Source organism: Melospiza melodia, chromosome 16 (genome assembly GCF_035770615.1).
Source record: "Melospiza melodia melodia isolate bMelMel2 chromosome 16, bMelMel2.pri, whole genome shotgun sequence".
NCBI lineage: Eukaryota > Metazoa > Chordata > Aves > Passeriformes > Passerellidae > Melospiza > Melospiza melodia.
Genome location: NC_086209.1, coordinates 14,464,411 through 14,516,620, shown reverse-complemented (window position 1 = coordinate 14,516,620; position 52,210 = coordinate 14,464,411). Strand labels below are relative to the sequence as shown.

The 52,210-nt window shown below is 52.5% G+C and overlaps 2 protein-coding genes across 6 annotated transcripts; one reads left to right on the top strand and one right to left on the bottom strand.

Moving 5' to 3' along the window:
* The first annotated feature begins 11,569 nt into the window (after positions 1-11,569).
* Positions 11,570-24,566, top strand: EDA2R (ectodysplasin A2 receptor). Its single transcript, XM_063170750.1, has 9 exons — positions 11,570-11,642; positions 16,230-16,332; positions 16,987-17,165; positions 17,920-18,005; positions 18,165-18,329; positions 18,795-18,941; positions 19,064-19,533; positions 19,753-19,801; positions 20,178-24,566. Exons 2-9 carry the CDS (start codon positions 16,246-16,248, stop codon positions 20,471-20,473), a joined length of 1,479 nt encoding a protein of 492 aa, XP_063026820.1. The 5' UTR covers positions 11,570-11,642; positions 16,230-16,245; the 3' UTR covers positions 20,474-24,566.
* Positions 24,567-28,943: 4,377 nt separating this feature from the next.
* Positions 28,944-52,009, bottom strand: LOC134425781 (G-protein coupled receptor 83-like). Of its 5 annotated transcripts, XM_063170747.1 has the most exons (7): positions 51,945-52,009; positions 46,828-46,910; positions 39,457-40,084; positions 38,544-38,669; positions 37,737-37,870; positions 33,635-34,676; positions 28,944-32,991 (listed from the first exon to the last, which is right to left on the bottom strand). In XM_063170747.1, the coding sequence occupies exons 3-6, from the start codon at positions 39,862-39,864 to the stop codon at positions 34,082-34,084; spliced, it is 1,263 nt and encodes a 420-aa protein (XP_063026817.1). In that variant the 5' UTR covers positions 39,865-40,084; positions 46,828-46,910; positions 51,945-52,009; the 3' UTR covers positions 28,944-32,991; positions 33,635-34,081. The 5 variants fall into 5 exon arrangements, with proteins under 5 accessions (XP_063026817.1, XP_063026816.1, XP_063026815.1 ...); XM_063170746.1 differs by lacking the exons at positions 46,828-46,910; positions 51,945-52,009 and adding an exon at positions 40,226-40,423 and having other exon boundaries at positions 39,457-40,136; XM_063170745.1 differs by lacking the exons at positions 46,828-46,910; positions 51,945-52,009 and adding an exon at positions 40,226-40,423.
* Between the last annotated feature and the right edge of the window lie 201 nt (positions 52,010-52,210).

Below are 52,210 nucleotides of genomic sequence, written 5' to 3'. Positions count from 1 at the left end.
TCATTCGCAGAAATAAATTATCTCAGCAGTGTGAACGTTGCTAATTTTTTTCCTGGGTATTTAAACGATATTTAAATTTTATCTCATTATCCAATCCTGTGGTGTTCTCATATAGGGCTTAAATCTGACTTGCCCCAGCTGTTGGGGTCATGGTCCCAGTTCCCCAAAGTACAGATGGGGAGGGAATGGGACAGAGCTGGGAACTGCAGCAGTGCCAAAGCTGCAAGAGGAATGTCTCATTTTCCCTCACAGCCTCACAGCATGCCCAGACAGGCTCTTTTGAATTAAATGCACATAGATAGGTGTGGGAAATCTCTCCACAGATATTTTTAATGGTTTTTTCTTCATCATGCACTGCCTAGGTTAACCCTTATGGTACACAGCAGCTGTCCTTAAGAAGAACAATTTTCTTGGGAAGGCTTTCTAGACAAGCCCCTTCTCTGCCCCAGTGCTGTGTTGTGGAGCAGCTCTGTGTTGTGAGGCTGAGGCAGCCCTGCTGAAGGCGGAGGAGAGGCAGAGGCAGGGACACCCAGCCCTGCAGCTGTGCCAGTGCCATGGGTGGTGCCACTTTCCCTCTCCTTGGGAACACGGCCTCTCCCTCCCACTGTCTGCTCAGCACAGCTCTCAGCCCGAGTCAGCTGTGCCTTTGTGACCCTGCAGTGCTCAGAGCCCCGGGGTGGGCAGGGCTGGGATCCCAGCTCCAGGGCAGTCACGGGGGCAGGGGCACAACCTCAGAGCCTTTGATCAGTGTGGCTGGCAGGAGCCCTGGCACAGGCTGTGCATGGCATCCTGTGCTCAGTCTGCTGTCAGCTCTGAGTGTGACATTCCCCGAACACCTACGAGTTACCCTCCAGCTTTGATCATCTCAGTTTGTTGGGAAACAGAGATTGTGTGATACCACTGGGCTGAGCTTCTTGGAATCCAGCAGTTAAATCTGCAGGCAAAGGTAATGCACAAGGTTTGGCCCACAGAAAGTATTTTCTGTGGGATAATAATCACCTTTCATTCTTTTCCTGCTCTCAGGAAAACACACACTCGGTTTGGTGTGCATCCTGAACAAAACAAGGAGAACCTTCTCACAGTGCCCCTTTGCCCTCCTCTGCTCTGGGAGACACTCACTGCTGTGCCTGCAGCTGTGGGGAAGCTGGCAGTGTCAGTGCTGCCATTTAGGGATGTTCCCCATTCCACTGGGACAGAGGAGCACCACAAAAAACACAGAAATTATTTTGTAATGGGCCTGAATTACTGCACCTGTGTTTCCCTGGGTCAGCTGCCAGGGTGCAGCTCTGGTGCACAAGTTTTGGCAATGTTTGGTGACAAGGAATGGCAGTGCCATGCCCAGCCTGCTCCAGGAATGCCCGTGCTCCTGGAAGCGCAGTCACAGTAATTAACACATTTGCACCTGCTGCTGGCTGTGACAGGCTCAGCAGTGTGGGAACCTTCTGTTCACCACAGGCAGCTCTGCAGCACCTCCTCATCCTCAGTGAATCATCCCTTCAGTGAGGCAGTTATTTGCATGTTGTCTGACTCTTTGCACAGGGAAAAATGCCACAGAAGCATGGAAGGGTTTGGTTTGGAAGGAGCCTGAAGGATCATTTCATTCCACCCCTCTGGCACAGGCAGGGGCAGCTTCCACCAGCCCTGGCTGCTCCAAGCCCCATCCAGGCTGGCCCAGGACACTTGGAGCCCAATCCTGTCACTGCACTGGCACAGTTCCGTGCCAAACACCCCTCCTGGCTCTTGGCTGGTGAGAACACATGTCCTACAGGGTGTGGGCTGGGAGGGTCTGTGATTTGCTTTACTCTGTCTGTGCACACACACACACACACACACAGATGCAGTTTCAGGGGGAGCCAGTTCTGGGGTTTTACTGGCACCAGGTGTCTCCTCTGTTGCGGTGTTTGCTTTGCAGATTTGTGCCATCCCCACATCCCTGCCTTGGTCAGTGACTGCCACAGGAACTGTCAGTGCAGGTGTTCATTCATCCTGTGATGGGATGAGTGAAAATCCCTGCTACCTGTCCCTCCCTGGGCATGTCCCTTCACAGCCCTGCTGGGCCGTTTGGATGCATCCCCTTCAAAAGGAGCCTCCAGGAGCCCCTTCCAGAGGAGGGGAGGGGGCTGTGTGAGCACTCTGCTCCCAGCTGGGTCACAGATACATACATTCCTTGCAATGTTTGGAACTTGTATTTCTCATTGGGCCGGACATACCGAGGAGACAAAAAAAAATGTATTTAACTATCACAGTTTGTTGAAGTTCCAGTTAAGCTTGAAGTTAGGCAAAAAGGAAAACAGAGCTAGGGAATACAATCATTTTTCATCAGTGACTCGAGATAAAAGATTCAGTGAGAAGCACCCTCTGAAATGCTAAACTGATGATGAGTTCTGGAGACATAGATCTCTGTTCTGACAGGACCTAATATCACATTAAAGATATTTTTCAAGAAGCAGTGCTTTAAACATTTACTGCTCAGAGACAAGACTCTCAATGAGTATATTTATGCAAAATATAAACCACAATATTAACCTTTACTGAGGAGCAGATAAACATGCTGTGCATTGCTTGGAAGGCACTAGAAATGTTTCAAGCATCCTGATTTTCTTCTGCCTCCTCTTTTTCATCATAGAGTGGGAATAGTGTGCAGGATCACTGCAGGTTATGCAGGACTGCAGCTTGCACGTGCTGCCTGTGGTACAGAGGCACGCAGCTCCCATGGCTTGGCAAGGAGAGCCCCAGCTCTGAACAAGCTCAGGACACTCAGAATTCTGCTGCTCTCACCATCCACACAGAAATGTGGGCATCAGGGTGCTGGAGCCTGGGCAGTGGGCTCACACTTCTCCTTGTGCCAGGCTCAGGAGCAGCTCCACTCCATCCTGCAGCATTCTCCTGCAGCACCTGCCTGCACCAGCCTGCCCTCCTGCTTCAAGCCAGGCTGGCATCTGTACCAGGGGAGAATTGGCAGCTGAGTGCTGTTGTGAGGAAGCTGATGGCATTTTCTGGATGCCGAGGGGTTTATCAGTTTCTTTAGTTACTGAGTAAGACACACCCAATCCAGTGAGAGCCCAAGTTCCACATCCTCTCTTAGAAAAGGCCAGCAGCATGCCTCAGTGCCCTGGCCCACAGGAATCAGCCTTTGCTTTACCCACACAATGAGAGCCTTTGTTCCATGGGAAGAAGGCACCTGACTGAGGCAGGTGACACCCATTTGATTCTGGGACCTGGGGAGGTTAAAGCTCCCTGACACTTTGTGATGCAGAGCCTGCAGAGGAATGGTCCCCTCCAAGACACCCTGCTCCGGCTGGCTGGGCTGGTTGCTGATGCTGTTATCACTCTGCTATCAGTGGTGCCATCAGCCCCTCTCCATGCTTGGTGAGTTTCCCTTTGTTGTCATCCAGGCCATAAGGTGATCCCTCAGCTGTGGTCCCCACGATGAGCTCCACTGAAGCCAGACTTTGTTTGCTTCCCTGGGATTTCACAGGTGCAGCCAGTCATGGACTCCAGGCACGTGTTCCTCTGAAGGGACAAAAACAAAATTCCTCATCAACCTAGAAATGTTCATGTGAAGCATTTTCTGTGAAAAATCAGCCAAGCCAGTGAGGGAACAGGGAGGAAGAGCACAGCTCTGCTGGGGAGAGGCTGAGGGGGCTGGGGGTGCTCAGCCTGGAGAAAAGGAGGCTCAGGAGCTCCCTGGCAGGAGGCTGTGCCCAGGTGGGGTCAGGCTCTTTTCCCAAGTAACAGGGAAAGGGAAAACAGCCTCAAATTGCACCAGGGAAAGTTTAGGTTGGATATTGGGAACATTTCTTCCCAGCAAGGACTGTCCAGCCCTGGCACAGCTGCCCAGGGCTGTGCTGGAGTCCCCATCCCTGGAGGGATTTAACAGGCTCATGGATGTGGCACCTGGGGACATGGGACAGTGGTGGCCTTGTCAGCTGGACTCTGTGATCTCAGGATGCTGCTCCAGCCTCAGTGCTGTTGTGATTCTGTGTCTAAGGAGGAAGTGGAGAAGAGGAAAAAGGGACAGAAACTCGTGTGCAAGTTTGCTGGCTCAGTCCACCAGGAGTGCACTCTGTGCCAGTCATTCACATGAACGTGCTGAGATAGGATTAGCTTTGACTTCTCTGATACTTATCTGCATAATTTGTTCTATGTTTTCACTTATCTCCTCTTCAATAAGGAAACATGCCAATAACAGAATGCGTGGGTCAAGTTCTATTTATCAATTTAATTTGTTTTGGCTACAAGGTGCAGATTAGAACATGCAAGTGAGAGGGAAATAGGCTGAATATGAAGGCAGGTGATCTGAATGCACAGCCAGAAACCTGGGCCTGGACCATCCACTGCAAACCCCCTGCTTGGGTCAGTAACACTTTCCTGTAAAAGGGAACTGGTGTAGTCAGGTTCAAACTTGCCTCTGGTGAGCCAAAAGGATCTGCTCATTAAATATAAACATGTATCTCAGACTCCCCATTCTGGATTATCCTAAACAAGATTGATTTGCTTTTTAATTGGCTAGTAAATGCAGCTGAAAATAATTTTTCTTTTTGTAACTGCTGGTGTTGTACAGCTGTGGCATGGCCAGTGTTTTGGGAAGAGGATTTAAGGGAAGGTGCTTTCTGCTCAGCTGAAGAACAGAAATTCAAAGGGGAAGCATTCACTGGCATTCACCACATCTTGCCCCTGAGGGGAAAGGGCAGTGTGTGTTGGACACCTCCATGGGTGTCAGAGTAAGGGACTTGTACAGAGAGAGCAGTTCATCCTGCAGGCAATGCAGGTACACCCTCCCTCTGAGCAAAGAGATTTTTCCTACAAGAAAATCAGTAGTGGAAAGGGAATGTAAGAAAGAGTGATATTTAATGTGATGTGAGAGAGATCATAATTCATGGCAGATGATGGTGACAGCTGGGGAATCACAGTGTCAAACTCCACAGAGTGATGGAGAGGAGTTACAGGTTGTACACACAGGGAATTGCTCCTTTCCCATGAATAAAACATCCTTTGCTTTCACACATTCTTGCTGCTGTGGCAGGCAGGACAGGGCAAAGGATAGAGGATATTTTCACTAAAGGCCTTCTAGGAAGGAAATCTTGTTTTGTTGGGTTTCTCATTTTGCAGAAGTACCTTATTTTTAAATCCAACCCTCCCTGCTTTCAGCAGAAGGCAGCTGGAACTGAACCCTCACACAACCTAGGGTAACACTGTGTGTGTGAGCACTGGGGTCATGGTTAGACTTGATGACCTTAAAGGTCTTTTCCAGCCTAAATAGTTCTGTGATTCAGTGGAAATCCAAACTAGCTAGGGTAGCAGCTGGCACAGACCAGAAAGGACTGTTTGCTTTTCCTTGACTCAAAATGCAGACTGTGGTACCTGGGAATGCTCTCCTTGGACAGGAGCCTGATCAGGGCTGGCTCCTCTTGCCGTGGGGTTTTACAGAGAGGGCTCAGGAGTGTCCATTGCCAGAGCAGGATCACACAGGGATTTGCTGCTGGAACCCACTCAGTGCCCAGGCTCAAACCAAGCTGGGAAATCTGGAGTTGAAGCTGAGCCAGACCCAAGGGACACTCACCCTGCTGGCTCCTGGCATCCCAGCCCACCTCACCCCTGCTGCCAGCAGTGACAGCACCAGGGATCTCTCCCCAGAGCAGAGGGGGTCACCCATCAGCAGAGCAGTTCTGTGTTTATTACCTGCTTCTACCTTCTCCCCGGAGCCAGGAATGTTGCAAGTGAGCGAGCAGCTACAAAAGAACCATCTGATTTTTATGACCTCAAGTCATAAATCTGTGATAGTTTGTTTTCACTGTGGCTTTATTTGCTACTTGCCTCAAAAAAAGATCGAGAGAGTCAAGGGCAGAGCAGGCTGTAAGGAATGAGGTGATGGCTTTGTCCCCTGTCTCCTCCTGCACCAGCAGGGCCCAGTGTGGCACAAGGAGAAGTGGACAGTCCTACTCTCCAGCCTGAGGAACAAACCAGGCACGAGGGGTCTGTGGGCTCATCAGACACACCTCACACTGCTCACACTGCCCACAGGGCTCTGCTGAGCTGGGCCTCACAATTCTCCCTGTTCTGGGGAGTCTTTGGACTTGTGCTCACCCATGGACATACCTCACCCTCTGGAGAAAACAGATTTGGTAAAGCTGAGGAGAGCAAAGCAAGAAAACTTCTGTCCAAAGTGTTCAGATCAAAGTCAGACAATGAAGATGCTGGAGGCAGAAAGGAAGAAAAAAATCTGATTTGCTTTTGTCTTCCATAAGAAAATGAGCCTAGGAAGAAACACACCAAAGAGTGGCATTGCCTGGATTTCTGAGCAACTTTCCTGGGCATTCCAAGAGCTGGGCAGAGAAATATTTGAAGCTGTGAGTGCACTGGGTCCTTCAGAGCAGACTGACACAATGACAGCTTTCTCCACAGTGTGCAGCATGAGGAATGATGGCCTGGGCCCCTCTTTAAGCAGTTTCTGCCTCTGCAGCCCCACATCCCAGGCTGGCAGTGCTGGAGCTGCCTGCCCTGTGCCCGTGATCACCGTGCTGTGAAAATGACCTGGAACAGCTCATGGACATGGCTGCTCCTTTATAACATGGCAGAAAAAGTCATTGTCACTGCCAAGGAAAGACAAAAGGCCACCAAACAATAACCCAGCCATAAATGAAGGGTATAAATATGGAGATAGGTGGGAGGTAACTACAGGATTCCTCTCACACCAGGGTGGAAAGTGTCCTTCAGGTCAAGATGCTGTGTGTGCCATGAGCAGCTTTTTGTGATCAGAAATTTTTCAGTGGGGAAAAAAAATAAAATTTGCTTTTCTTACTTTCCATATGTCAACATTAGGTTGCAAGGTCAGAGCTCAGCTTTAGGTGGAAAACTGGGATAAGTGATTCCTGTGGCCCCTGGACACCCAGTGTCTCATACAGAAGGAGCTCCTGCAAGGATTTGAAAGTAAGTTTGAAAAATCAATTCAAAAATATGATTGATTGCACAGAAAGAAGCTGTGGGGACAAGTGAGAGCAAAAGATTGCACAAAGATCATGGTGCATTGAAAAATCACCCTGATTGCAGCTGCCTTCATGCTGTGGCTGCCCTCCTGAAACAGATCTCTGCAAGATTCATTGGGCAAAGGCTGAAATGTTATTTAGTTGTGCAATAATGCCATAGCTGTGCCACAGCCATAGCTGCTGCCAGGTGGGTGAGAACAGTTGATTTGCATTAAATCCTGAGGACATACTTCACGCAGCAGTTTGCTCCTGCATTGCTGGGTTTCAGCCCAATTCTTGATCCCAGGTGCAGGTCTGGCAGAGGATGTACACACACATTTAGGGCTGGATTCATTTTGGATGGATTGTGTGTGTGCTGACCACATCTCAGGAGCTGCATCTGTCCTCAGAGTCAGGTGGACTCAGTGGCAGTGAGTGAAATGGAAAGGAAAGGAAAGGAAAGGAAAGGAAAGGAAAGGAAAGGAAAGGAAAGGAAAGGAAAGGAAAGGAAAGGAAAGGAAAGGAAAGGAAAGGAAAGGAAAGGAAAGGAAAGGAAAGGAAAGGAAAGGAAAGGAAAGGAAAGGAAAGGAAAGGAAAGGAAAGGAAAGGAAAGGAAAGGAAAGGAAAGGAAAGGAAAGGAAAGGAAAGGAAAAGGAAAGGAAAAGGAAAAGGAAAAGGAAAAGGAAAGGGAGAGGACGAGTGAAACTGGGTGCAACAGCAGAAGGAGAGGAAAGGACAAGGCACCACCGGATCTGTGACCTTCGTGCACGAAGCTCGGGGAGCTGCTGATGCTCCTGGGCTCGGGCAGGCTCCCGGCGATCTCCCAGTGCCCTCTGCTGACACCAGACCGGAGCAGCCTCTGCAGAGCCCGAGCGGTATCAGCCGAGTTGCTCAACAGAGATCCCGAGCTCTTCATTCCTCTGGCAGCACAAAACCACAACAATTCCCCTCTGGGAAAACGCTGGAGCGGCGCTGGCCCGTCCCTTCCCGCACTCCTGCGGGGATGCCCCGTGTCCTGCCCGTGCCTGCCCGCCCACGGAAACACCCGGGATTCAGCCTGCAGCATGCTGTGGAAAAGCACTCGGGGGAGACTGATTTCTGCACCACACCGTGTGTTAGGGGATGGTCCTCCTGTGCCATGGAGGGTGTTTGTGTGTCCGTGTGTCTACGTGTCCGTGTGCCCGTATGTCCGTGCTCACAATCTGCTTCGCCTCCCCGTCTGATTCCTGCCTGGTCTCGGTGCCCTCTAGTGTTGTGAATGCTCCAGTGTGTAAAAAAAAAAAAAAAAACCAACTGTAAAACTGGCCTCTGCTTCAGAATTCCTGGTTTTTCTAACTCTCAATGCACTAATTCCGTTAATTATGCAGCACAGTTACAACTGAACGGAGACAACGTGACCCTGAGCGTATCGGATGATCACAGCACCAGACACCTGAGAACACGGTTCTGTAAGCTGAGGCTCACATCTCCAGGGCCTCAGCCTGCAAAGCACACCCGAACCTGCAGGCTGTGCAGCACTCACCTGACACAGCCACCCCTGCACCTGGGAATATCAGCTCTCCCAGATGTTCTCCCGGCTTGGCTGCCAGGGGCTGATGGAGCTGGGAAATAATCCACACCAGAACATCCAGCCCAGCAGACAGGAACTGGGATTGGGCAGGACTCCCTGGTTTGGTCTCAGACACAGAGCTGATGGGATTAGGCTGGTTGGAGCAGTGTGGCTGCACAGGACCTCAGTGAGGACCACCACTAACCAACCACTCACTAACCACCACAAACTACCACTAACGAACCACAAAACACCTAACTACCACTGACCAACCACTAACCACAAACCACCACAAACTATCACCAACTACCACTAACCAACCACTAAGCACCACAAACTACCACTAACCAAACACAAACCACCACAAACTATCACTAACCACCACTAAACAACTAGAAACCACCACTAACCAACCACAAACTATCACTAACTACCGCTACCAATGACAAACCACCACAAACTATCACTAACTACCACTAACCAACCACAAACCACTAACTACCACTAACTAACCACAAACTATCACTAACCAACCACTAACCACCACAAACCACAACTCACCAATCACTAACCACCACTAACTAACCACAGACCACCACAAACTACCACCAACCAACCACTAACCACCACTAACTAACCACAAACCACCACAAACTATCACTATCACTAACCAACCACAAACCACCACAAAACACCACTAACCACCACAAACTATCACTAACCCCCACTAACCAAGCAATAACCACCACAAACTACCACTAAGCCCCCACAAACCACTGCAAACTATCACTAACTATCACAAACTACCACTAGCCACCACAAACCACCAGAAACTACCACTAACCAACCACTAACCACCACTAACCGACCACAAACCACCACAAAACACCACTAACCACCACAAACTATCACTAACCAACCACTAACCACCACTAACCAACCACAAAACACCACTAACCACCACTAACCACCACAAACTATCACTAACCACCACTAACCAACCAATAACCACCACAAACTACCACTAAGCCCCCCACAAACCACTGCAAACTATCACTAACTATCACAAACTACCACTAGCCACCACAAACCACCAGAAACTATCACTAACCAACCACAAACCACCACTAACCGACCACAAACCACCACTAACTAACCACAAATCACCACAAACCACCACTAACTAGCCTCAAAGCACCGCAGCCCCGCAGCCAGGCACCAGCAGCCCGCTCCGGGCGCTCTGCCCGTGCCCCCCCCGAGCCGGCCGGTCCTTCCCTGCTGCCGTGGGTTCCCCCAGAGCCCATCCCGCGGTGACCCCTCCCGACGGCGCCGCGCTCCGTGACAGCCCCCGCGGGTGTTCCCGTGCCCCACGGACCCCCCCGTGCCGCGGGTGATGCAATGGGGCGATTGCATCAGGCGCGGCCCCGCGGAGCCGCCCGCCCTCCCGTGCGAGCGCTGAAATCATCCAAAAATCATCCAAAAATCATCCAAAAATCATCCCCGCCGCCCCGAGCGGCTCCTCCGAGCTCCCCTCGCTGCGACCGGCTGGAACACCGGGTGAGAAATGCCACCAGATAAGGAGGGACAGGGAGAGGGAGCGCAGGTCCCACTGCGGGGGCTCAGCCTGGAGAAAAGGAGGCTCGGGGGGGACCTTGCGGCTCTGCACAGCTCCTGACAGGAGGGGACAGCCGAGGGTTTGGGCTCTGCTCCCAGGGAACAGCAACGGGGTGAGAGGAAACAGCCCCAAGTTGCACCAGGCGAGGTTCAGGTTGGATATGAAGGAAAACTTCACCAAAAAAGTGGCCAGGCACAGGTTGTTCAAGGCACTGATGCGATGAATCACCTTCCCTGGAGGTGTTCAAAAGGTGAGGGGTGGCACCTGGGGGCATTGTTTAGTGCTGAACACGCTGCATGCTGGGGTAACTTTTGGATTTGGTGTTCTTAAAGGCCTTTTCCAACCATGATAATTTTGTGAAGTTGACTGCTCAACAGAGTTTCATTAAATCCTTTCAGTTATTTCATTAAATCCTTTCAGTTATTCCTACTTGACAGTCTGAAGCTGCTCCACAGTGACAGTGGGCAGATGAGGAGAGCTCTCAAAAGGCATTGCCTGGAATGACATTGCCTGAGGTTTGAAAAAAGGAAAGAGAGAGAAATGGGGACCGTTCCCCAAAAGAACAGGTTTGAACTCAAATTCATGCTGCCACAGCAACCAGTACGGCCCAGGGCACAGAAATGAGCAGCACTGAGCGCCCATCCTGCCCCTCCCGGAGGCTGGGAAGGCAGCGGGAAGGCAGCAGGGTCCTGTCAGCAGGGTCAGGACTGAGGGGCAGCAGTTCGGGGACAGCGCCCTGAATGGGGAGCACCAAGGGCTGTCACTGAGTGATTTGCCTGCCCCTGCACAAGGAGGTTCAGTTCCACACACCAGTTTGGTTCACACTGTGGTGGAGTCGGTCATTGCACGGCACTCCTGGGATAACTCTGCGGCTCCCCAGAGCCACCCAGAGACCGCGGGTGAGTCAAGGCAAGTGCTGGGGGACGCGAATGCTGATCCTGGGAGAGCCCTCTGCCCTGGGGCTGGCCGTGCCCGGTGTGTGCTGCCCACACAAACCATACACACACTCTGCCCACCCTACACAGGGTACGCACACTGCGTGGCACTCGGAACCCGGGAGTTTATTCATTCCTGGTGTTCCCCCGCGGCCGGCTCGGGGCTCATTCCGCCTCCAGCCCGCACCTGAGGCGCGGGACAACCCCGGGTATTCGGGAACAATGTCCCGCAAGCCCGGCGGTCTCTAGTGTCTCACCCCGGCCGGTGACAGCAGGACACGCCGGCGCTGCTGTGCCCAGACTCCCCCCGTGCCGGTGCCGCTCCCCGGCCGCCCCCGCCGGCGCCGCTCCCGGCATGGCCCCGCCCCGGCGGCGCCGCCGCCAATGGAGCTGCGGGGCGGGGCGGGGGCACTCCCGGTGCCCGGGACGGGACGGGCTCCGACCCGCTCCGCTCCACGCGGGGCCGGCGAGTTGCTGCCGGTGCGGTGCCGCTCCGGCTCCGGGTCCGCGCCCGCGCCGTCTCTCCTGGTCCCGCCGGTCCCGGTCCGTGCCGTGCCGCGCTGCTAGCACCGAGACAGGTAACCCGCGGGGGATCGCGCACCTGCCCGCCCGCTCGGCGGTCCGGACCGTCCCCGGTGCCGGTGTCAGCGCCGGGCGGGGGCGGTTGCGGGTCGGTGGGACCGGCGGGACCTGCGGCGGGTTCCGCTCCCGGCGGGGCAGCGGCAGCGGTACACGTGGGCTGCAGCCGGTTCCGTGCTCACCGCTGAACGCCGGCGGTACCGGGCCGGGCGGCACCGGCCCGAGGGGTGCGCGCAGCGGGAGATGCGGAGCCCGGCGCCGGGTCCCGGGGGATGCGGGGCGGGCGATGCGGGGCGGCCGTGCCGCGGCGGAGCCCCTGGCCGGGACGTGCCCGGGCAAATCCCGGCGCGCTGCCGCCAAACCCGAGCGGGCGGCGGGGGGCGCCGGCGGGGTCTGGCCGGGCTGCGGGGGCGGTGGGCGAGCCGGGCTGAGCCGAGCCGAGCCGGGCCGGGCCGGGCCGCGCCCACCGCCGGCACCAGCGTGGGCGCAGCGCGCTGCCCCCGCCGCCGTCCCGTCCCGTCTCGCCTCGGTTGGTTTTCCAGACAGGAGCAGCTGCCAGACACGGGGGTCGGGAGGTTTAGGTCGTGTATTAGGCGCAAGTTTTTCCCCAAAGAAATTTCATGTCCCGCCACAGGGAGGGGTGAAGTCATCGTTTGGGGAGATCGCATGGACGCGGGGATGTGGCACTTGGGGACGTGGGTTAGTGCTGGCGGCACAGTTGGACTCGGTGGTCTCCGAGAGCTCTTATGGCTACAGTGGTTTTCTGATTATTGCCGAAAGATAGTGAAAGTTACTAAGAATTACATGAGGAGCAAAAACCAGATGGAAATCCAAAGTTTTATACAAATTGATAGGAGCTTGGAGGTGTTACTTGAGATACCTGGTAAGGCAGCGTGTAGGTTCCCAAGGTGGGCAGCCCTAACTTGGCAGAAGTCACTGGGAAGTGGGCATTGTGCCCTGGGGACTCCTGCTGTGCGCTAAAGAGGGGTGAGAGCAGCCCGGAGCACTTCCTCCCCACCCCAGGCACGGTGCTTTCACTTAAAGCAAACACAGGTCCCCAGCCACTCCAGACAAAACTATTAGTGGGCAGTTGAGTGTGTGTAGAATCTCCAGTTTGGGAAACCTGCTGATTTCCCGGCCACGTGGAAAGCCTCAAATTCCACTTTTTTTTCTTCTGTGAGACACCCTTTTCCCAGAGGAGTCCCACTGCTGTAAAGGCTCTCCCAGCACTGTTTTTATCACAAGGAGATGAGGAGACCCTGCCTGGACCAGAGTGAGGGAATGGCTGAGCAGGAGACTGGAGCTGACTGTGGCCAGCCGTGAGGCATGCACTCATATTTTCCAGAGAGCATTTTCCCCCCTGCTTTTCACTTGCTGCTCTTATTTAGGATTTCAGCTCTTTGTTCTTAGGTTCCAGTGTGTACAAGTGTCTCATCCCGAGGCATGGTGCTGCCTGACTGTGCCAGTCAGTCCTGCAGCAGAGCAGAAATCTCCTGTAATGTGTGTTCTGGCTCACGTGGTGATGTGGAAGAGCCACTGCTGGGTGGGTGTCTGAGCCCCTGAGGTGGGGCTGGGCACCTCCTGTCCCAGACAAGCAGAGCCCCATGGCTGGAGGGGACAGGATCCGTGGCTGAGATGGGAAGCAGCCCCACCCCATCTCCTCCTGTCCTGCCTGCATCCCTGCAGCCCCCCTACCCCAGCCCCTGCTGGGCACATGGGGAGAATCAGCAGCACTGAAGGTTTCACTGATTGCTTTCATTTTGTACCTTCTCATTTATTATTTTCCTCACCCTTGTTTTCCTCCCATAATCCTTTAGCTGCACACATAAGAAATAGATTGGCTTCCAATACAGTCTAATTTTTTTTTTAAATTACACTTTCACAGAGAAAAGACAATGGCTGAGCTGTGGTGCTGTCACAGGGTGGATGAACTGCAGCTCACGCTGTGGCTCTGCTGGAACCATTTCATCTCATGCAGTGAAACTCATTCAGCAGCTCATGGCTTTGGTATCTTAAGGGCTGATGCAGTGGGGAGCCCATTCTGCTCTCCTGCTCAGGCAGGATGTCTCTTTAAGGCAATAAAAGAGTTCTTTAACAAATTAGAGATGTTTTCAAGCTGGATCTCCTACATTTGGAACTGATGGCAGGAGGTTCTTCTTCCCCTCAACCTCTGAGTACATCTATACTGTGCTCCATGAATACTCATTGTTACTGTGTCACCTTTATATTCTCCTGTGACAGATAAAATGTGCAGCCCTGGAAGTGTCAGGGAGACTCCATGTGGCTCCCAAAGAGGTGGGAATTGTTAGTTTTGGCTTTTCCTTGGCTTTTCCAGTTGTTTCAGTCAAACATTAGGTGATCTATGGTTGCTGCCATACCAGAGCAGCACCAGGTGGTTTAGATGTGTCCTCCATGTACAAATCAAATGCCTTGGGTCTGGTGGTATTGAAATAAGAATTACAAAGATCCCCCAGCTTTGAATTTCATGCCTGATACTCAACCAAGTGTTGGTGCCCTGTATTGTCACACTTGAGCAGCAGCAGAGCTGCCCTGTGCCCAGCATCCTGCTGGCACGCTGGGTATGGCTGTCTGCCCCATCTTGAGTGATTCCATCATCCTGGCAGAGCTCCTTGTGCTTGGAGCAGCCCTGACACAGGATTCCTTTGGCCTGTGTAACTTTCTGTATTTGGCAAACTGCTTTAAACCGGGTTCTTGTGGGGAGGGGGCTTTGAGGGCATTGTCTCAGCTGCAGGCCCTTTGAAAGGCTGGAAAATTCTGTAAATATATGAGGAAAAGTGGCAAAGTTGTGTTCACAGGACAGTTTCACCAAAAACCCTGATGGTTTGGGTTTGGGGTTTTTTTTTGTTTTTTTTTTTGTTTGTTTTTTTTTTTGTTGTTGTTGTTTTGGTGGTTTTTTGTTTGTTTGTTTTGTTGATTTTTCTTTTTTTTTCTACTAGTGCTCTTTTCCTTGCATTACAGCACTTTAGAGGGCGGGTAAAAATCAGCCCCTTGCTCTCCCTACTCTGGTGTCTGGGTTCCTTTCCTGTTGCCTGCAATCCTGTTTCATTCATCTTGTGCTGTTATTAGGAGCAAAAGCCTGACCCAAACTCCAGTCCTGTGGCATGCTGGGCTCCTGGATCAGCTGGGTGGCACCTGCCCAGTGTGCCAGCCCCCAGAGGAGCTGTGTGTCATTCATCTGGGACCTGGTTCCCTGCTTTTTATTTTCCCCCCTGCACTCAACCTGTAGCTGAACCCTGACACCCAGTCCTGTGCTTGAGACAACAGAGACACTGGGATCACCACCTTCTGAGATGGTGACAAATCTTCTTTCATTCAGTGGTGTCAGGACCTTTATGCCAGTTACAAGCTGTGCCCGTGCCCCTCCCGAGTCCCTTGAGCCCCTGCTGGCCTGTCCCCATGGGCTTGGCTGCTGATCCTGCATCAGCCCATGTGCTGTGAGCAGGAGGGAGTGTGACTCATGCTCTGTGCTCGTCTGGGCAGACCTCATCTCCCATGAATCTCGGCCCTCCAGAGCCGGGGGAGCCCAGCCAAGTGTCCTCTTCCAAAAGGCACCGGCAAGGGAGTGGTGGGATTAGGCAGAAAAAGCCTGCAGAGGAATGCTGCTGTGGGAGGGGAAGGAGCTGTGGCAGGAGGTGTGGGGGCTCTGTAGATGATCCCCCCTCTGCTGCAAGAGCCAGACATCTGGCCAAGCTTCCCTCCCAGAGGACAGCTCTGGTTCTCCAGGCAGTCCAGGCTGGTGTCCTCCAAAATGTGTTCACTATTCCTGATGGGTGTTGAGAACTTGCTCCCAAGGCAGGTTGAACAGTTTCTCTCCTGATTTTCTGCACGAGGTAATAGGAAAAGCAAAGTGGAGATTGGTATAGTGAAAATGGATTTTTATTCCCTGTATGTCGTCATGAGAAGCACCCATCTAGAATCTGCAGAAATAATCAGGCAGCCCCAAAACTCCACATAAATTGCTCAGATTTGCAGCGTCAGTCTGAACTGCTTGCTCTGATTGAGATGCTGGTCCTGGGCTGGTTCTGGTGTTACCTTCTGCTGAGCTATTCATGCACCTGGGGAAGGCTCTGGAGGTGTTTCAGAGGGAGGTGGGAGCTTGTTCTGTTTGCTGTGAGCGACACCATGCAGAGATGAAATGTGCATGGAGCAAGAGCCTGAGAGACTGCACAGCTCCAGGCTTTTTTTTTTTGCTGAGCTTTGCTGGGGCCAGGCTCTCTCCTGATTGTCTCTGGTACCCAGAGCCACAGCTGGGGCTGGCAGAATGCACTGATGACCTGAGAAGTTCGTGGTCACACTTCAGTGCTATGACTGAAATTTCATTTGCTGCATTGTGAGGCTGTGAGATGGCAGCAGAATGGGGCAGCCCATGACCAGCCTGGGGCTGATGGAGCCATGTGGAAGGAGCAGGAGTTCCCTCCTGCCCAAGTCCCACCCACAGTGCTCAGCAGTGCTGGCTGCTGTCCTGGCCAGGTGGAGATGTCTACCCAGAGATGGGCACACTGCTCATCCCAAATGTGTTAGGGCTGGTTTTGATCCCTCTGCCTTCTCTTCCTCTCATCCCCAAGCTCCCCTCTCAGCACAATGGCCTGCCAAGAGAGCGAGTACCTGGATGACCAGAAGAAATGTGTCCCCTGCAGGAAGTGCATGCCCGGGCAGGAGCTTTCCAAGGTAAATTGACTTCTCTGTAAGGAGCAGAGATGATCATGGGTGGCACAGCTGGGTTAATCCTCTGCCAGCCTCCCTTCAGAAAGGTGATCTTAGGTCCCAGCATGTTGGGAAGAGCTGAGACTTGGCAGGATGGGATGGTGGCTTGTTTCACTTACCCTGGTGGAAAGGTGAGACAGTGGAAGCAGGAGGTGATGAGGGATTTAAGGCAGCACAAGGAACAACCTGATTTCCTTTTTTGCTGGTGGAAGTCTAAATTTCGTTTGGGCTATAGCCCTGAGCAAAGTCACACTGCGTGGCTGGGCTGCATCTGGGTGGGTGCCAGCAGGACACTGCTCCAGGGGGTCTCAGTGGTGGGAGGTTTGGGTTGGTGGGAGGTTTGGGTTGGTGGGAGGTTTGATTGGTGGGAAGCAGCAGGGTTCACCTGGTGGTGCTGCTGGTGCTTCCCAACACCCAGAGCACACCGATGGGCCCCAGCTGGGAGCAGACAGGGTCCCTTAGTGTCTCCTGGGAGCTGCGCTGGTGGTGGCTGCTCTCAGCTGGGTTCAGAGGACCCCACGTGAACGGTGGCCCTCAGCCCCCAAAGAAGGGACACTCAGCACCATTTGGAGCCCATGGTGGCCCCTCACCTCATGTCCCCACCCTGTCCCCTTGCAGGACTGCGGCGATGGCAGCGGCGGGGACGCGCAGTGCGTGGCCTGCCCTCCCAGGAAGTTCAAGGACCGCTGGGGACACCACGGCTGCAAGCCCTGCCTGTCCTGTGCTCTCATCAACCGCGTGCAGAAATCCAACTGCACAGCCACGGCCGACGCTGTCTGCGGGGAGTGCCTGCCGGGGTGAGCAGGGCTGGGCCAGCACAGCCACACCTGGGGCAGGCAGGGAGGGACTGGGCACAGGGGGCCACCCAGGGTCCCACATGGCACCCAAGAGGGGCCTGGTGACCCAGTGGTGTCTCTGTGAGGACGCTGCTAATGGTGTGGAAGTCAGACCCCTCTGGAGGGTCCTGTTGTAGCTCCAGAGAAGGAAACCTGAAGGTTCACATAAATGAGCTGTGAAAGAAAACTTCCAGACTCTCATTGTTCTGTAGACACCGGGGTGGCTGAGCTCTGGAAGATGAAGTGTTGTAGACCACTATGGTTAGTAGTCCCCAAAGAGGGGGTTTAAGGGGTTACTGAAATGAAATGGCTGCATACAGACAGCCTGTGCTGCAGACACTGCTGGCCAGCTCCAGTGTAGAGTCTCTTCTCAGACAGAGCCATAGCTGGGGTGTTCCCAGCCCTGTAGGGAGCTATTAACCATTAAAATCCAGTTCAGCAGACATGCTGGGGAGGGAGGGCTCTTGGAAAGATGTTGCTTCTTGACAAATGTCTAGACATGAGCTAGTAGGTGTGGTGTGGCTCCAGCCAGCGATGAGAGCCCTGTTGCTCCTGTTGCCAGCCAGGCAGGGGTGCAGGATAGCTGTCCCCTGTGCTGTGGGGTGCAGGATAGCTGTCCCCTGTGCTGTGGGGTGGGTGGCACAGCTGGCTGCACAGCAGGGTGGTGTATCACACGGGTTACCAGGCTGAGCTGAGCCCGTGTGCTGTGTTCCAGGTTCTACAGGAAGGCGCGGATCAGCGGGCAGCTGGAGTGGGAGTGCATCCCCTGCACCAAGCAGACGCCGTCCTCCGAGCCACAGTGTAGGTGTCCCACCCTGCTGGGCTCAGGGCAGGTGACGTGGGCACAGGGGAGCCACAGCCCCGCTGGGGGAGGCACAGCCAGGCATGGGGTGAGGGATGGGCAGGGAAGGGTGGTCCAAGCCTCGGAGTTTGGCTCCAATGCTGTGTGGATGTTTGCAGGTCGCTCCAGAACAAACCTGGTGAAGGTCGCTGTCCCTACTGTACCACCACAGGACACAGCCCTTCTTGCACTGACCAGCAGTGCCCTGGTCATCATCGTCCTGGTGCTTCTGGCACTTTCCATCATCTACTGCAAGCGATTCTGGAAAAGCCAGTGCCAGAGAGGTGAGTTGGTGCTCTCCTCCCTGCTGTGCCACTCACCTGTGCCCGTGCTGTGCAGAGCACTGCTGAATTCACAGCACAGTGACCCAGCTGTTCCTCAGCTCACACAGAATAGACACCTCATCCTTCTTCTCATGCCTGCAGGGCCTCTCTGTGTGTGCTTTACCTGCTCAGTGACAGAGGAGCCTTCCTCCTTCTTAGGGCCATCAGGAGGAGGAGGAGGAGGCCATTTCACTGTCAGAACTGGCAGCCCTCCCCTCTGAGGTTTTTCTGCTTGGGTGGCTCTTTGCTGCAGAATGAGGAGGGCTGTAGGTGTGGTGGCCAGGGTTGGGGCAGGATGGCATCCAGCAGCGTGCCAGGGAGCTGCTGGGCTCCAGCTCCTCGCTGGCAGACATACCACAGGGCTGAGCACATGCTAGGGAAGCGAGCCAAGCCTTTGCTCAGGCTGTTTCTCCTCTTTCCTCCAAGTCTTCCTGAGGACTCAGAACTTCTCAGGCCAGCGAGCAACGTTCCCAACTGCAGCAGCTCCTGGCAGGTTCCTGTGTGAGGAGCAGATGTCTGGACCCTGCTGCCTGGGTGTGAAGAATTTGAGCCCTTGCTACAGGCAGGCAGAAGGTACCTGCTCTTGTTCTTGCCCTGGGGGAGGGTGGTGCTGGGCTCCAGGATGAGAAGCCCTGAGGCAGGAAGGATGGAGCTGGATGCTGAGCTTCACTGATGAATGCTGGTTTCTGTTCCAGGCCCCGTGGAAGCAGTGCAGTTCATTTCTGATGGGGAAGCCGTGGGTCTCCAGCTCCCCTCTCTCCAGCCAGAGATGGACTTGCCACCAGCCATCGCAGCCAGCACTGCCTCCAAGGCCCAGCTGGGCAGGAGCCTGCTGGAAAGCCAGCCCCTGATCCGGGCCTCGGGCCATGGGGACTGCCTGGAGGGGGTCCTGCCGCCCCCCGCCCCCAGGCAGGGCACGGTGGAGGCCCTGGCCCCCCTCTCCTCCTGCGCCTCCGAGATGCAGCACAAGTGGCCCCACGCGCCCGTGGAGTGCACTGAGCTGGACCTGCAGAAGTTCTCCAGCCAGGCGGAGTTTGTGGGTGCTGAGCGGCTGGAGGACACTGCCGGCCGGGCTGGGAGGAGGATTCCAGCAGAGAGCAGTGCTGGGGTGCAGGAGAGGGCTCATCACCTGCCCACAGCTGAAACCCCACCTGGGGAGCAGCCGGTGAGTTCCTCCTGCCTTATCACTCCTCAGAACTGCTGCCAGTTGCCCAAGGGCTCAGGCACAGAGGGCTTGACATAGGGGTAGGAATGTGGACTGAGTTGTGTTAATATGGGGTGGAGAGGCTGGAGAAGGAGCACCATTCCCTGAGCCCTGGGAGCAGAGCCAGGCTTTGCTGTTCTCAGGGGACTGCCACCAACCTTGGGGTCTTTGTCTTGCCAGGTGGATGATGCCCAGAGCCTGGTGACTCAGATCAGCAGCACGGCCAGTGGTAAGTGACCTTCAGTCTCACCTTTGGCTCCAAGTACGGGCATATCAGAGGCAGGTTCTTGGAAGGGAGTTCCTCCAGAAGCCCACCAGGTACTCACCTGACTTCTGGCCTTTGGTCCACACGGTATATTTTCTGTGATGCTGCCTCGAGTGGCCTGTGGGCAGGTGGCCCAGCTGTCACCAGTTACCAGCTTCCCCAGGACTGAGCCAGCTCCATGTTGCTGCGCTCTAAAAGTGATGTTGGAGGAGATCCCTGCCCTGGCAGGGTGGCCTTTCACCTGCTCAGCAGGGCCTGAGGCTGGAGGCTGTTCTCTTTGCCCTTTTCCTATTTGCCTAGGATGTGTCCTCACCCACCTTTGCTGTGTTGCTGTCCCCAGGTCTCCCCATAGCAGAGCTGCCCCATTCCTTGGTGCAGTCTCTGGCCTTCCTGTTGGACCCTTCCTTGAACGGGGTGAAGAACTTCAGCCACGTGGCTCTGGAGCTGGGGCTGATGCCGCAGCTGCTGGGGCGGATCTCGGGCTTTGAGCAGCTGGTGGCACACTTCACCTCTGCAGGAGCCCTGGTCACCGTCCCTCTGCTGGCGCGGGCGCTGCAGCGGCTCCAGCGCGTCGACGCCCTGCTGCTGCTCTGCGACCACTTCACGCGGAGCCCCGCGCCCGACCGCCAGCGCTAGGGGACACCCGGGGACACAGGGACTCCAGGCACTGCTGAAACTGTGGCCTGCAGGCACAGAACCTCCCTGGGCAGGAGGACACAGAGATGGTTTTTGCGTCGTGGAATGGACGTGATGGGCGTCTCTGCACAGGGGTTCGGGAAGCACAGCTGTGCCTTTTCCTTGCTCAGGCCCCTCCAGAGGCTGTTTTTGCTCTAGTTGTGGCACCCTTCCCTGTTGGTTACTGTGGTGCTCTGGCTCTGCAGTGAGCCCTGTCCTGCCCCACTGTTGCCATGGGGTTCCTCAGCCATGGGGCTCACTGTCCATGGGTAGTGCCCTCCTATGAGCCCAGCCATCTCCTCCCTTCCATTCCAGCTTTCCCATCCTTCCTCTGGCCCATGCTCTGCTTTCCTGGGTGCCAGTTGCTGTTTTCTCAGTTTACTTTTCAGTTTCTTCTCTTCCTCTGTGCTGCGACTTCCTTGGCAGAGGACCTGACCATGGCTGATGTGCCAGGCTTCATCCTTTGTCCCTCTGTGCCACCCTGGCACCTTCCTCTCGTGCCCCTTTGTGGTGCAGTGTAGCATCCTGGCACGAGTTTCAGGCTGACTCTCATGATGAGCTGATGTAAGCCCCTGTTGGGCTGTGGCTGTTGGCCATGGGCAGGTGCTGGCTCACCCCAGCCCCGTGGCTGTTCACTGCCCATTGCCTCCAAGGCTTCACAAACCACCTGTGGTGGCACAGGGTGTCAGGGGCAGGGACAGTGCCCCATGGGTGGCAGCTGAGGCTGAAGCTGTGGCTGTGGTCACAGGCAGCGGTGACATTCCTGTGCCAGCCACAGCAGGAGCTCCTCCAGAAGCTCCTCCTCTTTTAAAATAACATTTTTCTTTTTTTTTTTTTTTTTTCCTGCCTAAAAATGGCCTGATTTCTCATTCCTGGGAGCTGCTACTGGGAAGGGGGAGCACCCTTCTGCTCGGTATTTCACCCTGGGGGATTTGTCATGACTTGCCATGGCCTTGCTGTCACCCTGATTTCAGTGTTGTGCCTGAGCCTGGGGGCTGCAGGCAGCTGGGCTGTTCTCGGTGTGCCCTGGCCATGGGGCTGTGCTGGTGGCCCTGGAAGGGAGCAGGGGCTGCAGGACACGTTCCTGAGCGGGGCAGAGCAGTGTGGGGGCGGCTGGGCACGCCGGGGGTCACAGGCAGGGCAGCTGCCAGCAGGGCTGTGGCTGTGGCTCAGCTCCCAGCAGAGCCTGCTGCTGGTCACACCAGGGCTGAGGGCTCAATGCCTCTGTGAGCCATTTACTTCAGAGTTAAACTCTGTGATCTTTGTGGTCCCTTCCAACTCAGGGTGTTCTGTGATGTGGTGTCACCGGAGGCACCCCGAGGCTCGCAGACAGCATCGCTGGGGCTGAGCTGAGCTGGTGGCACTTGCTTTGTCCCTCACTGTGTGGCTGGGGCTGCTCTCTGCTGTCCTGCCTGTCACCGGGGTCTCAGCACGAGCCGGTGCTGTGGTGGTCACCAGCAAGTGGCACTGTTACCCCACTGCTTGCTGCCCCTCCCAGACCCCACAGAATTCGCCTTTATCTGTACCTCAGAGAAGTGAATGCCCTTCTAGGAAGGCAGATCTCCCCCACACCCCAGGGAGCAATAGCTGCTGGTGTTTTCTTTCCCTGTTTAAAGATGTTGGGGCTTGAACACACCCAGGATGTGCTCAGATAAACAAAGGCATGGGCAGTTGGAGCTGGCACTTTCCCTCTCTGCTTGTTTCTTCCACAGTCAAGGTCGTTTTATTGCTCTTTGCTCCCCAAGACCTACAGCATTGAACTTTGAGCCATGTGGGGCCAGGATTAGTCAGACTCTTGGACTGTTTGGGAGTGTTGCTATAGCACACACAGCCCGGGGCCAGGGATTTCCTGTTTGAGGCTTTTCTGTGGAAGGGAGAGTGCTGGGTTTAATCACCTCGCAAAATCCAATAAATATTTAATCCCTCTGTGGACATAGTCACTTCCAGTGGGAAGGAAAATAACTTCACCCACTGCCTCTGAGTAAGAGCCTCCCTGCAGCTCAGTTTGCTGGCCCTGGCTTTGAAGTTGGAACTGGACTGGGCAGCTTGTCCCGTGTGCTCTGTGTCACCAGTGTGTGGTCACTCGGAGTGCACAGAGCAGTGGCGGCCAGGCAGGATGGCAGTGCCAGCCTGCCCCTGTCAGGAGCAGGAGATGGGCAGGAAGGGCGGGTGAATTAGAGCTGTGGATGATGGTGACATGCTACAGGTGTGTGCTGCAAATCTCCTCACATGCTGGGCAGCTCCATTGGTGTGCCAGAGTGGGGCTCTGGGCCAAGCAAGTGAAGTGAGGATTTAGTTCTTTTGTTTAGGGGTTTTTCTCACTTTTATAATGAAATCAACCTCATTTTCTTCATAGCTTTTAAGGTAAACTTATTTTTCAATTGTTTGATGTCTGAGCAATATTACTTGTACTCAAAACTCACCCCCTGCCTCGAGGGTGCAGCACAGAGGGTGTGTGCTGTGCTGGGTGTGGGTATGGGCTGTGCCATACAGGGTGTGTGCCATGGCCCAGCCCCTGCCCCATGGTGCTGCCCCTCAGGCCCTGGCTGTGCCATACAGGGTGTGTAGGGTGTTGTGTGCCATGCCCCAGCCCCTGCCCATGGTGCTGCCCCTCAGGCCCTGGCTGTGCCATACAGGGTGTGTAGGGTGGTGTGTGCCATGGCCCAGCCCCTGCCCCATGGTGCTGCCCCTCAGGCCCTGGCTGTGCCACAGGGCGTGGCAGGGGCTGGTTTTCTGTGTGTTTGAGCTGTTCTGGGTTCCCCCTGAGAGCCTCACCTGTGGTGTCAGTGTGAGCCTCACTGGCTGGTGCTCCAGCAGGGCTGGGCACTGCACAGGAGCCCTGCAGGACGTGGCTTTGCAGCAGCGAGGCTCCCCCAGCTCCCAGGCAAAGGCTGCTCCCCACTCTCACTGTGCTCGTGGCAGAAACCTTCCTTCAGCTGTGGTGACAAACCCAGCTGTGTTTACAAGGGCCAAAAGTTCAACAGGGAGCCTTTAGCCCACCCTAAAACCACCTGGCCAGGCTGCCTCGAGCCCAGCCAGAGCCCTCAGGGAACCATGAGAGCCTTGAAAACAGGGAAATGCTGTGACTCAGACATCAGAACAACAGTGATCCCTGAGCAGGGAGCTGCTTCACTGGGGAACCAATGGAATTGATACTTGACTTGCTTTTTAATAGTATTTTCAACATAGCACATAGAATGTAAGGTAGGGAAATTCCTGTAGTGCTGGATCTCATGTCACAGCCTCAGGAAGCCATTTGTGCCAAGCTGGCATGGCTCACAGAGAGGTGAAACAAATCAAATAACTCTGAAATCTGTGCAAACTTGACCTAGGACTGAACAGTGGGAACACTCCAGTGCAGTGGGGTTATTTGTTAACAAGTGATTGGTTTCCACACCAGTCTTGCCTGGAAGTCTGATTTGCAGAGGAATTTGTATGATAAGTTTAAATCTAGCCCTGTTCTGGGAAGCTCTTAAGCATAGACTTAAAATAGGCACATACTTCACTGTTGTTAAAGTGTTTATTCTGGTGAACAATTGGTGAACATCCCTCGGGTGCTGTTCCTGAACAGGGGGCTCATGAGAGCTCTCCCTCCAATGTGCTTTTACAGAAATAGCAATACTGAAGAAGACTTGATGTTACTGATCTGGGCACACTTCTTGGAAGAGTCTGCAAGTGTTGGGGGGAGATACCCCCTCTGTGTTGGATTGTTTAATACTTCAGACTCTGGTGCTTTTCAACAACACAAATCACTACATTTCTGTAGCCATGGTTTACCCAAGGGAATATGTGTGGTTTTTTATGGTAGATGTTATTTTTCTTTAAGGTTACGAATAGGTTATTTATATTTTTGTAAATTCTGTGCCATTACCGTTGTAATTCTGCTGTAGCATTATTTCTGTTGGGTTGGGGGTGTTGTCTGTGTTCAAATCAAGCAGAAGCTGACGCTCCTGCCCCCTGTTAGTGGCAGGGGCTTGGTCCCTCACATTCCTCCAGACCTGGTGCTCTTGAGTGATGTGTGTTTGTAGTTCAATAAATTTGGTGCCAGACACGGTGACGCTTGGTGAGTTTTGATTCCTCTCGGCATTGCTGTGGGCCCCCTGCCCACCTGCTGCTGGGGGCTGATGCTGAGGGGCCAGGGGGGCTGGGAGGGGGCTGGCCCTGTCTGGCAGGGCTGCTCAGAGATGCTGCAGCAGCCTCAGCTCTGGTGTGGGAAGGGGCAGGAGGGGCTACAGTGGTGGTGCTGGGTGGGGTGGCTGTGGTGCTGTGCCTGCTCCCACCAGGGCATCAGCTTTAGTTTTCACATGGGTTTCACGTTCCCCAGAGTGGCCAAGGCTCAGGTGTGGTTCACTGCATGGCCTGGGGTCAGGGGGAGCAGACACCCCTCAATGATGCCCAAGGAGCTCCCATTCCCAAAGCTTTGCTGAGGAGCAGCTGCTGTTTAACCTTGGTAATTACAGAGCTCATGCCCTTCTACTGGTGTGTTTAAAATAATTATTAGCATCAAGGGTGTTTTCTGTTCTAATTAAAGCTGTGATATTTGTCCAAACTCTGGCAGGCTCTGTGAGTGCCTGCAGTGCTGCAGCCCTGTGAGGATCCCCATGCAGTGCTGTGTGTGCCTCTGTCACAGCACAGCTATGGCCAGCACAGCTCTGCAGTCAGGGCCCACAAGAACCACCCATCCACCACCAAACACAAAGCCATGGCAGAGGTGGGGGTATTCAGCATCCACAGTTTCCAAAGAAGCCTTTTCTGAGCAGGGTGTGGTGCCTGGAGCTGCTGGCACAGGGGCTGTTCATGGTGCAGCCCAGGTGTTCCCAGTGCCCAATCTCACCAGAGCCTGCCAGGGGTGATGATCCCAGAGGCCCTGCCTGCACCAGCCCATGCGTGGGGTGCTGTGGGCACGGTGCTGTGGCCTTCCAAAGCTCTGCCTGTGCCTGTCACTTGGCTGAGGCCTCTGTCACTGCAGGAGGAGAGGGCCAGAAGCGTCCATTGGGAGAGCAGCTTTGGGATGGGAATTCAATGTATGCCAGGCCTTACCTTTGAGTGACTCCTGGCCCTGGGGTTGTGCCCATCCACACTCTGCATTCCCAGGTGATTCCATACTGCAGGAGGCAAAATGGGGATGGGTTTGGCCACAGCTCAGCTCTGTTCTTCAGGAAGAGCAGGGCTGCCCCTCCCATGCAGAGCAGATGCTCCCACCCAAGGCAGGAACTCCCAGTGATCAAGAGCTTCACACCCCCTCTGCTCCTCACCTCAGACTCTTGTGCTGTCTGGTCTTGCCTTGTTTTTGGCAGGAGCCCAAGGAGCGATGATAAATCAATCCTGTTCCCCTCTCAGTACTTGGGATTCTCCATGCTGGGATAAGAGGCAGCTCCTGGCAGAGAAACACACGTGCTCCATGTGAGGAGACAAATGTGGGCTGAGGAGCTTCACCTTGGTGGGCAGAGCAAGGCTGGCTCCCATCCCTGCTCCTGGTGCCACCTCAGCCTCTCTTCACAAGGCTGGCAGCAGGTCAGAGTGCTGAGGCACCCAGTCCTTACCTCAGCTCCTCCAGCAAGAACATCTCCAGCTGGGCTGCAGAGCTGAGGACAGGCACTGACAGCTTGGAGAGCCTCCAGCTGCACAGGCAATGCCAGGGAATGCTGCTTGGCCCCACCAGGCACACACAGGGCCCTCTCCTGAGCTGTCTGTGGACAGACAGATGCCTGTCCTGCTGCTCCCAGCAGTCACACACCACGGCCAGCAGTCCTGCTGAGATTTTCCTGACCCATGGGGTTTTGCTCTGAATAACCCAAGTGAAATGTGTGGGGTGTGGACACCTCACCTGTGTGCCCTGAAATTACCTGCAGAGGTGGGGACCGTGGCCATCTCCTTGTGTGGACAGGGACCCCTGAGCAGAGCTCATCTCAGAGCTGCTGGGCTGAGATTGCAGTCACAGGAGGTCTTTGCATCCTTCTCACAGGAGACCCCTCTCTGAGGGCACGTCCTTCTCCCCATGAGCACAGGGGTTAGGGTTAGGAGGTGTTCCCACTAATGAAGCATTCCAGGTGGGATCCTGCTTGGAACCAGATTAATTAATGAGCCCTGTGTTAACAAGGACTGCATGGTCTATGGCAGTGAAGTCAGAGGAGCTTTCTAGGATCTCCCTCGTGTGCAGGTTCTGGAGGCACAGAGCAGGAGATTTCACAGTTGCACTTTTTATTAAAGCCCTGTGTTTGCTTTGGGCTGAGATGACCTGGAATAAGAGCAATATTTTGTTAAAACACTGATTGAAATTCTGTAGTTACAGGGAGAGGATGGCTGGCCTTTTCTGTGCAGGAGAGGCTAAGCACACAGTCCTCAGGGGAGTCTGAGCTGTAGCATTTAGTGAGAAAAGGGCAGGAATGAGACTGACAGCTCTGGAGTGCTCTGCTAAACAGCTTCCCTGCTTTCACCCTTCATTTCCTTGCCTAACCATAACCAGGAGGCTCACCAGTGAAGAAACCTTAAACACCTGCCCTCCATGTGCCCCTGGGCCCAGCATGGGGGCTGGGGGACAGGCAGATAAATTTCCATTGCTAAAACTGAAGACTGAAATCCATTAGAGAGACATGAATTTCCATACCCAAGTTCCTTTCCTTCTCCACTTTCCTTCCCCACAGGTGGTGTTTTCACTGTTCCTTCTCTGATTTTCTCATTCTGTGTTTCCCTCAGGCTTCCCCTGCACATTCAGTTCTTACCTCATTGTGTCTCTGCAGGACACGAGGGCAATCACAAGCGAAGGAAAACACACATTTCACAGCGCATTATTGAAGTGGATGTGCTTGCCAGGAGGCAGAAATCTGCTGTTCTTCTGCCTTCCACACTCACCTTCCCAACCTGTCAGGTCACTCACAGGGGCTTTCAGAAAGCAGCTGAAAAGCTGCACAGAGATTGTTTGGGGCTGCAGGGTGCCTGTGCAGGGAGTGCCACCATCACCCTCTGCGGGCAAAACAGCCACCAGGCTCTGGGGAACTGGGAACATCATTAATGAGAGCAAACCATCTCATCTAGGACCAAACTGTGAGCAACGTCCACCACAAAACAAAACAAAACAAAAAATAAGTCCTTATTCTTTTTACTGGCAGCAGATGTTCATTTCTAAGGGGAAACAAATCCAGTTCCAATGCCAGAGCTGTGCTGGAGGCAAAAAAACTCTGTCTTTGGGGACAACCTGATGCCAATAATTATTATTATCCTTCAAAACTACATTATCATCCCAAATGGAATTGCTATATTCCTGCCCTGAGCCCTGGTGGTAAATGAGGTTTTTCAGCCTGGCCAGGCTGTTTCTCCGTGACAATTAATGGGAGTTCAAAGCCTGGGTGCTGGGCTGGTTTGCCTTCCAATGCAGCAGCAATAGGGATGGAATTTTAGCAAAAGAATAAAAGTGTTTTTACAACCCCTTAAATACCTCTTCACACTCCCCCTCCTTCTCCTCAGAGCTGGCCTGAAGGAATCACAGGATTACAAATAAATACCCCAATCAAGTGCAATAACAACAGAGCCAATGTCCATCATTCCTTACCTCCTACAGTTCCTATTCACATGTCAGAGCAAGGAGCACACAATGCCCCAGGTCTTTGCCCTGGCCACCTCCAAGGTCACACAAGGCAGACACGACCCCAGGCTGGGGCTCCCATCCTGCCCCAGTCCCAGGACATCCCCAGTGGGAGCAGGTGGGCTGGGAGCTGCTCTGCTCCATGCTCTCATCCTGGTCCTGTCCAGAGGTTCCTCCCAAAGACGTGCCCCCCACCCTCTGCCCTGGGCACCAACAGGGCTGTGCCCCTGCCCTGTGCCACCTGTGCCATGGAAAGGCATTAGAAATGGCACCTGCGCATGCAGAGAGTGTGTGTGGACACGAACACATCAGTACAGGCAGAAACGGAACGGGGGAAATGCTCCTGTCCCCACTTTGTACAGGGAGGAGAGCAGAGAATGGGTTAGCAACGCTCAACGCTGCAAACAGGAAAATGGACCCTTGTCCTTCCTTCCCCCTCAATCCCTCCTTCCTTCACAGTGACCAGGAGAAACAAAGGCAAAACAATCAATCTGACAACTTGGCTTCACAAAGAAGCTGAGAATTAGTCAAGTGGTGAAGATGTTCCCATTTATAGCTGAAATGCCTGAACATGTTGCTAAATATTCGTGGTCTTTATTAGCTCTGCTAATCATAACAGTTCTCCTGAAGAATGAATTTCCCTACATCCTGCCCTGCAAGCTGTGCAAGACAGCAAAATACTTATATTCTCCTGAATATTACTAATAATACTTATATTCTCCTGAATGGAAGGCAAAGGAAGGCAAGTTAGTGCAATTCTGTTAAATAGAACACAGAGTGTGTCAAATTTAATAATGGGAGAAAAATTCATATCCTGCCATAGAAATGTGAAAATAAAGAGGAAAGGGACACTGAAATAAAGACTTTATTTGGAGTGCAGCCATTGCCATCTCCATGAGGAAACAGTCAGCATCAGTCACTGCTCCTCAGCACGAGCAACTGGTGGGTTTAATTCCAGAACAGGGTGGGAAATGGAGACAAACACTTAAATAACTGAACTGTGAAGAGGAGTTCAGGAACGACCATGTACTGTGAAAGTAAAACTGTAATGCTAAAAACTAAAACTCAATTCCTTTCCAGCCTTTAGGAAAGACTTGGTTTATTAACCTGAATGTGAAAGGTCTGAGCAGTGTATCACAGTTCAGAAGCAAATGAAACTGTCCAAAACAGCCCAGAGCCACCCAGCCTACTGCAACTCCCCACTGATGGAACTGTGGTAAATCCATCGTGGAAGTGATCCAGGCACTCCTTGTGCTCTGAATTCTGCCATGTTTGGCATGTATCACCAGTAAAAGGTCAAAATAAGCTGTGGAAGGAGCAGAAAGCTGCAAAATGTTAAGGCCATTGATTAATTGATTGCTTAATTCCTGTGGAAAACTGCCTGAAGCAGGATGTGGCTGCAAAAAAAACATTGTCTGTCTCAAAAATAGGAACAAAATCTGCTGCTCTGAAACTTGCTGCCATCATTTTTGTTAGGTGTCATAAATTATATCCTAACAGTACACACAGTCTGGGCACCTGGAATCACACTGATGGTGGCGTTCAGCTTGGCTCCAAGTGTGGGCTTGAAATGGAATTGACTTCTGCAGTGCTGTAGGAAGAAATGGTCAAAATGAGGCTTTGAAAATCCCTGTTGTTGCTGTCAGCTCCACCAACTGCAGGGTGGAAATTTTGGAAACAGGAGACCACCAAGGTCCCACAGCCTGCAGGACACAGCATGGATGGGATGCAGATGTATGCAATGCAAGCATGTGGGAATGATATCGAGGATCTAAACCTTTATATGCTCTGAAGCCCCATTAATTGTGAAGTAATGAGCAGGAATTCCATTAATGGGGCCACTCCCTGTACTTGCCCCTTACAGTGCCCCATAAAGCAATTGGCTTTGTCTCCAGCAGATGCATTAGATGCTCCATTCATCTGATTTTATAAAGCAATTAGTCTGGTCTCATCTGCCAAGGAGACTTTTATGGGCCTGCCATGGAGAAGTCTCTTCAAGTGACAGAATATTATGTTGTACAAGCAGACCAGGTTCCTGCAGAGCTCAGCCTGTGGCTTTGAGGGTGTTTATTACTATTTTTGCCTTCTCACGTCTGGCTAAGTGACAGCTGCTCTCCACTTCTACAATTTGGCACTACTGAACTGAGCAGCATCAGCCAGCGTGGGCTGCTGGGGGAGTGAAACATCAATCAAGGACCAAGTGCATTAATTCAGCCCTTATTACCAGGGCAAACAACAACAAAACACCAGGGATGGGGAGCGGGGCAAGAGGTGCTTTTGATCTGCTCCATGTGAGCTCCCGAGGGAGGGCTGGCTCCAGCACAGCCCCAGGCACAGCACCCACACCTCTGCCTGCTCTGGCTGCTCAGAGCAGCCCTGGGTTCCTGCTGCTGCCCCCTGCCCCATCCCATCAGGGACCTCAAAGAACATCAGCCCTGCTGCAGTGCAGAACCCCAACATCTGCAGCACATCTGGGCAAGGGGACACCTCCAATGTACCTGCTCAGCTCAGACTGGACTGAGCCAGGCTCTGGGAGTGCTCTGATATCACCTCAGGGGAGCAGTTTGGGAGCAGACCCTGGAACTGGGGTGGGGATCTCTGCTGAGCACTGGTGGGACAGGGCAGCCTGTGAAATGCCATCAGTCTGCAAACCAAGCGCTGTCTGCAGCCCGTGCCTGGTGCTAAACCTGTCCTCACTTGCTGCTACTCCTGCCTGGGCTGCTCCAAAGCCTGGGAGATCAGACACGTTCCTTTGCCCACCGCAGAGCAGGGGTGGGGAGGGAGGAGCAGCGGGGGAGAGCAGGCGGGGTCTGTGGGCACAGGTGAGTTCCTTTGGGGGGCAGGTGAATCCTTTGGGGGGCAGGTGGGCTCTGTGGGGGCAGGTGGCATCCTTGGGGGGCAGGCAGGCTGTCTCCACAGTCAGTGAGAGAGCAGAGCTGTGTGTCCTGCTCCAGGGAGAGCCTTGGCTGCTGCCTGGGGCACAGGGCGGCTGCACATCCTCTCCCACACGGGAATTCGGGGTGTGCCCTCACATCCAGGCTCCCAGGTAAGGGCCAGGCTCCTTCCTCCCTCTTCCTCCCCTGCTCTGTGATTGACCTAAGATGCTGAGTTATGATGGTTTGACTCTGACCCACCTACACCCCAACATTCAGGGCTCAAGCTGGATTTAACTGAGGACATTCCCCCTTATCCCTGCAGCGTGCTTTGGCCAGCCCCTCCGTGCTGTTTTCCACTTGAAGAGCTAAGTGATGATAATTGTATTCTGTTTCTCCTTCCTGAGCTAATTTTCTGACTCATTGTGGGGGTTTTTCTGCTAGCTTTTTGTTAATCTAGTTGGCATGTTGTGGTTTCTTTGTTCATTATGTGGTGGGGCTATATAAGAGGATTTGTCTCTGGAATTCAGGTATCCCCTGCGCTGCGCTCCCTGTTATCGTCTTCATCAGCAACTCTGCTGAAGGAACTCTGCTGCATTTGGCATGAGCTAACCTTAATAAATTCGGGCTGTTAATCACTCAGACATGTCTCGCTGGATCTTTGCACGCTGATTTCTGTGTGCTCAAATAGTTTCCCCGGGAGTAGACTTGTGGTGACTCAGTGTTTCAGTCATTTGCCCTCCAAACTCACCCTCGGTTCTGCCTCCCGGGGGGCTTTGCCTGCATCAATAGGGAGGGGTCTCCTGATGGCAGAGGGTTCTCCTGGCACCCTGCACTCCTCTGGGGTCCCAGGCTGGTGTGCAGGGAGCAAAGAGCTCTGGTGGTGCTGCCCCAGCAGCCCTGTCTGGGCAGAGCTGAGCACAGCCTTGCTCCTGTCCCTGGGAGCTCTCCTGGGATCCCAGCACAGCTCAGGATGACATTTCCACAGGTGCCCGGCGGGATGGAGACAGATTGAGGAATGTTTATAAGGAATGTTTAAGCAGCTATTTATGTGCTGAGCTAACTCAGACCCAGCAGAAGCTGAATTTCAGAGATTCCCTTTTCCAGAGCCTGGCTTGGAGTCCAGCAGAGATGCAGCCTCCTGCCCTCCAGGCACTGATCAAACAACACTCAAGTTATACTTTTTTATATATATATATTGTGCATTCTGTGTTTGCCTGAGAGCTGCTGGGAGTCAGGGCATCCTCGAGTGACACAGGAACCTTGAGGCACTGGATGAAGTGTGTGAAGCTCTGAATCTCACTCAGGCATTGATAATTATCAGTCCAGATAGCTGAGCCATTACAGAGATTCGATACAGTCAGCTCTTGCATCCTGCCCATTTAGGGGAGAAAAATTCAGCAATGAGGAGATGCTGCGATCGACAGATCCAAGGAAAACCAGCCAGGTTATTTCTGACAGCAAGAGATAGATAACTACAGGGATTAGCAGAAGATCCAGGGAGTGTGGAGAGACCCCTTCTTTGGAGTAAGGGCTTAGACTCCTCCAGAAAAAGGTTATTCAGCCATTTAAAGAAAGAAAGGAAGGAAAACAAACCTAATAAATATTAAAGAAAGTACATGGCAGTTTGACAGCTGCTCACCAAAAGCTAGTGAGGAACAGTAAAAAAACAAATTATAGCTTCTTTAACTAATTAAATGAGGTGATGCTTATTAATTAGAGATTATCTTAACATTTTGAGAAACTCACAGTGATGTTTTTTGACTGAAAACAAACCCTTGTGTACACTGAGGGAGCACAGCGCTGGCAACCAGCACAGACAGCTTTGAATTCCCATGTTCAATAATGGTGAGCTCCAAGCAAAGTGCCTCAGGGACAGAGTATTCACCCACTCCTGCTGCCACTCCTTGTGTTCTGCTGTTTTCTTCTGGTGCAGGCACTGCAGTGCCCACCCAAGGTGCCCAGCTGGGGTCAAGTGAAGCCTGAAGCAAGGATCCCCCTCCTTTCTGTCCTTTTCCTTCCCACTGCAAAAATGGAAAATAACAAAAAAAAACCACCCATAAAAATCAGTCCTTAGTTTCCCTTCTTTGGTCTGGCTTATTCTCCCCTGGGAAGGTGCTGGGAATTCTTATTCCCTCAAGCCACCCAGGCCTCCACTGCCTCTCTGGGCTGAGGATCTGTCTGGGTATCACCAGGGCAGACCAGGAGCCCCCCAGCAGACACAGCTGCCCTTGGGCTACTGAAATCCATCACCTGGTTTGCACCAACCAGACAGCTCCAGAGTCCTTGGTGGCTCCTCACAGGACATCCCTTCTGGCCCCTTCTTGCCCTCCTGTTGTTTAAATGAGACTTTTACAGCAACTAGCAACAATGCAGAATGATTCCATTCTTCAGTGAGTGAATGCTACAGCCCTGATGAAATATTTTGTTGCCTTTTACAAAGTGCCAGTGTAGCTCTCTTTACTGAATTAATGTATTTATAATAAAAAGAACTTCTCAGTGGACTGCATTAATCTGTCATTGTGCCATCTGAGCCTGTGGCCATGGCTCCTGGGGTGCAATCCTGCTCCCCTTGTCTGGGGCTGGCTTCCAGCTGCTGTGGGTGGGACAGACAGGGCAGGAGGAGCAGCAGAATCTGAGAGCAAAATTGCTGTCAACAATCCTTACCTCTGCTGGAGGCTTTGCTATACACTAACTGGTGAGGCTCCCTGTGGATGGAGTTCATCTGTATGTCCAAGTCCTTCCTTCAAACAGCTGTCATCATGGATTTGTTCCTGCTGCTGTGCAGAGCCCCACGTTTTGGCACGTGTTACAGCCAGTGACAGAAACCTGGGTCCACTCCCTCTGATAGCAATGAATGGGAAACCCTGAGAGCAGATCACGATGTCTGAGAAGCTCCACGTCCCCTGTACATATTCCTGCCCCCTGGGCCAGCTGCAGCGTGGGTTTTACTGGTGCTGGAGAGGCTGTGTGCCCACCATGCCAAGCAGAGGAGGGGCTATAGTAAGACAAGCCAAAAAATCAGCAGTAAAACAACAGAGCAGCCATGCTGGCTCCTGAGGAGAGCCTGGGAGATGCCCTTTGGTGCCTCCCACACCAGGTGACTCCCCCAGCTCACAGGTCCGTGCTGGCCATCGGGAGGTTCCTGGCGGAGCAGCTGGCCTGGCAGGCCGGTCCCTTCCTGCACCTGGCCTGCTCCAGCCACGCCTCACGGCAGGACAGGGCCCTGGGGGGCAGCGCCTGCTCCCGGGGCTGGGGCACCCTGTGGCAGATGCAGAGCAGGGAGCGCAGCCCCGCGCGGAAGCTCTCGTTCAGCCAGCAGTAGATGAAGGGGTTGTAGCAGGTGCTGCTCATGGCGAACCAGTGCAGAGCAAAATAGAGCGAGTTCTTGGTCCTGATGCCCAGGCTGGAGATCAGCACCACGTAGCAGTTCAGGGGGAACCAGCAGACTGCAAAGACCACCACCACCAGCATCAGCATCTTGATGCTCTTCTTCTTGTTCCTGTGGTGGGTGACGTACTGCTGCGTGGTGACGTCCCCGATGGCGTTGCGCAGCCACAGCTTCTTGGCCAGGCGCAGGTAGGTGACGGTGATGATCAGCAGGGGCAGGAGGTAAAGAAGGAGGAAGGTAGACAGGTCCAGATACTTCCAGACCAACTCTGCAGGCTCAGGGAAGTCAGGGAGGCACAGACTCCGGACGGTGGCTTCCCTTGAAAACAGGAAATACAGATATGGCATGTGGCCATTGCTGTCCCGTGGGTGCTGCTGGCTCAGCAAACCACACTGCCCACAGCCACCTGCTCAGAGGTGTAGGGGGGACAGAGGGAGGACACAGAGCCACAGCTCTGGCATGTCTCTCTCAGGTGGAGCTGCAGCCCCTGCCCTCCATGGCAGCACCCACCCTGCTGTGTCCCCCAGCAGCCAGGACCCCTTGCCCTGGCACAGTCCCCAGCACAGGATCCCTCAGCCACAGCCACTGAAGCAGCTCCAAGCCAAAGCTGCTCTGGAGGGGAGGGAAGGGCTGGAGGCAGTGAGAAAGCCTCAAAGGCATGACAAGCCCACCTCACTTCCCTTCCCTACCCACCATTCCCTTGCATCAGCTCCTACAACCTTCCTGCTACCTCTTAAAACTGGTGTGATGATTACTTACTTGGCTCCAGTTGAACCACTGACAGTGAACTAACAAAAGAAAGTGTAACCGTACACAACAGCTCATTTTAACAACCTCTCACACCTGTCCCATCCCATCCAGCCCCAGGATCTGGGTGTGTTCCCACTGCCTGGCCTGCAGTGGCTCTCATCCCTCACCCTTCACTGCACTGCATGTGTCCCCTCCACACCCTGCAGCTGGTGTAATGGAATTTATTTCCAGTGGATGTTTTCTCCTTTTCTTTCTTTTCCCCTCTCTTTTTCTTTCTCTAATTCCATTTTACTCTTCTCTCTTCATCCCTCATCCTCGGTTCTCCTCTATTCAGCACAGATTTTAGCTCCCATCAAGCTGTACTATTCACTGCAGTATTGATTAATATCTTTAATATCCTGTTTTCAACTGCTGGAGCCGCCTTTTGTGCCACAAATAGGAGACTGCTGAGAACAGGCAGCTGGAGCAGGGGATGAGGTCAGAGCAGTGACAATGGGTCCACCGAGTACGGAGGGCCTGGAGATGCCACTCGAGATGGGAACTGACGCAGAAGGGAGAATCATCTTTTCTGAACTGCAGTCTTGGCTCTTCCTCCCCTGGATCTGGGGGACCTCACCACAGGGGATGCCAAAGGGGATCTGACAGGACAGTGTTTTGGTGAATCCTGACATGACCAGGATGTCAGATGGCTGCTGTGCAGTGCAGCCAGAGATGGATGTTGCTGGAGCCCCTGTTTCCCATCCCAGAACCCTAACCACTCCCTGGTAGCCATCCCAGGAGCCCTGACCCTGCAGGAGCTATTACAAGCAATATTACAACTGTGATTTTTTTTTTCAATGGAAAGCAGGGACAGGAATAGCATGTCCTGGAAGTCCTTATATTGCTGAGCTGCCTCGTGCCAGCCCAGGGCTCGGTTTCCTCTGGCCATGCCAAGGGATGAGCAGAGACAGGTGCCCCGAAACAGATCGTAGGGTTCCTTCATTCATGAGCAATTCGTTCCCTAATCCCCAAGCACAGCTGCAGAGCAATGCAAGCACAGAGTAACCCTGCCCTGTGTTTACAGTCTGCGCAGTTATGGGTATGATATCCCCTGGCTATGTCAGCCACATTGGGCACAAGCACAGGCAGGGGAGGGCTGTGAAGCCCCCATCCCACTTGCAGCCCCTCAGACACCAAAACAGTGACAGCCCAGGCAGGCACTCACACCCTCCTGCCTCACCAACAGGACGGATCTGGCTGGGCTGCAGGAAATTAGATTTGTCCTCTATACAGAAGGTCAATGTCTACAATAGAAATCTCATTCCTGCTGCCTGTCAGTGTCTCCTTGCCCCACTCCCTGGGATGCTGATCTCAGCCTGAAAGTACAGGTCATGGTAAGATTATCCCCTTGGCCTCAAGGCTGGCATTCCTGCGAAGGGCAGCACCAGCAGCGTGACACCTGCCACAGAAATCCCACTTGGGTACTGTTACAGACTGTTTTCTAGACAAGAGAGGTCACAGCAATGCCACAGGCTGCTGGGGACAGGAGGGACAGAACAGGTTGGGTACCACAGAGGAAAGGACTGAGAGGGAAAAGAACTCAGAGTTTGGGGTTTGTATTTCTCCCTGGCAGAGGGTGACAGCAGAGACAAGTGCCATTTCTGGGCCTTTGTGAGGAGATAAGTTTCTGCTTTTGTTTTTTTTTTTTTTTTTTCTTTTTCTTTCTTTCCCTCTACATTAGAACCTTCTTTTTTTTTTTTTTCCTGGTATTTCAGTCCTTATGTTGATGTGAAATTTCACTTCATCTGCAGTCATTGTGTTCAGCCAAGCCAAGAGTTCCCTTTCCTGAGGAGAGGCACCATGGCACACCAGGACAGCTCAGGTTCCTGCCAAAGCACTGGTCACTCACCTGTCCCACCCTGGTCCCCCACAGCCCTGCTTCATGAAGAATATCTGTTCTCTATGTTTTCCTGTTAGTGTAACACTGGACAGAGGAACCTCAAGCTTCAGGGAAGGCTGGTCCTGCTCTGTAAATCCACATGGATGAAATACAGGGAAGTCACAACCTGAGACAGTGTAGGAAATCCTGGGGAAGAGGGATGAGTAAACCAGAGTGGTCCCCTGCTCGTGCTCCCTGCAGAGCCTTGGTGATGTCAGCACAGGTATTCCCAACAGGAAGTTTATTTTCTTTCTTTTTCAAACTGCAGTTTGACTCTCTCTCCTCCCTGCCTGGGTGAGTTGGATGGGCTTGGTCTGAGGAGCTGAGCAGGCAAAAGGAGGGAAGAGGAAAGTCCCTCAGGAGAAAGTTACCTTCTCAGGACAGAGCCTCTCCTGGCCAGGCCATGGCACTGGAGGAGGTGTGTGCTGCCAACAGCTGTGCCCCAGCCAGGCTGTGCCTGGGACTGCCCCAGAGCCTCATCTGGGCATGTGGGAGGTGGTGAGAGCAAGCCCTGGCCAGCAGGCCAGGCAGAGAGAAGGCCAGGCAGCTCTTCCACAGCCCCAGCCTCTGCTGGGAGAAGGGGGATGTCACCCACACACCAACTCATCCCACATCACCCTGGGACACTCAGGTGCCCTCCCCGCTGAGCAAGGCACTGCACAAGGGCTGCCAGACCTCCACACACTCCCTGGGAAGGGGAGATCACTCACCTGTAGTTATACTGGAAAAGCTTTTGATAGACAGCATGGGGCAGGGAGAAACAGGTTGCCATCAGCCAGATGACAGAGATGCTCAGAGCTCCCTTTGTCAGGGACATCCTCTGCTTCAGTGGGTTCAGGATGACCTGCAACAGAGACTCTGTCATGACTCCTCTCCCACAGGAATAAAAAGCCCTCACAGCCCACAAGAGGAGTGGGCAGATTGTGACATAACCTAACACAGCTAATTATAGGAAAATGACAGCCATGATTAGGAAAATGTCCTGTTCATTAGAGTGACCTGGAAAATGGGAAATGTTGAACTTCTCAGTCTGCTCAGAAGAGCTTTCAAACTTTATCCTCAATCTTGTTATGTGAGAACTGTTTTCCTTAAGCTGGAGGTTAGATTAGGTCAAAAAAAAAAAAAAAAAAAGGAAGAGATCTAGAGATCTACCCAAGTGTCTTCACTCAACGGTATGTTTTTTTATTCTATAGGAACTACATAAGAAATGTCTCTTGTTCCAGCTGGGCCTGTGAAGCTGAGCTTTCCTCCCCTCTGCTGAGGCAGAAATCCACCTTTCATGAGATTTTCTTTGTTAGATCTTTAAGCTGATAAAATCTGATAGTCTGGAACTTACTATTTGCCAATAGCACATGAAAGGGGAGTGATTGCTGGGGACAAGCACATGGCCTGGGCTGTCCTTGCTGCCTTGCACTGGACACAGGGCCAGCGTTTGTCATGGCCAGGGAGGGACAGAAAAACTTTTCATAGCTCCAGTCTCCTCCCAGAGCCTTGGAGAAGGGGGCAGGCAGTGTCACCTGGTGCCTGTCGAGGGCGATGGCCGTCAGGGTCAGCGTGGACACGTGCAGGGAGCAGTACTGCACAAAGCGGCTGATGTGGCACATGGCCTTCCCAAAGATCCACGTGCTGTTCACAAAGCGGACCTGGGGCGAAACAACACCTCATCAGCCAGGAAATGTGCTGAAAACAAATCCATGGGGGTCTGGTTTGTTTTCCTACAAGTCCTATAGCTGGAACCCGAGCTGGCTCAGGGGTGCTGACTGGTTGGGCAGCTTCACCCGGAACTTATAGAAAGATCAGCTATGCTGGTCTCTGAAACACCTTTACAGAAGAGTTTATAGGGTAAAACCCTGCTGATTGTGCAGTGGTGATGCCACAGCCCTTCTGGCCGGTTCTACAGACACTGTGAACAGTGGTAAAATTTTTTATTACGCTAACAACTATATTTGGAAATAGTGAACCAAGGTTTGATATCAACCCCACTGTCAGATTTGGAATGCTTTCATTGAAGCCTTTATCCAGCTGGCATCTCTGAAATGCTTGACTATTTTCTTCCAGTCACCCAGTATGACTGGCATTCAGACTGTTCTGACCCACTAAGGGACTCTCTAGTGCTCTGCTGCATGAACATTAAAAACACAGGAACTTGTTCTCATTCCCCAAGAAGCTCTTGCTGGGGTTTGGTAGCACACATTGTGAGAGACTTTGGAGTTTCTAGGAGTTACAGAGTCTAACAGAGCAACAGAGAGCCCACAGGTTGCTGAACAGTGTTTTGCTTGCCTGGCAGAGTTATCAGTTAGGCTTGGTGGGGTTGGGCTCCCACCTCAGCCCTAGGAGAGAGGGCATGGAAAGCCCATGACCACCAGGCATAGCTCTGGTGGGTGGGAGGTTCCTGTCCTGCTTGAAGGGACAGCAATACCAGCTACTTACCAAGGTGAAAGGTGTGTTGAGCAGCGTGATCATGATGTCTGACACTGCCAGGTTGACGATGAAGAGGCTGGTGGCTGAGTGCATCCTCTTGTTCTTCAGCACCACGTGGCACACCAGCATGTTCCCAAAGAGAGACATGACGATAATGACCGAGTAGGCCACGATCAGCAGCGCTTTCACTGTTGGCTTCTGGGATTCTGGCTCATATTTAGCCAGCTCAGCAAATTTCTCCCACTCAACAATGCGGCTCTCTGTCCAGTTGAAGATGCTCCTGTTTGTCGCGTGGTAGATGGACATGAGTTTGGCCATGGAAGAGTAACGGTCAAACTCCTCAAGAAACCCTGTCACCTGTGACTTGGATGGCTGGAGCAGTGAGCAAGGCATGGTAGGTTGACCCCAGTTTTCCATGCTGAGGAGCAATACCAATGGTGTGTCAGAAAGGGGCTGATTTGGGACCACACACTCTCTCACACAGCAGGAAGAGCAAGAACTTCACAGGTGAGCTCTGGGCTCAGGCAGGCTGCCTGACCATCCTGTGCTGCTGTCGCAGGAACTTCTTCCCAATGCAGAAACGTCACCTTCCGCTCTAAACAAATCCAAAGATGTCTTTCCAGCAACGATGTGAATTCTGAATAGAAACCAACATTCCACTTCCAAATCAGACAGGTCTGTCTGTGACACTGCATACATCACAGCATGATTACACCCCAGCCACAAGGAGAAACCAAACTCCCCTCCCTAACTCCTACCCTTACCCCCTCTCACTTACCTCGCACTGCCCGGCCGTGTTTGTTCCCGACCGTGCCCGGTCCCGAGGGGCAGCAGCGGCTCCTCCGACTTCTGCGCTGGACACCGCGCACCGCCCACCGCGCACTGCACACACCCCGCACCGCACACACCCTGCACCGCACACTCTGCACTCACCGCCGCACCCCGCGCACCTTCCGCACCGCACACACACCACTCTCAACGCACTCCGCACACACCCCGCACCGCACCCCTGCACCGCACACACTCCGCGCACCTTGCACACCCCTCTCACCGCACCCCCGCACCTTGCGCACCCCTCTCACCGCACCCCCGCACCGTGCACACTCCTGTCACCGCACCCCGCGCACCCCGCGCACTCTCCGCCCCGCACCGTGCACACTCCTGTCACCGCACCCCCGCACCTTGCGCACCCCTCTCACCGCACCCCCGCACCTTGCGCACCCCTCTCACCGCACCCCCGCACCGTGCACACTCCTCTCACCGCACCCCCGCACCTTGCGCACCCCGCGCACTCTCCGCCCCGCACCTTGCACACCCCTCTCACCGCACCCCGCGCACCTTGCACACCCCTCTCACCGCACCCCGCGCACTCTCCGCCCCGCACCTTGCACACCCCTCTCACCGCACCCCGCGCACTCTCCGCCCCGCACCGCGCCCCCCGCGCACCCCCGGCCCGCCCGCACGTGCCGCCGGCGGGGCCGGAGCCGCCGCTCGGGGCGGGGCTCGGGGGGCGGAGCTGCTCCATTCATAAATCGGCACGGGCGGGGCCCGAGAGTCGATACCGGGGCCGAATCCGTGCCGCGGCTCCCTGCGCGCATCCGCCGGTACCGGTACCGGTACCGGTCCCTCGGCACCCAGCGGGGCTGCTGCAGGCAGGGGCAGAGGGCAGCGCCCACCACACGGAGCGTCCTTTTCCCTGCCCTAACGGGAAAAGGGGAAAACCACCCTCACAAAGCTCTCCCGGCCCGAATCTTTGCGGAAAGGCTCCCGGTGGAGTTTCAGAGCTTGTTTTTTGATAAGTGTTTTTCTCACGGCTGGATCACTCTTGACAGGTGCTCACACAGAAGACAGTTTAGGTTTCAAAGAGTTTAGGCAACATATTTTTAAACGAGATAGTATCATATTTCTCATTTTGCATTCCATATGTGTCATTTATTCCTTATTATATATATCTAAAGGGGTTTTTTTTCCCCCTGTCCATTTCCAGTCACCTGCATGCTCTCCTTCCTCTGTCCATGTCCATGCTGTGGCCAGGCCATGCAAGGACTAAGGCAGGGGCGTAGCTACAGGATGGGGAACACATGGGAGGGACATGGGACATGGGACACAGAGAATGTGCCTCTTGCCAGACTCCAAATCCTGCTTCTGAGTAAAAAGGTCCCATGCTGACAAGAGGAGCCAAGAATTCACTTTCATGGTCAGTGTGGGGTTTAACAGCCCAGTGCAGTTCAATAAACACCTACAGTCATCCTGTGTGTTCCAATGATAAGAACACTTACATTTTCCAAATTATCTAATTTTTCCTAATTCCAGTTAATAATGCATTTTTAAATGTTGTTCGCAAGCCTGATGTCTCCCCTGGTACCTGGCATTTGTAACCTCTATCAGGGCACATAAACCATGATGACAGGTATAATGTTAGATTTTTCCTAGTTTTGGGGGCTATTTGCCATGGAGCAAAACGGGCATCCCAGCTTGCACTGTGTCAGCCATAGGCTTTTAGAGAGACTAATGAAGATCTTCCTGGCAAATAGTAGGAAAAGAGTCCAGATGAAGAGAGGAGGAAAGATTTGTATATTTGGTGTGTGTTTCTAAGGAACTGGTTCTTTGCTCAGAATTTTGTATTTATGGATCCACAGGTGTAAGAGATGCACCAGTTCCTGACTGTGGCAGAGCTCCAGCTGCCTTCAGCAGAAGCAGAATGAGCTTTGCAGTTGCTCTCTGGAGTTTCTTGCCTGAGGGCTACAGAAAAGACACGCTGGATGTTTATTACCACTATAGCAAGATGATCTGGGAGGTTTCTGCTATGTTTTAGTCCCCCTGAAGCCATTCTCACTGTGGCTGTGAGATTCTTGTGCATCCAAAGAGCTGTTTCATTATCCTCCCATGCTGTTCTTGCTGGCAAACCTTGTCACTGGCTTTAGAGCTGCAAGCTCAGTAGAGGAGAGCTGTGAGTTTAGTCTAATCATATTTCCAGCAAAATCCCAGGCATGTTAGCTTTCCCCAGGTGCAAATTATCAAACTACAGTGTGTGCTAGAGCCTACTGAAACACTCAGGCCCTCACTGGCTGAGGAGTTAAGACTTGATCCCTTACAGAGCAATAATCCCAACCAGCCTCTCGTGCCTTGGACCCCTGATGGAGCTGCCAGCCCCGTGTGTTCCATGTCATTAGACAAGTCTCTGGTTGATGCTCCTCAGGTTCTTATCTGTCAGAAAACACTTCAGGAGCAGGAATGGTTGTGTTGTGGAATAAAATAGTTAGAGTTTTCTCCCTGCCCTTCTTGAGCAAAATTCCAGTTACCTGCCTGTCTCTGAGGAGACTGAATGCAGGAGGTATTAAAGGTATTCAGTGTCTTTCATTCTTGTGTCTTACACTTAAATGTCAGAAGGTCCTTTTGTTTTGTGGAGGGCTGGATTCCCTCTGGACAGAAAAATAATAAAAGTGCAGATACACAGGCACCAGAGGCTTTGGAACTGAGGAGCTGCAGAACTACTCCTTTTGTCCTCAGACGCTGATGTCTGTTAGATTTTAGGGCACAGAAAGTGTAGCTGAGCCCCTGAAATATTAATTACCAAGATTTATATTGCATGTGCTACCAATGTGCACAGCTCAGGCTGAGAGCTTTGGGACCAGGCACTCCCACCTGAGCCTGGCTCTCTGAGAGCTTCTGGAACCTTCCTCCCATCCAAGCTTTCAGCAGCCTCACAGAGGCTTTCAGGCTCCTCTCACATGGCATGAACACACCAGATTTCTAAACAATGGACATTGCACATCTAAAACAGAAACTGCAACCAAATTTTAAACTCATATTCCAACTTAAATTAAAATTCAGGAGGCAGGAACTGGGAAGTGTAAATAGTCATCCATGATAACCAAACCTCAATTTCCCCAGGGTCAGAGTGTGATCTGGCATCAATTGCCACTGACATGGGAGCAGTGCTTCATGTGCATTAGGTCAGGCCAGAGCTGCCTTTATCATGGGCTCTGACTGGCTCTGAGATTCAGCACAGGCGAGTGGGTGGAGGGGCACCTTGTACAAAATGGGCTTCAAAAGGAGAAATAAGAAAAGAGAAACAATGCCATAGCAGTGGAAATTGATGTCCTGTGAACAGTTACAATTTAGAATTCATTATTCAAAACACAAATGGCAATTACGTAATAGCTACTAATAGTGCAGCTTCAGGGTATTTGGAAAAGAAAAGCTTTATAATGGATTTGATAGTCCTTGAGGTTCAGCTGTAAGGTTTGGGTGACAGAACAAAAGAGAACTACAATTTTATCTATCTGTTACAATCTCCCATTGTAACTGTGCCCCCTCCCCACTCTGATGGCCTTTGTCTAGTGGCCCACTGGGGCTGGATCTTCAGAGTTCTTCTGTTTTGTTTTTCTTCTCCTTGGAAAAATATCATACAGAATGACTGACAGCACCCCCAGTTCCTGTCTGATTGCTGGCCCCCCGATTTTCAGTGGGATGGGAAACCCTAGCAGGCAGCAGTGACAGCCAGCTCCCACCTGTGCTGTCCTGCCAGCTCTGAGTGCTCCAGCCTGGCCGTGGCTTGGCCCATCAAAGTCTGCCCTTTGCTTCGGTGCAGCCCATCTGTGTGGGAGCTAGACCCATCCATTTCATTGTCCTTTGCTGGGGTGAACTCTCTGCTTCAGAAGCCTCTGAGCCTTGAACACTCTGTACGGTGTTTTCTTTTTAGGAGGTGGTTCTCCTCCCTTTGTGTGGTAATCAAGACAGAAAAACAAACAAACAAACAAACAAAACCCAATAAAATCCTGTTTTCCTTAACAGAAAACTCTTTGCTAATGAAAGGGCCTTGACAAAGAGTGGGAGGGGGAAGTCACTCTCTGTGTGTGGTGTGCATGGGGGCTGTTATTTAGGATATTAATTCCTTCATCCCTGCCTGCAGCTCACTCTGCAGGGGCACCAGCCAGAGCTTCTTTGAGGCACAGGAACAGTGAGCAGAGACACCCCCACACCCAGGTGGGACCGTGTGCCACCCACACTCACATCCCCACTGCACTGAGCTCACAACAACCTTTGCTGCACAGTTCAAAACTCACACACCTCTCCCAGGGTCTGAGCCCAGCCCCTGTGTGGGCACATTGCTGGTTTGAGGCCGGGGAGCTGCAGCTCTGCAAGCAGGGCTTTGTCAGAGCAGCTTCCCTTCAGAGGTGTCTGGAGTGGAGGCCAGCAGCTGTCAGACACTGCACAGACCCTGCCACAAGCTCAGGAAAGAGCTGGATATGTTTGACAAGGTGAGGAAGGCTCAGGCAGCACCCTCCCCTGTGCTGTACATCCCCTGGCTTTTAAGAAATGCCGTCCTGGAATGGCTCATTATCTCTGTCCCCTTCCAAGACCCAATTAATTTAAAGCATGATAGGTTTGCTGGGATGACTCACACACCAAAGGAAGGGAGGAATGAAGACAGGACTTTAAAGTATTGGTACAATATACAATTACTTCAAAACTCTGTCCTTTGTACAGCTCTGACCAAAGGAAGAGATGTGACAAAGGCTGAAGTTCCTGATCCAGGAAGGGACAGTCGTGCAGAGGCTGATGGCAGCTGCAGCATCCTGCTGAGGGATTCTATGTGGGGACAAATCCAGATATGTTCTATCTGGGGACAAATCACCCACCAGGGCCCTGATTCAGGGGCCTCACTGTGTGGCAAATATCTGTGTGTCAGCTCAGAAAGCCCCTGAGCTGTGGAGCTCTGGTGAAATCTCCATCCCTCCCTCAGCTGGAAGGATCCCTCATGGATCCCAGGAAGGATCCCCCAGGATCCCTGTGTTTGCCCAGTTTCTGGGTTTGGGAGGAATGGTTCAGCCAGCAGCAGCACTGGTGACAGGTACCTTCCTGTGTCACCCCCTGGGTGCCCCTGCCAGGGGTGCAGCTCTGCCACCCAGCCCAGGGCAGCCAGGATGGAGGATGCTGAGGCAGAACAACCACAGGCACCAGCAGCTGATGCTGGGGGGCACTGTGGGCAGGAGCCTCTGCAAAGCCGAGCTGCAGCAGCTCCCAGCAGGCTGCCGAGGTCCATCCCTCTGGGTCTGCAAATGCGTGGAAGAAGCAGGAGCACAAACAGCCAGGAAAGGAGGGGCAGTTCTGACAGACACTTGTGCTGAAGCATTTAAAACTCAATTTTCAGCTCATTCAGTTAAAAGAGGTTGTGAAATTACAGCAATAAAAATCTGAAGAGCATAATCCAGTTGGCACTTTCCTGGGAGGTCTAAGGAGCTCAAACACAAAAGTAGTGATTATCTTGCTCTTAAATTATAAGTTAAACTACTTTACCACCAAGGGAACAAAAGATGGCCAGTAGGGCATCCTTCTTGAAAGGGACTCCAGGGGCAATCCTGGTTATTTTACATCCAAATTCCCTTCCAAGCAGCCTGAAAAAAAAAGGATTAATACATTCTGGAGGAATGTGATTTATTGGAGCATGCAGACGTGTCAGAGAGAGGACCCCCTTGCTGGAAGGAGGCACCATGGATAAAGAGGACCTTTCCCTTTGGATCCCTAGGAGGATTTCCACTGGTTTCCCCTGCAAAAGCTCTTGAAGAGGCTGATGTGGGTGGGAGGTGGGCAGCCTTGAGGATGGACAGAGAGTGACTGGCTGCCTCTCTGCACAGGACACATGGATGGCCACGGGACAACTTCAGGGAACTGCAACAAAGAGGAATGGCTGGGCAGGTTTAGAATGAAAGGGGCATTTCTCACTGCTGTGCACAACTGGGGAGTGCTGGGATTGCTCAGGCAGCTCCCTGTGCAGCCCCACGCTGCCCCTCTGCCCCTGGAGCAGCCAGACAGCACTGGGGTGACTCACCAAAGCCTGGTACTGCAGATAATTGGAGCCTCCAAACTCTGTCAGGAGCTAAACAAGAGCACTGAGCAGTGAGCTCTGGCCCTAGGATCAAGCAGCACAAAGATTTCCAGGGCCACTTGGAGATTTAGTTTTCTGTAACAACTGTAGACAAGGCAGTAATTTTCCATTTCTTTACTTACTGGTGTAGAATTCTAAACAACCCAGGCAAGAAATGAACACACAAACCAGCCAGCCAGCATATGGCTGCAGAACACTGCCAGCCAGCATCTCTGCTCCCAGCTGCAATTATCCAGCAAAACACGTTACCTGTGCCAGCTCTGGCTGGTTTATCTGCAGAATTTTGATCAACTTAAATGGAAAAGGGCCCACAGGGTGAAGTCAAGGCCCATCAATGTGCATTTCACTGCTGGGTAAAGTCAAGGCAGGTTTTTTCCACTTCACAATAGTAATACACTATTTCTAGCAAAAACTTTTGTATTAAATCCTCTGGAACTGTGACTGCAGAGCAAGTTCAGGAATCAGCAGAACCAGAAAGGACATCATACCTGAATGGATGTGTCTTCTTCTTGCCAGTTCCTTTGGTCTCCAGCCATCAGCATCACTTGGCCCCTAGCCACTGGAACCTCTCCTGCAGCAAAGAGACCAGGCAGGCAGTGAGGGGTGGGCATCTGCAGGGAGCCAGCCCAGCTCAGGGGAAAAACATGTTATTTATTAAACCAGAAGATTAGGTTTTCACAAAAACAAACCACAAACAAATAAACAAACAAACAAGCACAAGAATAACTAACTTACTATCGGAGAGCTCAGCTAATGAAGCCTCCCAGGCTGTGACAGTGGCAGTGAGGTCACATCTCAGCCCCTCAGCTGGTGCTGGGCAGGAGCTGCTTGCTGCAGCCCAGTTACTGCCCCTTGGATTTGGGTTCTGCAGGGGCTGGGCCCCTCCCCAGCCATGGCAGGAAATGTTCTCCTTGCCAAAATGAAGCTTGGCTATATCTTGAAACTCCTGGCCTTCTCTTGAATTCAGAGAGCTCTGCTCAGGGTTCAACACCTGTCAGAACAGAGGAGGGATTGTTCCTCTGCTCCAGAGCTAAGGTACCTCAGGTACCAGGAGGGGTTTCAGAAATGCTGATTTCTTGCTTCTGCTCAGCTTTCTTGCTCCAGGGACTGATGTAAATCACAGTCTTGTGGAGTTCCTCCTTTTCCAGGTGTAAGAGGAAAAATTACGAAACCTCTTCTTGCTTTTGAGAAGTTCAGCAAGGATAGGAGGCCCAAACACCCCAGGGCTGCTGCTGGGGCAGGGACCACTGGGCCAGGGCTGGAAGGAGCAGGGATGGGGAGAGAATGCTGGCAGGGGCTGCCCTTGCTTCCTGCCCAGCACATCTCCAAATCCCTGAAACCCTGAAACCCTGACCATGGGGCTGCAGAGCCTTTGGTGGCACAGAGACCCACACATGGCAGGGGCTCCTGCTGGGCAAAAGTGGGGGGACCAAGGGAAATGTTACTGCTGCTGCTGCTGAGGCTTTTCCCAGGAGGAAACACAGAGAAGGATCTCAAAGCCTTTGTTTGGTTCAATGCCATCCCCCTTGGGACCTCCAGCAACCCTGCCCAGATCCTCCCTGGATTTCTCTGGTTCACAATGCTTAATTACACTGGATGATTGATTAATTTCTGTATTTGGGGCTTATCCAATCTGGGAGTCAGGTTCTCTCATTTTTCTTCCAGTTTCTTCCTGCTCTAGATGATAACTCACTCAGGAAGCTTCACCTCAAAGAAGCCCCTTCTGTTAGATTTTCCCAACCGAGGCCCTCGAGGCCGTGGGCATCAGGTGGATGTATCTGCCAAATATTTTTTCTATTTTCTTAAGACTTTAGAGTGCCTGGGATTTAAATGCACTAATGTTCTGTGTTTTCTGTTTCCTTGACTAGTTTGGCAAGCACAGAAGCTAAACCTTTCCCAGAGGCAAATGAATGGCTGCAAAGAAGGAGAAGCAGGAGCCTGTTTTTGTTCACTTAAGAATTTGTGAACAAAAAACTGAAAGGAAACTCAGGAGACAGGCATTTCCTTTTTGTATAGAGAATTCAATGCCAAGTGCTGGGCTCAAAGAGGCATTTTCCACTTTCTATTCAGCTCATTTGTGCTAATCAACAGGGGTATAATCTAAGTGAAACTAGTAAGTGCAGGTCAGTGGCCCTGATGTGGTTTGCTGGGATGGAGGGACAGCTGGCTTAGACCAGCCTAAACTGGTGGACCTGAACTGGTGGACTGATGTGTGGACCTGAACCCTAAAATACTCCTGTGAAGAAAACAACCTGTTGTCAGCACTGAAGACCTCATTTGAGAGTGGAGATCCTGCACAGGTCTTGGGCTGGCTCCTCATTTTGGCAGTCTAAGTCCTCCCATTCTGATTCAGGAGAAAATCCTGAATTCCCTGGGAAGAGGGAAAGAACAGAACTCAGTGTTGCAGCTGTGTGGCAGCTGTGAGCAAAGATGAGCTGACGTGATTCTGCTTTGCTTGCAGCTCAGGTGACAATAAAGTGACAGATTCCCCATGTAGCAGAAGCTCATTGATGTGCTAAAACTCAGTGTGGCTCTGGAGGCAGCCACAATCCCACATCCCTGGCCACCAGCCTGTGTTTTGTACTCCAGTCAATCAGCCCTGACACAGAGCACTGGAAGGCCCCAGTGCCTTTGTGGCTGTGACAAGGAGGGACCTTCAGCAGGGAGATTCTTTGCCAGGCTGCTCAGTGAGAAGTCTTCTCTCTTCCCTCCTTAGCATGTGATTGGGCTCAAACACACCAACAGCTTAAAGAAAGGCTTAAAACAGAAAACTCTGTTGTGTGTACGTGTGGGGAAACAGGAACAGCACAATAACAAATTTCAGGAGTTCTGTAATGTGGTGGTGTTTTGCAGGCACCCCCAACATGGACGAGACGAGGATCTGACTCCATGTTTCAGAAGGCTGATTTATCATTTTATGATATATATTATATTAAAACTATACTAAAAGAATAGAAGAAAGGATTTCATCAGAAGACTGGCTAAGAATAGAATAGCAAAGAATGATAACAAAGACTTGTGACTGAGACAAGCTGGACTGTGATTGGGCATTAATTAGAAACAACCACATGAGACCAATCACAGATGCACCTGTTGCATTCCACAGCAGCAGATAATCGTTGTTTGCATTTTGTTCCTGAGGCCTCCAGCTTCTCAGGAGAAAAAATCCTAAGGAAAGGATTTTTCATAAAATGTGTCTGTGACACTGTAACATAAACCATGCCCTGGGTCTGGGGGGTTCCAGCTGTAGGTGTTGCAGGAGCAGGGGCAGCTCAGGCTCCTGCAGCACAGCAAACAGGCACCACAGGCTCAGAGCATCCTCTCCCAGCTCAGGATTGTTCCAGGCTCACCTGCAATTGCAGCCATGGGCAGGTGCCTCAGCAGAGCCCTCACTAAGGCTCAGAGCCAGAGCAGCACTAATGGGTATGACCAGAATGAAGATCTCTTGAGCAACGTGAACCCTGATTGGTCCATGTCTGATGACAGTCTGCTTTTGCAGTTCTCCTTCAGGACTTCTCTTTCTTCTCCAGGACTGAATAATTCTTATTCAATGAGCCCTTCATCAATATGCAGCTACATTCTGAGGATGAGCTGCCAGGACATGACAGACACTTTCTGCCGGATGATATTCAAATTTCTTACACAGGCATTTTGATTCAAATGAATCTAATTTTCTAATAAAAGCTTTGAATCAACCTGTAGCTCTCATACTTGAAACACCAGAGTGGTCTGGAGAAGAACAATGAATATTCAGAACTCCAAATCTAGACACAACAATGGTTTTTTCCTCCACGTTTGCTCCCACCTCCTTTCTAGGGGTCAGTGCATTAAAGGAAAAGGTCTGAAGTGTAATTGTCCTCCTGGTGCCTCTCTCTGTGCTGCCCATCACCTGCTGGGGCTTCTGGGGGTCGCCAGTCAAGCAGGTTCATGTTCCCCAGTAATATGATGGCTTTCAGCAGTCTGCTCCCTCTCTCAAAAGCTGCCTGCTACACCAGGAGAGCCCAACACAGGCTTTGATGCTGTTATCTGCCTTTGTTCCCCTGCTTATCAAACACTTTGAAATATGTGACACTCCTTCTGCAGGCACTCCAAACCATCCAAGCACTCCCTTTCCACAGGGCTCAGCAATTAACACCAATCCCTGGCAATAAGAACATAAGAGGAGCCAGAAGACAAGGGGCAGCTCTTCACAGGCTGGGAACCTGCCTTTAGAGTTGCCTCAAGAAAACTCCTCCTGGACACTCAGGCAGTTTATCCCTGGGTGAGGACAGAGGTTTCCTAGAACCTCTTCAGATAGCTTGTAGGATTTGCTTCATTGAAATGCCAGGAAACAGCATCCCCACTCCTATGCCCTTTTGCACTGGGTTTCTTCCCCAGCCAGGAAAGACAGAGCAAACTTTTCTTGAGAAATTTATTAAGATGCAAAGGTTTGCAAGGATGGCCAGAGGGGACAGCTCCTGGTGCCAACCTCCTGAGCAGGGCGACACAGGGAGGGAGAGGCACCTCTGGGGTGGCTGTGCTGCTCCTTCCATCCCCTCTGCCCAGCACAGCCTCATTCTCTTTGTGATCTTTAACACCCCCTGTCCTCCATGGGTTTGTTTTTCCATATCTGAGCACATGCTTGGCTTAATGCTCCCTCAGCATGAAAAACTGCACACAGACAGGCATGACCGTGATCTCAGAAGCAAAAAGTGAAGGTAACTGCAGCTGAGCTAATCCTTCATCAAGATGCTGCTCAAAGTGCAAAAGGATGGGGGGAAAACCCTCAGGAGTTCTGAAATTTCAGGAGTTCTGAACTGGCATTTCCAAGCATCACAAAATAGTGTCTTTCCTGCAGATCATTTGGACTATGAGAAGGAAAATGGGCAGAATAATCAGATGCCATTGAACCCTCACAGGAGTGCAGTGACACTCAGGGAAGGGAGAGCTGTGGAACAGCCTGACCAGCAGCACAGGAGAGAGAGATATAGAAGGATTCCCTGGAGGGAGAAATCACTTCACAACTCTGAAAAGCAGACAAGAATAGGCAATTATACTGCTAGGGTAGCAAATCAAGCTTTTAGGTGCAAAGTGAAGCCTAAACTTCTCCTGAAATCCCTAAGTACTTCAAGATCTGGGAAATGGAACTTCAACCACATCCCTGTGAGGAGCAGAGCCCCTGGCCAGCGTGGGTACCAAGCTGGAGGAGGCCAGAAACACGGAGCAGATACAGCCAGACCCTGATGTGCCCCCCAGCTCCCCACAGCCCAGAGAAATCAGCTCTGGACACAGACCCACCAAACTAGATCCCTGCACTCACAGAGCCAGAACCTTCCCAAACCTCCTGGGCCTCAGCCCTTCACAAACCTGCAGGGCTTGGGTGCCAAAACCACCCTCCAAGGGCAATTCAAGGTTTATTAAATGCCCAACAGCTCATGCACAAACCCCAGCACAGCCAGTGCAGCCAGGAGCACACAAGGATTTGCTGCCCCTCAGATATCATTTTCCAGTGGTACAAATAAGATCCACTGAGCTCCAGACTTCTTCATTTATGCTTCTTCTGAAGCTGGAGCTTACTGAAGATGGGGATGAATCTCTAGTCTACACCATATCATGCAGCACAAACCTGCTCACGGATTCTAAGGCGGTGAAGAATTATCTGACCCTCAGAAAATGCTGTACAGTCTGTCCTATCCTGATTTTCTTGCTCCTCCAGCAAATCACTCTGCAATTTCCTGCTGTACAGTGCTAAAATAGAAGGGAAATTGTTTCCTTATGAATCAGCACAACCAGCATTTTTTGCTTGTTTTATCTGGCTGAGCAATTTTCTCTTAGGAGAGAGAAAATAGTGCCCATGATCCTGTGAAACACCCATGGTCAAACACCTGTATA

Bases quoted from the DNA above. Each gene is read 5' to 3' on its own strand.
- LOC134425781 (XM_063170747.1), bottom strand. From the start codon at position 39,864: ATGGAAAACTGGGGTCAACCTACCATGCCTTGCTCACTGCTCCAGCCA. The intron at 38,670-39,456 runs GTAAGTAGCTGG...GTTTCGCCCCAG, and splicing joins TCAACACACCTTTCACCTTG to GTCCGCTTTGTGAACAGCAC. The intron at 37,871-38,543 runs GTGACACTGCCT...TCTCTGTTGCAG, and splicing joins TCGCCCTCGACAGGCACCAG to GTCATCCTGAACCCACTGAA.
- EDA2R (XM_063170750.1), top strand. From the start codon at position 16,246: ATGGCCTGCCAAGAGAGCGAGTACCTGGATGACCAGAAGAAATGTGTC. The intron at 16,333-16,986 runs GTAAATTGACTT...GTCCCCTTGCAG, and splicing joins CCGGGCAGGAGCTTTCCAAG to GACTGCGGCGATGGCAGCGG. The intron at 19,534-19,752 runs GTGAGTTCCTCC...TTGTCTTGCCAG, and splicing joins CCCCACCTGGGGAGCAGCCG to GTGGATGATGCCCAGAGCCT.